The sequence below is a fragment of the Bufo bufo genome, chromosome 3 (assembly GCF_905171765.1).
Source record: "Bufo bufo chromosome 3, aBufBuf1.1, whole genome shotgun sequence".
Taxonomy (NCBI): domain Eukaryota; kingdom Metazoa; phylum Chordata; class Amphibia; order Anura; family Bufonidae; genus Bufo; species Bufo bufo.
In genome coordinates, this window is record NC_053391.1 from 687,495,235 (window position 1) to 687,567,323 (window position 72,089).

Here is a 72,089-nt window from a genome sequence, read left to right on the forward strand (position 1 = left end):
GAAAAGAGGGTTATAGGCAAACACTGAACCCAATTAAGCCCTGTCTCCCTGGTCATCTTCAGCATTTTAGATTTTAACACCCCGTTCAATCTTTCGACTTTGCCGCTGCTTTGGGGCCTGTATGGGGTATGATACGCCAGGTGTGACCCTACCATCTTCCAGACCTCTTGGGTTAGACTAGCAGTGAATGCTGGGCCCTGATCACTCTCAATGACCTCAGGTACTCCGAACCTACAGACAAGCTCCTGCATCAGTTTTTTTGCAGTAGTGGTTGCTGTCTGGTTTCGGACGGGGTAGGCTTCTGGCCACCCAGAGAACAAGTCTATCACTACTAGCACATATTGAAACCCTTGGCACATTGGCATCTGGATATGATCGATTTGTATCCTCTGAAAGGGATATAAGGCTTTCGGGAGACATTTTCTGGGAGTGGGCTCGGTTCTGCCGGGGTTACACTCTGCACAGATGAGACACGCTTGGGTATGTCTCACCAGGACAGGGGTTATCCCTGGGGCCACCCATATTTTGTCAATTAGTTCTTTCATGATGGTTTTGGATTGGTGGGTGGGCCCATGGGCCACTGAGGCTATTAGGGGATAAAGAGCTCTGGGTAGGCAGACTCTCTTTCCTTGTGTCCAGAGTCCAGATTCTTCTTCGAGGGCTGATTCTTTCAGCCAGATTTCCTTTTCCCTGTGAGTGGCCTGTTTCTGCATTTGTTTCAGTAGGTCCCATGTGATTTCTTCTTGTTCCAGGTCCTCCTGTGTTATCATAATCTGGTCTGACTGGACTCTTTCCTCTTTCACTGCTGCTTCCTTGGCCGCTTGGTCAGCTAGGGCGTTTCCTCTGGCCTCAGGGGTGTCAGCTCGAGTATGGGCCTTTACTTGATCACTGCCACTTGGTTGGGCAGGAGTACTGCTGCCATTAGGGCTGCTACTGCTGCAGCATTCTTAATCGGGGTTCCTGCAGCTGTGATGTAATCCCGGGCCTTCCATATTAGTCCAAAGTCATGAACCACTCCAAAGGCATATCTAGAATCTGTGTAGATATTGGCGGTAGAGTCTTTTGCCATGAGGCAGGCTTCAGTGAGGGCAATGAGTTCAGCTTCTTGTGCTGACTGGTCTGGGCGCAATTGTCTTGCACACAGCACTTCATGCTCACTTGTGACTGCCATGCCTGTATGGAACTTCCCCTTGTCATCGGCGTACCTTGAGCCGTCCACAAAGAGAATCCAATGAGGGTTTGTCAGAGGAGTGTCTTGGACTGATGGTGGTGTCCCTACTTCAGCTTCCATCACTGTGATGCAATCATGTTCTTGTTCCTTGTAAAGAGAGTCGGTTGAGGCCCATAGTTCTTCTTCCTGAAGATCCTCTTCAGCATGTAGATCAATAAAATCTTCAGAATCTCCATTATACTCCCCCCTTGGAAGAGGAAGGAGTGCAGCAGGATTTTACAGCCGGAAAGGAAGGTTGTAGTTGGGGATGCCAAGAGCAGGGGCAGATGCAATTGCGGCCTTAAATGACTGAAAAGCTTCTCCGGCCTCCATTGTCATCTGGAAAGGAGTAGCAGAATTGCGAGGTATACAGTCATATAAGGGCTGCATGAGGATAGAAGCATCAGAGATCCAGGGCCTGCAGTAGGAGATGAGTCCCAGAAAGGTTTGCAGCTGATGAGGAGTGTCCAGGAGTTGGATGTCAGAGATAGCCTTCTTCCTCGCCTCAGTTAGGTGCTTGTGACCTTGAGAGATGCAATGACCTAGGAAGACAACTTTGGGGAGACACAGTTGTAGTTTGGCTTGTGAGACTCGACATCCAGCAGAGGCTAAAAACTGGAGAAGTGAGACAGATTTGGTCATGCAGATTTGGGGAGAGACCGCACAGAGGAGAAGGTCATCCACATACTGGAGGAGTTCCACATCCGGGTGATCTGCTTGCCAGGGTTGCAGAACAGAGGACATAGCCTTGCTGAAGCAGGAAGGGCTGTTTTGAGCCCCTTGAGGCATAACAGTCCAGGTGTACTGTTTGCCTGCATGTGTGAAAGCAAAAAGAAACTGACATTTCTCATGTAAGGGAACAGAAAAGAATGCATTGGCCAGATCAATGACAGTAAAAGTTGTGGCAGTGGGTGGAATGCCAGCAAGGAGTGTGTGCGGATTGGGGACAATAGGTGTCTCAAGAACAGTAGCCTCATTGACAGCTCGGAGGTCCTGCACCATGCGGTACGTTGGAGGCTGTCCTTTCTCCCTTTTCTTCCGTACTGGGTAAAGGGGTGAGTTACAGGGAGAAGTAGTGATCTTGATTGCCCCATTCTGCAGGAGGGCCTGCACCTGGAGGGTAATAGCATCCTGTTGTGAGATAGAAAGCGGATATTACGCTTTGTATGGCAGAACCTTGGGATCCTTCAGGGTCACAGTGACCGGTGGGACATTGAGGCGTCCGATATCATGGGGTCCTTTGGTCCAGAGAGTATTGGGGATGAGGTGCAAAATGGTTTGCAGCGAATCCCCTTGTTCATATGAATCAGTGCAGAATTTTATTGTCAGACATCCAGCAGCCGTGGGTGTCACATAATTTGAGTGAAAACCACAAAGACCAAGAAGCAAGACAGTTTCTTATCAGAAAGAGGATCTTAAACTAACACAGCAGAAACTAACATTTCTGTGAAAAGAAAAAAGGTGGGGGTCAACTGATCCCCCGTAGCTGTCCTGCAATGTGGTGGAATAATCTGCTAATCTTGCTTTCGCCCATTTGTCTGTAATTGTTCTATAAAGAATTCTCCAGACTCATGATCCCGGGGGTCAAAGTTAGCACCTTTAAGTTCAGGGATGTGGATTTGATCCATTACCAGTGTGGAGTATTCACCTGTCTTGTTTTCCACTATACTTTGCAGGTCTAACCATGTGCACCCATAGGTTTGGTGCACCTGAGACAGTTTCCTGAAAAAGGGCATGGGATGGGTCTCAGGGTCAGGCAGTAAATTCACTATGGTGAATAACTGTTGTGGGGATGTGGATTCTGCAGCACCGTCTGCATCCCCCTGTTCTGCTTCATCAGGTTGCCCCCCTACCATTATAGGAGTAAGGGTGGCAGGTGAGTGTGGTAGCATGAATGTACCGTCCGGGTTAACCATGGGGTACAAGGTAGTAGGAAGGGGCAAGGGTGACATAGGAGTGACGGGGGGGGGGGTCCGGACCGAATGATATTAAAGGTCCGTTCATGGGCGTTGCCTGGGGACAAGATGGCGCTGTAGCTAACACGGGAAGTGATGGGACGTGCCGGGGAGTAGTTACCAAGGTGTGGTTTTGTGGGTGGGGAGCCCCACAGTGAAGGCACGTATTTCGGGAGGAGGGATTCTGTTGACCACATGTTTTGCAGGTCCACCCACCTGCTTTCTTCCCGGCGCCATTTATAGGGTGTTGGCAAGTCATGTATCAATGCAACACCAGGTTTACAGAAATATCTCTGTCTTTTCTCATCCAAATTTTGTTCTCCCCCCCGTCTGTTCAAATTCTTTACTACAGTCCAACCACACACGGACCATGTCTGTCAATTTATCATCTTCTAACTTCCCCCTCTTCTCGTTTAACAACACTTGCCAGGTGGCACTACAAAGGATGCCTCCTTTACAGACACTATAACTCTTCTCCAACTTAGTTAATCCTTTTATGAAACGTTTGCCTCTCCTGTCCGCCACGTACTGTTCAGGAGAACAGTAACCCTTCGGGACACTTTCCTCATTTCCCATCTTCTGGATCCTTCACCTTGTTCTGGACAACACAGAAACCTGATATAACACGTTGAGCCTAATGTCCTACACACTCTGGGTAGACACTGGCCGGTCTCCTCCCTTCTGTCGCCTCTCGGTCACAACACCAGGGTGACCGATTGAGACAGGCACTTTAGGAGACCTTTGGGTTTCTATCAGTCTGTGTTTCCGTTACAAAGGGTCGCACATTAAAAACAATAAACCACAATACATCAAGGAAGAACTCTTGCGTACTGTCTAATCGTCTCTCGCACCTACTGGAGCCGCCTAAAGACCTCTGTATAAAGTAATCACTGGACGTGAAGACCTTTGAGTCCCGGCAGCACACTCAGGCCTACCCCGAACCGCTCTCCACCCATCTGTGATCATCCCCTTTATGGAGATTTGAGTCAGACGCCGGGCTGAACTCCGATACAGGCACACAGGAGAACTCCGTGTCTCAGTCAGTGATACTTGTCAACAGGGTCTTCACAACTTTATAGGCACAACACAGTACATCAAGACTTTAAAAAACATATGGGGTTCTTACTTTCATGCCCTCGAGGACGTCCCAGACTGCTTCCGCACCCCTCCCTCAGACGAACTCCAAGAGGCTACACCAGGGGACACTTTATAGGCAAGATGACTCAATTTTCTCACCTCATATCACGGGTTGCGATCCCGGTGTCCGTTAGTGCGCCTCTCCTCGTCTGGTCTCTGGGGGTACGGGAACAGAGGGTCCAATCCTCGAGCCCCACGATGGGCACCAAAATTGTTCTGGTTCTGGCCAAGCTGCCAGTTCGGTTGATGTACTGATCCAAATCAATTAGTGTACGTGCACGGAGAGATCAAACTGAGACAACCCACAGCACGGGGTTAAACAGGATCTCTGCTTTATTTTCTGAAAACAGCATAATACATAGGTTTTACGACAGGGAGAGGTGGGAGGGGGGGTGAGTGAAAGATAAAGTATATCTTCCCTATTGGCTACAAACACTGTACTTTTTCTGTAACCTTCACAGCTCAGAGTAAATTCCTCCCCCCTCCCTCCTGGCTCGTGGGAGAAACCGTTACTTCTTTCTACTTTCTAACTGCTTGCTTGAGCTGAACGGAAACCTCTTTGTAACTGCTTGCTTGAGCTGAACGGAAACCACAAAGAAACACATGATAAAACACAAAGTAAGATTCTAGTTTATAGGTGTTGGCTGAATGCCTGGCCGCCATCTTAGCTAAACATAGTCCTCAACAAGCAAGTATCCATTTTGTATTAATAGTCCGTAACACTACAGTGCAGATACAAGTCTAATTCTGTGATTAAAGGTATACCTGTCACACAGCGCTTAAAAAATAGACCTCACATTTATATTTAGCTAAATCTGTCATTATGGATGTGCCTGTATTAATGTAATACGGTACCTAAATAGATAGCCAGACAGTGTTAGGTGTCTGTAAAAAAAGGCCTGAATTTTAATTCAATACATTGGCTCGAATAATATTTTTCTTATTGTGGTGAACGGGAGCAATGAGGAAAACATCTAGTAAGGGACGCGGACGCGGACATGGTCGTGGTGGTGTTAGTGGACCCTCTGGTGCTGGGAGAGGACGTGGCCGTTCTGCCACAACCACACGTCCTAGTGTACCAACTACCTCAGGTCCCAGTAGCCGCCAGAATTTACAGGGATATTTGGTGGGGCACAATGCCGTTCTAAGGATGGTAAGGAATGAGCAGGTACAGGCATTGGTTAATTGGGTGGCCGACAGTGCATCCAGCACGTTCACATTATCTCCCACCCAGTCTTCTGCAGAAAGCGCACAGATGGCGCATGAAAACCAAGCCCATCAGTCTGTCACATCACCCCGATGCATATCAGGGAAACTGTCTGAGCCTCAAGTTATGCAGCAGTCTCTTATGCTGTTTGAAGACTCTGCTGGCAGGGTTTCCCAAGGGCATCCACCTTGCCCTTCCCCAGGGGTGGAAGAGATAGAATGCACTAACGCACAACCACTTATGTTTCCTGATGATGAGGACATGGGAATACCACCTTAGCACGTCTCTGATGATGACGAAACACAGGTGCCAACTGCTGCGTCTTTCTGCAGTGTGCAGACTGAACAGGAGGTCAGGGATCAAGACTGGGTGGAAGACGATGCAGGGGACGATGAGGTCCTAGACCCCACATGGAATGAAGGTCGTGCCACTGACTTTCACAGTTCGGAGGAAGAGGCAGTGGTGAGACCGAGCCAACAGCGTAGCAAAAGAGGGAGCAGTGGGCAAAATCAGAACACCCGCCGCCAAGAGACTCCGCCTGCTACTGACCGCCGCCATCTGGGACCGAGCACCCCAAAGGCAGCTTCAAGGAGTTCCCTGGCATGGCACTTCTTCAAACAATGTGCTGACAACAAGACCCGAGTGGTTTGCACGCTGTGCCATCAGAGCCTGAAGCGAGGCATTAACGTTCTGATCCTTAGCAAAACCTGCATGACCAGGCACCTGCATGCAAAGCATGAACTGCAGTGGAGTAAACACCTTAAAAACAAGGAAGTCACTCAGGCTCCCCCTGCTACCTCTTCTGTTGCTGCCGCCTCGGCCTCTTCCTCCGCCTCTGGAGGAACGTTGGCACCTGCCGCCCAGCAAACATGGGATGTACCACCAACACCACCACCTGCGTCACCAAGCATCTCAACCATGTCACACGGCAGCGTTCAGATCTCCATCTCACAAACATTTGAGAGAAAGCGTAAATTCCCACCTAGCCACCCTCGATCCCTGGCCCTGAATGCCAGCATTTCTAAACTACTGGCCTATGAAATGCTGTCATTTAGGCTGGTGGACACAGACAGCTTCAAACAGCTCATGTCGCTTGCTGTCCCACAGTATGTTGTTCCCAGCCGCCACTACTTCTCCAAGAGAGCCGTGCCTTCCGTGCACAAACAAGTGTCCGATAAAATCAAGTGTGCACTGCGCAACGCCATCTGTGGCAAGGTCCACCTAACCACAGATACGTGGACCAGTAAGCATGGCCAGGGACGCTATAACTCCCTAACTGCACACTGGGTAAATGTAGTGGCGGCTGGGCCCCAGGCGGAGAGCTGTTTGGCGCACGTCCTTCCGCCGCCAAGGATCGCAGGGCAACATTCTTTGCCTCCTGTCTCCTCCTCCTCCTACTCAGTTTCCTCCTCCTCTTCTTCCACCTGCTCATCCAGTCAGCCACACACCTTCACCACCAACTTCAGCACAGCCCGGGGTAAACGTCAGCAGGCCGTTCTGAAACTCATATGTTTGGGGGACAGGCCCCACACCGCACAGGAGTTGTGGCGGGGTATAGAACAACAGACCGACAAGTGGTTGCTGCCGGTGAGCCTCAAGCCCGGCCTGGTGTGCGATAATGGGCGAAATCTCGTTGCAGCTTTGGGACTAGCCGGTTTGATGCACATCCCTTGCCTGGCTCATGTGCTGAATTTGGTGGTGCAGAAGTACATTCGCAACTACCCCGACATGTCAGAGCTGCTGCATAAAGTGCGGGCCGTCTGTTCGCGCTTCCCGCGTTCACACCCTGCCGCTGCTCGCCTGTCTGCGCTACAGCGTAACTTCGGCCTTCCCGGTCACCGCCTCATATGCGACGTGCCCACCAGGTGGAACTCCACCTTGCACATGCTGGACAGACTGTGCGAGCAGCAGCAGGCCATAGTGTAATTTCAGCTGCAGCACGCACGGGTCAGTCGCACTGCGGAACAGCACCACTTCATCACCAATGACTGGGCCTCCATGCGAGACCTGTGTGCCCTGTTGCGCTGTTTCGAGTACTCCACCAACATGGCCAGTGGCGATGACGCCGTTATCAGCATTACAATACCACTTCTATGTCTCCTTGAGAAAACACTTAGGGCGATGATGGAAGAGGAGGTGGCCCAGGAGGAAGAGGAGGAATAGGGGTCATTTTTAGCACTTTCAGGCCAGTCTCTTCGAAGTGACTCAGAGGGAGGTTTTTTGCAACAGCAGAGGCCAGGTACAAATGTGGCCAGACAGGGCCCACTACTGGAGGACGAGGAGGATGAGGAGGAGGTGGAGGAGGATGAGGATGAAGCATGTTCACAGCGGGCTGGCACCCAACGCAGCTCGGGCCCATCACTGGTGCGTGGCTGGGGGGAAACACAGGACGATGACGATACGCCTCCCACAGAGGACAGCTTGTCCTTACCTCTGGGCAGCCTGGCACACATGAGCGACTACATGCTGCAGTGCCTGCGCAATGACAGCAGAGTTGCCCACATTTTAACGTGTGCGGACTACTGGGTTGCCACCCTGCTGGATCCATGGTACAAAGACAATGTGCCCACCTTACTTCCTGCACTGGAGCGTGATAGGAAGATGCGCGAGTACAAGCGCACGTTGGTAGATGCGCTACTGAGAGCATTCCCAAATGTCACAGGGGAACCAGTGGAAGCCCAAGGCGAAGGCAGAGGAGGAGCAAGAGGTCGCCAACGCAGCTATGTCACGGCCAGCTCCTCTGAGGGCAGGGTTAGCATGGCAGAGATGTGGAAAATAATCAATAGAATGGAGTGGCTCACTGCTGATTGTGGGTGGTAAGGTGCTGCAAACTCAGATTGAGGACACCCAACCTCAATTAATGAAGTTAAATAAAAGGCAAATTGGAAGAGCGAGCACTCACACTATGGCATCTGCTAATATTTATTAGAATAAAATAAGATAAAAGTAGTTCTGTCTATTGGCTAAAATAGACTAGCACATGAAAACATATAATATCATAGAATAAAATGTATAAGATTTGATCAAATCAAGGCTAAAATACAAGCAATAATAATATACAATAGACCGCAACAATATAAGCAATAGAAATATGCAATGGACCGCAACAAATTAGCAGCAAGTAGCAACAAAATAACTTCTGATGAATGGAAACAATTGATGGTATAATAGTAGCCAGTGGTGTGCGCCACCAATAGAGACTGTATCTATTATGGTGCAATGTGCTATTGAATAAAGATATAAATATAAAGATAAAAATATAAAGTGCCCAAAGTGTAAAAATAATGATGGTGTCACTCAGTCCTGGAATCCAAATCAGATGAAAGTGTCTCGATAATAGTAAAGAAATAATGAAAAAAGTTTTTTTCTGTGAAACTTTGTGTCACTGTGATTTAACCAGTGATAAAAACCACATAAATAAGTGTAAAAACAGCCTCTTTTGCGGCTATAAAGGATTATCACACCACTTGAATTGTCCCGTTTTATCAACTCATCCACACAGGATGATGAATAAGCGCTGCTTGAAGGGCTCGTGGTTTTTTTAGACAAGATCCCAATCAGCAGTCCATATCGGACAGTCGAGCTGAATACGTGGATTATATAGAGTCCTTGAATAGGAGAAAATTCTTACCTCCTTCCACGTTTGGTTCAGGGTAAAGCTTCTGGCTATATGCCGATAGTACTCTGGAGACGCCAATACGGCCTCGTTGTTCGTGTTGTACACTGCTCTCACCTGGATCTCGCGGTGATACAAGCAGGATTTCCGTCCGGTAAGCCGAATCACTTGGCTCAATTTAATCAGTTGATTATATCCAGAATGTTCCGATTTAGTATATCCCAAATGTGGAGTCTAGCATGGCCATGCAAAAACTGGTTGTAGTGGAGGTTTTACCAGAGAGTCCAATGTCCCAGACGCGTTTCGGGATGATTCCACATCCCTTCCTCAGTGGTCATATCCGGCACTCCCCACCTCCTCCCTTTTATATCATTTCAAGATCAAATCCAAAATGTGGTGACAAAATCCAGAATTCTAAGATTTTTCAATTTTTCACCTCTTGCGGTTCTGATGCGGTTTTGTTGCGGTTTTACCGCCATCAGTGCGTTTTTTCTCTTTTTCAATAGTACACATTGCGATTTCATACTATGTCTAATATGAGCTGTACCTCACATTATAATATAGTTTTTATTGCATTTCTCCATTAATAATGCGTTTTTTCATTTACAGTTGCTTCCATTGTGCTCATATACTGAATATAATATAAAAAATAGTAATAAACCACAAATATAATTTAATTTATCTATCTAAGATGATAAAAATTGGAAGTTAGTCATAACTAGCAGCAGAAATTCCTCTAAAAATAGCAGCACAAATTTGTATGAATAAAATAACGATGCCAAAAAATCACAGCCAACATGATAGAATACAATTGGTATATTGACATTCATTTTCTAATAATTCGTGTGTTGACATAGATTTTCTAATAATTCTAGAATTAGACGAGCTGGGTCAGAATCCCAAACCAGAGAGCGGGTCCCAGTGCCTGATATCGGCCAAACATGGGATCCGCCATCGGGGATGGGACGCCGACCCTACAAAAACCCGAATATTTCCATGTCTGAGTTCAATCCAAATGGTAGAATGGATCCAAACTCATAAATCTGTCTGGATTCTGCTCTAGACATTTTCTGAATAAAATCTCCTCCTCTCCAATGTTGGTCTATTTTCTCTAATCCCATAAATTTTGAGTCTACTGGATTACTATTGTGTGCCTCTTTATAATGTTTTGATAAAGTGTGTTTATCATCACCTTTTTTGATATTTGCGATATGTTCATTAATCCTAGTTTTTAAAGTGCGTTTAGTCCGGCCTATGTATTGGCGATTGCATGGACATTGGATTAAGTATATCACTCCAGATGTATTGCATGAGATACAGTCTTCAATATTCCATATATAATTGTTTTGAGTTGACCGTACCTCTACAGTTTTCCGTGATAAGTTGTTAAATTTACAACCTATACATCTGCCACATTTATAGAATCCTTTCATATTTAAAAAGGAACCCAGAGTACTTGTTTTTTTAATTTTATTTGGGACAGACGGTGCTACTTTTAGACCCAAATTACTGGCTTTCGTAAAAGTAATCTTTGGTACATGGGGTAGGAGATGTCCAATTGTTTTGTCACTGAGCAAATATGGCCAGTGTAGTCCTATCATTTTTTGAATTTTTTTGTAATTGGCATTAAAAGGGAGTATAAATCTGATGTCACAAAGATCATTATCACCTCTCCCCTGTGATTTTTCTTTTTCTTTAAAGAAGGATTTCCTATCTAGCTGTCTTACAGTGTTTAGAGCTTCATCAATTGGTCCTATGGGATAATGTTTGTCTACAAAATAAGATTTCATTTTTGTAGCTTCCTCCTCAAATTTCTCTTCCTCGGTACAATTACGTTTAATCCTTCGGAATTGTCCAGTGGGAATATTAAGTAGCCACCTCGGAAGGTGACAACTAGAAAATGGGATGAAGTTGTTGGTCGCTGTGGATTTTTGAAACGTACTACATTTGTACTTATCTTCCTGTGTCTCAATCAATATGTCTAAATACTCAGTCTTATTCTTAATACTTGAAGTAAAGACTAGACCTCTATCATTGGTGTTGAGATATATCAAGAATTCTTCCAATTGTGGAATTCCCTCTCTCCAAATAAAAATGACATCGTCGATATAACGCCGCCATAGGACCAGGTCCGCACCCAGCCTGTGGTCGATGGCAGATGACTCCCATTCGGCCAAAAACAGGTTCGCATAGCTGGGGGCGAACCTGGTACCCATGGCGGTGCCCCGCTGTTGTAAATAATAATCTTCCTCAAAATAAAAATAATTGTGCTGCAGAATGTACTCGATTCCTTCCAATATAAAATTAATCTGGAGATTTTCCAAAGAAGCGTCCTTGGTCAATTGCTTCTTTATTGCATCAAGTCCCTGTGTATGGTCGATCACCGTATACAGGGACTGAATGTCCAATGTGCCCATGATCCACCCAGGCTCTACCTTCAAATCTTCCAAAATTCCAATAATATGTGTAAAGCTCATATTAGACATAGTATGAAATCGCAATGTGTACTATTGAAAAAGAGAAAAAACGCACTGATGGCGGTAAAACCGCAACAAAACCGCATCAGAACCGCAAGAGGTGAAAAATTGAAAAATCTTAGAATTCTGGATTTTGTCACCACATTTTGGATTTGATCTTGAAATGATATAAAAGGGAGGAGGTGGGGAGTGCCGGATATGACCACTGAGGAAGGGATGTGGAATCATCCCGAAACGCGTCTGGGACATTGGACTCTCTGGTAAAACCTCCACTACAACCAGTTTTTGCATGGCCATGCTAGACTCCACATTTGGGATATACTAAATCGGAACATTCTGGATATAATCAACTGATTAAATTGAGCCAAGTGATTCGGCTTACCGGACGGAAATCCTGCTTGTATCACCGCGAGATCCAGGTGAGAGCAGTGTACAACACGAACAACGAGGCCGTATTGGCGTCTCCAGAGTACTATCGGCATATAGCCAGAAGCTTTACCCTGAACCAAACGTGGAAGGAGGTAAGAATTTTCTCCTATTCAAGGACTCTATATAATCCACGTATTCAGCTCGACTGTCCGATATGGACTGCTGATTGGGATCTTGTCTAAAAAAACCACGAGCCCTTCAAGCAGCGCTTATTCATCATCCTGTGTGGATGAGTTGATAAAACGGGACAATTTAAGTGGTGTGATAATCCTTTATAGCCGCAAAAGAGGCTGTTTTTACACTTATTTATGTGGTTTTTATCACTGGTTAAATCACAGTGACACAAAGTTTCACAGAAAAAAACTTTTTTCATTATTTCTTTACTATTATCGAGACACTTTCATCTGATTTGGATTCCAGGACTGAGTGACACCATCATTATTTTTACACTTTGGGCACTTTATATTTTTATCTTTATATTTATATCTTTATTCAATAGCACATTGCACCATAATAGATACAGTCTCTATTGGTGGCGCACACCACTGGCTACTATTATACCATCAATTGTTTCCATTCATCAGAAGTTATTTTGTTGCTACTTGCTGCTAATTTGTTGCGGTCCATTGCATATTTCTATTGCTTATATTGTTGCGGTCTATTGTATATTATTATTGCTTGTATTTTAGCCTTGATTTGATCAAATCTTATACATTTTATTCTATGATATTATATGTTTTCATGTGCTAGTCTATTTTAGCCAATAGACAGAACTACTTTTATCTTATTTTATTCTAATAAATATTAGCAGATGCCATAGTGTGAGTGCTCGCTCTTCCAATTTGCCTTTTAAGAGATGTGGAAAAGTTTTGTCACCACGCCACAGCTAACTGCACCACCACCTGATACGGAACGTGTTAGCAGGAGGCAACATTTCACTAACATGGTGGAACAGTACCTGTGCACACCCCTCCACGTACTGACTGATGGTTCGGCTCCATTCAACTTCTGGGTCTCCAAATTGTCCACGTGGCCAGAGCTAGCCTTTTATGCCTTGGAGGTGCTGGCCTGCCCGGCGGCCAGCGTTTTGTCTGAACGTGTATTCAGCATGGCAGGGGGCGTCATTACAGACAAACGCAGCCGCCTGTCTACAGCCAATGTGGACAAGCTGACGTTCATAAAAATGAACCAGGCATGGATCCCACAGGACCTGTCCATCCCTTGTGCAGCTTAGACATTAACTACCTCCCCTTAACCATATATTATTGTACTCCAGGGCACTTCCTCATTCAATCCTATTTTTATTTTCATTTTACCATTATATTGCGGGGCAACCCAAAGTTGAATGTACCTCTCCTCTGTCTGGGTGCCGGGGCCTAAATATGTGACAGTGGCCTGTTCAAGTGGTGGGTGACGTGAAGCCTGATTCTCTGCTATGACATGAAGACTGATTCTGTGCTGACATGAAGCCAGATTCTCTTTTACGGGACCTCTCTCCTCTGTCTGGGTGCCGGGGCCTAAATATGTGACAGTGGCCTGTTCCAGTGGTGGGTGACGTGAAGCCTGATTCTCTGCTATGACATGAAGACTGATTCTGTGCTGACATGAAGCCAGATTCTCTTTTACGGGACCTCTCTCCTCTGTCTGGGTGCCGGGGCCTAAATATGTGATAGTGGCCTGTTCCAGTTGTGGATGACGTGAAGCCTGATTCTCTGCTATAACATGAAGACTGATTCTGTGCTGACATGAAGCCAGATTCTCTGTTACGGGACCTCTCTCCTCTGTCTGGGTGCCGGGGCCTAAATATGTGACAGTGGCCTGTTCCAGTGGTGGATGACGTGAAGCCTGATTCTCTGCTATAACATGAAGACTGATTCTGTGCTGACATAAAGCCAGATTCTCTGTTACGGGACCTCTCTCCTCTGCCTGGCTGCCTGGGCCTAAATATGTTACAGTTGCCTGTTCCAGTGGTGGGTGACGTGAAGCCTGATTCTCTGCTATGACATGAAGACTGATTCTGTGCTGACATGAAGCCAGATTCTCTGTTACGGGACCTCTCTCCTCTGCCTGGGTGCCGGGGCCTAAATATGTGACAGTGGCTTTTTCCAGTGGTGGGTGACGTGAAGCCTGATTCTCTGCTATGACATGAAGACTGATTCTGTGCTGACATGAAGCCAGATTCTCTGTTACGGGACCTCTCTCCTCTGTCTGGGTGCCGGGGCCTAAATATGTGACAGTGGCCTGTTCCAGTGGTGGGTGACGTGAAGCCTTATTCTCTGCTATAACATGAAGTCTGATTCTGTGCTGACATGAAGCCAGATTCTCTGTTACGTGACCTATCTCCTCTGCCTGGCTGCCTGGGCCTAAATATGTGACAGTGGCCTGTTCCAGTGGTGGGTGACGTGAAGCCTTATTCTCTGCTATAACATGAAGTCTGATTCTGTGCTGACATGAAGCCAGATTATCTGTTACGGGACCTCTCTCCTCTGTCTGGGTGCCGGGGCCTAAATATGTGACAGTGGCCTGTTCCAGTGGTGGGTGACGTGAAGCCTTATTCTCTGCTATAACATGAAGTCTGATTCTGTGCTGATATGAAGCCAGATTCTCTGTTACGGGACCTCTCTCCTCTGCCTGGCTGCCTGGGCCTAAATATGTGACAGTGGCCTCTTCCAGTGGTGGGTGACGTGAAGCCTGATTCTCTGCTATGACATGAAGACTGATTCTGTGCTGACATGAAGCCAGATTCTCTGTTACGGGACCTCTCTCCTCTGTCTGGGTGCCGGGGCCTAAATATGTGACAGTGGCCTGTTCCAGTGGTGGGTGACGTGAAGCCTGATTCTCTGCTATGACATGAAGACTGATTCTCTGCTGATATGAAGCCAGATTCTCTGTTACGGGACCTCTCTCCTCTGTCTGGGTGCCAGGGCCTAAATGCTTGACAGTGGCCTCTTCCAGTGGTGGGTGACGTGAAGCCTGATTCTCTGCTATGACATGAAGACTGATTCTGTGCTGACATGAAGCCAGATTCTCTGTTACGGGACCTCTCTCCTCTGTCTGGGTGCCGGGGCCTAAATATGTGACAGTGGCCTGTTCCAGTGGTGGGTGACGTGAAGCCTGATTCTCTGCTATGACATGAAGACTGATTCTGTGCTGACATGAAGCCAGATTCTCTGTTACGGGACCTCTCTCCTCTGTCTGGGTGCCAGGGCCTAAATGTGTGACAGTGGCCTGTTCCAGTGGTGGGTGACGTGAAGCCTGATTCTCTGCTATGACATGAAGACTAATTCTGTGCTGACATGAAGCCAGATTCTCTGTTACGGGACCTCTCTCCTCTGTCTGGGTGCCGGGGCCTGAATATGTGACAGTGGCCTGTTCCAGTGGTGGTCGACGTGAAGCCTAATTCTCTGCTATGACATGAGGACTAATTCTGTGCTGATATGAAGCCAGATTCTCTGTTACGGGACCTCTCTCCTCTGTCTGGGTGTCGGGGCCTAAATATGTGACAGTGGCCTGTTCCAGTGGTGGGTGACATGAAGCCTGATTCTCTGCTATGACATGAAGACTGATTCTCTGCTGACATGAAGCCAGATTCTCTGCTATGGCATGAAGAGACTGATTCTTTGCTGATGTGAAGCCAGATTCTCTGCTATGGGACCTCTGTCCAATTGATATTGGTTCTTTTTTTTTTTTTTTTTTAAATTCATTTCCCTATCCACATTTGTTTGCAGGGGATTTACCTACATGTTGCTGCCTTTTGCAGCCCTCTAGCTCTTTCCTGGGCTGTTTTACAGCCTTTTTAGTGCCGAAAAGTTCGGGTCCCCATTTACTTCAATGGGGTTCGGGTTCGGGACAAAGTTCGGGTCGGGTTCGGATTCCGAACCCGAACATTTCCGGGAAGTTCGGCCGAACTTCTCGAACCCGAACATCCAGGTGTTCGCTCAACTCTAATAGGGAGGAATCATTTCACAATATTTATGTAGAACAGGGTTCAGTAGGGGAGGTGACAGCCTGGGTAATAGGAACAATCCTATTACACCTTGCTGCACTGACTGCGGATCCAAATTGCCCTTATACAGCTCTGTAATTCCAGCAAACCGTTCTTATTAGGCTGCAAGTGCTGTTTGATACAGCCATTAACAGGGTTTATTACAAGGAAATATTTCTACGTCTTATTAGCCCTTGTGCGGTGCAGTTATATGTTCTAAAGCCTTTTTTGGCTTGTATTAGTGGTAAAAAAAAGGCTTATTAGTAGAGTTGAGCAAACCCGAACCCCATTGAAGTCAATGGGGACCCGAACTTTTCGGCACTAAAAAGGCTGTAAAACAGCCCGGGAAAGGGCTAGAGGGCTGCAAAAGGCAGCAAAATGTAGTTAAATCCCCTGCAAACAAATGTGGATAGGGAAATGAATAAAAATAAAAATAAAATAAATAAAAATTAACCAATATCAATTGGAGAGAGGTCCCATAGCAGAGAATCAGGCTTCATGTCAGCAGAGAATCAGTCTTCATGTCATAGCAGAGAATCAGGCTTCACGTCACCCACCACTGTAACAGTCCATTGTCAAAAATTTAGGCCCCGGCACCCAGGCAGAGGAGAGAGGTCCCATAACATAGAATCTGGCTTCATGTCAGCAGAGAATCAGTCTTCATGTCATAGCAGAGAATCAGGCTTCACGTCACCCAACACTGGAACAGTCCATTGTCAGATATTTAGGCCCAGGCACCCAGGCAGAGGAGAGACGTCCCAGAACAGAGATTCAGGCTTCATGTCTGCAGTGAATCAGTCTTCATGTCATAGCAGAGAATCATGCTTCACGTCACCCACCACTGGAACAGTCCATTGTCAGATATTTAGGCCCCGGCACCCAGGCAGAGGAGAGAGGTCCCATAACAGAGATTCAGGCTTCATGTCAGCGACTCAGCAGAGAATCAGTCTTCATGTCATAGCAGAGAATCATGCTTCATGTCACCCAACACTGGAACAGGCCACTGTCAGATATTTTTAGGCCCCGGCACCCAGACAGAGGAGAGGTTCATTCAACTTTGGGTTGCCCCGCAATATAATGGTAAAATGAAAATAAAAATAGGATTGAATGAGGAAGTGCCCTGGAGTACAATAATATATGGTTAAGGGGACGTAGTTAATGTCTAATCTGCACAAGGGATGGACAGGTCCTGTGGGATCCATGCCTGGTTCATTTTTATGAACGTCAGCTTGTCCACATTGGCTGTAGACAGGCGGCTGCGTTTGTCTGTAATGACGCCCCCTGCCGTGCTGAATACACGTTCAGACAAAACGCTGGCCGCCGGGCAGGCCAGCACCTCCAAGGCATAAAAGGCTAGCTCTGGGCACGTGGACAATTTGGAGACCCAGAAGTTGAATGGGGCCGAACCATCAGTCAGTACGTGGAGGGGTGTGCACAGGTACTGTTCCACCATGTTAGTGAAATGTTGCCTCCTGCTAACACGTTCCGTATCAGGTGGTGGTGCAGTTAGCTGTGGCGTGGTGACAAAACTTTTCCACATCACTGCCATGCTAACCCTGCCCTCAGAGGAGCTGGCCATGACACAGCTGCGTTGGCGACCTCTTGCTCCTCCTCTGCCTTCGCCTTGGGCTTCCACTTGTTCCCCTGTGACATTTGGGAATGCTCTCAGTAGCGCATCTACCAACGTGCGCTTGTACTCGCGCATCTTCCTATCACGCTCCAGTGCAGGAAGTAAGGTGGGCACATTGTCTTTGTACCATGGATCCAGCAGGGTGGCAACCCAGTAGTCCGCACACGTTAAAATGTGGGCAACTCTGCTGTCGTTGCGCAGGCACTGCAGCATGTAGTCGCTCATGTGTGCCAGGCTGCCCAGAGGTAAGGACAAGCTGTCCTCTGTGGGAGGCGTATCGTCATCGTCCTGTGTTTCCCCCCAGTCACGCACCAGTAATGGGCCCGAGCTGCGTTGGGTGCCAGCCCGCATGCTTCATCCTCATCCTCCTCCACCTCCTCCTCATCCTCGTCCTCCTCGTCCTCCATTAGTGGGCCCTGTCTGGCCACATTTGTACCTGGCCTCTGCTGTTGCAAAAAATCTCCCTCTGAGTCACTTCGAAGAGCCTGGCCTGAAAGTGCTAAAAATGACCCCTCTTCCTCCTCCTCCTGGGCCACCTCCTCTTCCATCATCGCCCTAAGTGTTTTCTCAAGGAGACATAGAAGTGGTATTGTAACGCTGATAAAGGCGTCATCGCCACTGGCCATGTTGATGGAGTACTCGAAACAGCGCAGCAGGGCACACAGGTCTCGCATGGAGGCCCAGTCATTGGTGGTGAAGTGGTGCTGTTCCGCAGTGCGACTGACCCGTGCGTGCTGCAGCTGAAACTCCACTATGGCCTGCTGCTGCTCGCACAGTCTGTCCAGCATGTGCAAGGTGGAGTTCCACCTGGTGGGCACGTCGCATATGAGGCGGTGAGCGGGAAGGCCGAAGTTACGGTGTAGCGCAGACAGGCGAGCAGCGGCAGGATGTGAACGCCGGAAGCGCGAACAGACGGCCCGCCCTTTATGCAGCAGCTCTGACATGTCGGGGTAGTTGCGAATGAACTTCTGCACCACCAAATTCAGCACATGAGCCAGGCAAGGGATGTGCGTCAAACCGGCTAGTCTCAGAGCTGCAACGAGATTTCGCCTATTATCGCACACCACCAGGCCGGGCTTGAGGCTCACCGGTAGCAACCACTCGTCGGTCTGTTGTTCTATACCCCGCCACAACTCCTGTGCGGTGTGGGGCCTGTCCCCTAAACATATGAGTTTCAGAATTGCCTGCTGACGTTTACCCCGGGCTGTGCTGAAGTTGGTGGTGAAGGTGTGTGGCTGACTGGATGAGCAGGTGGAAGAAGAGGAGGAGGAAGCTGAGTAGGAGGAGGAGGAGACAGGAGGCAAAGAATGTTGCCCTGCGATCCTTGGCGGCGGAAGGACGTGCGCCAAACAGCTCTCCGCCTGGGGCCCAGCCGCCACTACATTTACCCAGTGTGCAGTTAGGGAGATATAGCGTCCCTGGCCGTGCTTACTGGTCCACGTATCTGTGGTTAGGTGGACCTTGCCACAGATGGCGTTGCGCAGTGCACACTTGATTTTATCGGATACTTGGTTGTGCACGGAAGGCACGGCTCTCTTGGAGAAGTAGTGGCGGCTGGGAACAACATACTGTGGGACAGCAAGCGACATGAGCTGTTTGAAGCTGTCCACCAGCCTAAATGACAGCATTTCATAGGCCAGTAGTTTAGAAATGCTGGCATTCAGGGCCAGGGATCGAGGGTGGCTAGGTGGGAATTTACGCTTTCTCTCAAATGTTTGTGAGATGGAGATCTGAACGCTGCCGTGTGACATGGTTGAGATGCTTGGTGACACAGGTGGTGGTGTTGGTGGTACATCCCATGTTTGCTGGGCGGCAGGTGCCAACGTTCCTCCAGAGGCGGAGGAAGAGGCCGAGGCGGCGGCAGCAGCAGAAGAGGCCGAGACCGCAGCAGCAGAAGAGGTAACAGGGGGAGCCTGAGTGACTTCCTTGTTTTTAAGGTGTTTACTCCACTGCAGTTCATTTGTGTTTACTCCACATGCAGGTGCCTGGTCATGCAGGTTGTGCTAAGGTTCAGAACGTTAATGCCTCGCTTCAGGCTCTGATGGCACAGCGTGCAAACCACTCGGGTCTTGTCGTCAGCACATTGTTTGAAGAAGTGCCATGCCAGGGAACTCCTTGAAGCTGCCTTTGGGGTGCTCGGTCCCAGATGGCGGCGGTCAGTAGCAGGCGGAGTCTCTTGGCGGCGGGTGTTCTGATTTTGCCAACTGCTCCCTCTTTTGCTACGCTGTTGGCTCAGTCTCACCACTGCCTCTTCCTCCGAACTGTGAAAGTCAGTGGCACGACCTTCATTCCATGTGGGGTCTAGGACCTCATCGTCCCCTGCATCGTCTTCCACCCAGTCTTGATCCCTGACCTCCTGTTCAGTCTGCACACTGCAGAAAGACGCAGCAGTTGGCACCTGTGTTTCGTCATCATCAGAGACGTGCTGAGGTGGTATTCCCATGTCCTCATCATCAGGAAACATAAGTGGTTGTACGTCAGTGCATTCTATGTCTTCCACCTCTGGGGAAGGGCTAGGTGGATGCCCTTGGGAAACCCTGCCAGCAGAGTCTTCAAACAGCATAAGAGACTGCTGCATAACTTGAGGCTCATACAGTTTCCCTGGTATGCATGGGGTGACAGACTGATGGGCTTGGTTGTCAGGCGCCATCTGTGCGCTTTCTGCAGAAGACTGGGTGGGAGATAATGGGAATGTGCTGGATACACTGTCAGCCACCCAATTGACTAATGCCTGTACCTGCTCAGGCCTTACCATCCTTAGAACGGCATTGGGCCCCACCAAATATCGCTGTAAATTCTGGCGGCTACTGGGACCTGAGGTAGTTGGTACACTAGGACGTGTGGCTGTGGCAGAACGGCCACGTCCTCTCCCAGCACCAGAGGGTCCACTAACACCACCACGACCATGTCTGCGTCCCTTACTAGATATTTTCCTCATTGTTACCGTTCATCACAATAAGAAAAATATTATTTGGCCAAATGTATTGAATTCAAATTCAGGCCTTTTTTTACAGACACCTAACACTATATGGCTATCTATTTAGGTACCGTATTACACTAATACAGGCACAGCAGTAATGACAGATTTAGCTGAATATAAATTTGAGGCCTATTATTTGGGCGCTGGGTGACAGGTATACGTTTACAGACAGAATTAGACGTGGAAATGCACAGTAGCGTGTGTGTGAAGTAATTGAGAATGACCCTATCAGCACCTTGAATCTAATATACCCTTTTAGGGATAGATTTAAAGTAGGCCTGATACAGCAGAAACCACTAATTTAGGAAATTGCTAAGTTGGGAATTGTATTTCAACCCAGAACAAAAACTGCGCTTTGGCGGACACAAAATAACTTGACCAGCTACAGCAATAACCACAGATTTAGCCGAATATAAATTTGAGGCCTATTATTTAGGCGCTGGGTGACAGGTATACGTTTACGGACAGAATTAGACTTGGATATGCACAGTAGCGTGTGTGTGAAGTTATTGAGAATGACCCTATCAGCACCTTGAATCTAATATACCCTTTTATGGATAGATTTAAAGTAGGCCTGATACAGCAGAAACCACTAATTTAGGAAATTGCTAGGTTTGGAATTGTATTTCAACTCAGAACAAAAACTGTGCTTTTACAGACACAAAATAACTTGACCAGCTACAGCAATAACCACAAATTTAGCTGAATATAAATTTGAGGCCTATTATTTAGGCGCTGGGTGACAGGTATACGTTTACGGACAGAATTAGACTTGGATATGCACAGTAGCGTGTGTGTGAAGTTATTGAGAATGACCCTATCAGCACCTTGAATCTAATATACCCTTTTAGGGATAGATTTAAAGTAGGCCTAATACAGCAGAAACCACTAATTTAGGAAATTGCTAAGTTGGGAATTGTATTTCAACCCAGAACAAAAACTGTGCTTTGACGAACACAAAATAACTTGACCAGCTACAGCAATAACCACAGATTTAGCTGAATATAAATTTGAGGCCTATTATTTAGGCGCTGGGTGACAGGTATACGTTTACGGACCGAATTAGACTTGGATATGCACAGTAGCGTGTGTGTGAAGTTATTGAGAATGACCCTATCAGCACCTTGAATCTAATATACCCTTTTATGGATAGATTTAAAGTAGGCCTGATACAGCAGAAACCACTAATTTAGGAAATTGCTAGGTTTGGAATTGTATTTCAACTCAGAACAAAAACTGTGCTTTTACAGACACAAAATAACTTGACCAGCTACAGCAATAACCACAAATTTAGCTGAATATAAATTTGAGGCCTATTATTTAGGCGCTGGGTGACAGGTATACGTTTACGGACAGAATTAGACTTGGATATGCACAGTAGCGTGTGTGTGAAGTTATTGAGAATGACCCTATCAGCACCTTGAATCTAATATACCCTTTTATGGATAGATTTAAAGTAGGCCTGATACAGCAGAAACCACTAATTTAGGAAATTGCTAAGTTGGGAATTGTATTTCAACCAGAACAAAAATATATCCTTTGCCAGACAGCAGACAGTATTACAATTGGCTGGCCACAGCTGAAACACCAGATTTAGGGTACTGCTATTTTGGCAATTGTATTTCACCCCTCGATAAAATAGCAAGCACAGCCAAGCCCCTGATGTAGGATATAGCAAAAAAATAACCACACTATTGATGGTTAAATGGACTTGGTGGCAGCTTGCCCCTGATGTAGGATATAGCCAAAAAATAACCACACTATTGATGGTTAAATGGACTTGGTGACAGCTTGCCCCTGATGTAGGATATAGCAAAAAAAGAACCACACTATTGATGGTTAAATGGTCTTGGTGGCAGCTTGCCCCTGATGTAGGATATAGCAAAAAAATAACCACACTATTGATGGTTAAATGGACTTGGTGGCAGCTTGCCCCTGATGTTGTATATAGCCAAAAAATAACCACACTATTGATGGTTAAATGGACTTGGTGGCAGCTTGCCCCTGATGTAGGATATAGCAAAAAAAATAACCACACTATTGATGGTTAAATGGACTTGGTGGCAGCTTGCCCCTGATGTTGTATATAGCCAAAAAATAACCACACTATTGATGGTTAAATGGACTTGGTGGCAGCTTGCCCCTGATGTAGGATATAGCAAAAAAATAACCACACTATTGATGGTTAAATGGACTTGGTGGCAGCTTGTGCTGGCGCACCACAAGAGACAAGATGGCCGCCGATCACCCCAAAAAAAAAAAGAAAGTGACTGAAAAACGCTCTGGGCAGCCTAAAAACAGTGAGCAATTAAAATACAAGACCCCACTGTTAAAAGGCAGCAGAGCTAACCATTGAGTCCAAGTGCTAACCTGCCAGGGTAATATCTGCAGAACTCATTCTCGACCTGGTTTCTAAAGGTTCTATCTAAAGCTGTATAGTGGCTTAATTTCTTAACTTTAGAACAAGACCTAGCTCTCATCTTTAGCTGCGATACAGCCTGAGATAGAGCTATTAGTAGCTGCTGCCCCTTTTCTTTGAACTATAAGACACAGGGACATTCTACCAATATTTTCTCTTGGTGAAATGTGTCTCCTTGTCCAAGAAATATGGAAATGATCAAAATCTCAAAAGTTCTAAGGAGTAAAACAAAATATACAAACCGGATTCCAAAAAAGTTGGGACACTATACAAATCGTGAATAAAAACTGAATGCAATGATGTGGAGGTGCCAACTTCTAATATTTTATTCAAAATAGAACATAAATCACGGAACAAAAGTTTAAACTGAGAAAATGTACCATTTTAAGGGAAAAATATGTTGAATCAGAATTTCATGGTGTCAACAAATCCCCAAAAAGTTGGGACAAGGCCATTTTCACCACTGTGTGGCATCTCCCCTTCTTCTTACAACACTCAACAGACGTCTGGGGACCGAGGAGACCAGTTTCTCAGGTTTAGAAATAGGAATGCTCTCCCATTCTTGTCTAATACAGGCCTCTAACTGTTCAATCGTCTTGGGCCTTCTTTGTTGCACCTTCCTCTTTATGATGCGCCAAATGTTCTCTATAGGTGAAAGATCTGGACTGCAGACTGGCCATTTCAGTACCTGGATCCTTCTCCTACGCAGCCATGATGTTGTGATTGATGCAGAATGTGGTCGGGCATTATCTTGTTGAAAAATGCAGGGTCTTCCCTGAAAGAGATGACGTCTGGATGAGAGCATATGTTGTTCTAGAACCTGAATATATTTTTCTGCATTGATGGTGCCTTTCCAGACATGCAAGCTGCCCATGCCACACGCATTCATGCAACCCCATACCATCAGAGATGCAGGCTTCTGAACTGAGCGTTGATAACAACTTGGGTTGTCCTTGTCCTCTTTGGTCCGGATGACATGGCGTCCCAGATTTCCAAAAAGAACTTTGAATCGTGACTCGTCTGACCACAGAACAGTCTTCCATTTTGCCACACTCCATTTTAAATGATCCCTGGCCCAGTGAAAACGCCTGAGCTTGTGCTTAGAAATGGCTTCTTCTTTGCTCTGTAGAGTTTCAGCTGGCAACGGCGGATGGCACGGTGGATTGTGTTCACTGACAATGGTTTCTGGAAGTATTCCTGAGCCCATTCTGTGATTTCCTTTACACTAGCATTCCTGTTTGTGGTGCAGTGTCGTTTAAGGGCCCGGAGATCATGGGCATCCAGTATGGTTTTACGGCCTTGACCCTTACGCACAGAGATTGTTCCAGATTCTCTGAATCTTCGGATGATGTTATGCACAGTTGATGATGATAGATGCAAACTCTTTGCAATTTTTCGCTGGGTAACACCTTTCTGATATTGCTCCACTATCTTTCTGAGCAACATTGTGGGAATTGGTGATCCTCTACCCATCTTGGCTTCTGAGAGACACTGCTACTCTGAGAAGCTCTTTTTTTACCCAATCATGTTGCCAATTGACCTAATTAGTGTTAATTGGTCTTCCAGCTCTTCGTTATGCTCAAATTTACTTTTTCCAGCCTCTTATTGCTACTTGTCCCAACTTTTTGGGGATTTGTTGACACCGTGAAAATTGGAATCAACGTATTTTTCCTTTAAAATGATACATTTACTCAGATTAAACGTTTGATCTTTCATCTACGTTCTATTACAAATAAAATATTGACATTTGCCATCTCCACATCATTGCATTCAGTTTTTATTCACAATTTGTTTAGTGTCACAACTTTTTTGGAATCCGGTTTGTATATCAGAAAAACTAACTTTTTAGCTCGATAGAGCGTACTCGCACATGTCCTAATTATCAAGATATAATTTTGTTCTTGATGATTTCTAACTACTCCTGTTGTAATTTACCTGATTTATCAGACTCGCAATACAAATGAGTTTGCGTAATGTTGTTTTCTTGCTTCAGCCACTTACAGACTAATTGTAGTTCATTTTAGGACCTGCTCGTTTCTGCAACCACAGTAACATCATGGTATTAAATACCAATAGAATTACCGTAGGAACAGTACAGTCCAATATATATAGGGTATATATGGAAGCAAAAATAAAACATACAATGACTGAACATGTTCTTAAAATAATATACAATAAATATAGTGTAGAAGAATATACAGTACACATAAAGTGCAAGAATATACAGTACCAGAATATACAGTACATATAGAGTACCAGAATATACAGTACATATAGAGTACAAGAATATACAGTAAATATAGTGTAGAAGAATATACAGTACATATAGAGTGCAAGAATGTACAGTACATATAGAGTACCAGAATATACAGTACATGAAGGATATTTATTCATTTATTTTTATTAATCTTTATTATGCAAGAGTTACCCTCCTATGTGATTAGTATCATGACAAGAAAAGTAGTCAAAATGGCCTAAATCTTTGATATGGCATCCATGACACCAAAAAAATTAAATTCACATGAAACTTGATACACACACAGTGAAAAAGTTTTAGGCTGCAAAGTAAGAAAGCTTCCAGAAATAGAAGTGTTAATACTTTATTTTTTATCAGTTAACAAAATGTAAAGTGAATGAACAAAAGAGAAATTTAAATCCAATCAATATTTGGTTATAACCCTTTACCTTCAGCACCAGGTCTTATACATGTAGGTGAATATGCACACAGTTTTTCGAAGGAGATCGGTAGGGAAGCTGTTCCAAACATCTTGGAAAACTGCAATATCCCAGCTAGGGTAATTGTTTGGTTTATAATGCTACTGTGATGTTTTACCTATGTCATACACTGTTACACCAGCAGATGGCGTATGAGTGGCACTGGGAATGGAGCTAACCACTCTGTTCAACCCCTCTTGATGGGAGTGAGACTGGTTCTACTTCCTGCCAAGATGGAGAGCTAGCTAGGCTAGTGAGGAGACCATGAGCATGTCCATCATCTCTTGTTCCATTGGGCCTTAGGCCCAGAAAACCAGCTTGTCTGTGAGGAACACTGCTCCAGAGAGATAGGAAGGTCCAAAGGCTGAGGAAATAAATCAAAGCTATGGCTTTGCAGACACCAGAGTAACCAGCAGTCACGGCGCTGTAAAGTGAGGGGATAACAAGTTAAGACACCCACCACCAGAGTTCAGAACAGGGAAACCCAAAATCCTGCATTACGTAGGGGAGTCAGGAGAGACTTTGTCAGCTAGCATATTCTAAGTGCCATCAATTTCCTATCTAACCAGCCAACATACAGTACCTCATATTCTGGTGACGGAAACTGCACCTTGTACTTAGTATTGCTGGATGTACTGCAAGTTATTCTTTGCATTCACTAAAGAAAGCCATTTGATGTTTTCTTCCATCTGCCAGATTCCTTCACACCACCATTTTACTGCACAGAATCCCAGGGAGCAACAGCTTGAGGGAGTACACCATGACACAACAGCTCATCAGAGCCACTACCACTCTCATCCCCTGTACCGGCTCCGCAGGGGCTCGCTGCAGAACTAACCACATGTAGGTTTGCTCAAATCCTTTTGCACTTCATATAATCCCAGACAGACTTGATGATGTTCAGATGAGGTCTCCAGGATGCCTTGTGCTTCTGTACACTGACGACATTGGATGTATGCTTGGTGTCATTGTCCTGCTGCTGAATAAATGTAAACTTGAACTAACATTTCTCTTTTGTTACTTTCAGCATTTTTTCCACATCTGCCTAAAACCTCTATACAGTGCTGTACAGTACAAGGGTATAAAGTAAATGCAAGAAGGAAAGGAAAGGACCTAATGAGGTCTACCCGCTTACATTTTCATCATCAGGACAAGGAAAGTAGTCAAAATTGCTTAACTCTTCAAAGGTATGATATCCACTAATCAACCACATGAAAGGTAATACATACAGTGGCTATAAAAAGTCTACACACCCCTGTTTAAATGTCAGGTTTCTGTGCTGTAAAAAAAAATGAGACAAAGATAAATAATTTTAGAACTTTTTCCACCTTTAATGTGACCTATAAACTGTACCACTCAATTGAAAAACAAACTTAAATCTTTTAGGTGGAGGAAAAAAAAACAAAAAACAAAAAAAAAATAATGTGATTGCATAAGTGTGCACACCCTCTTGTAACTGGGGATGTAGCTGTGTTCAGAATTAAGCAATCACATTCTAAATCCTGTTAAATAGGAGTCAGCATACACCGGTCATCATTTAAAGTGCCTCTGATTAAACCCAAATAAAGTTCAGCTGCTCTAGTTGGTCTTTCTTGAAATTTTCTTAGTCGCATCCCACAGCAGAAGCCATGGTCCACAGAGAGCTTTCCAAGCATCAGAGGGATCTCATTGTTAGAAGGTATCAGTCAGGAGAAGGGGACAAAAGAATTTCCAAGGCATTAGATCTACCATGGAACACAGTGAAGACAGTCATCATCAAGTGGAGAAGATATGGCACAACAGTGACTTTACCAAGAACTGGACGTCCCTCTAAAACTAATGAAAAGACAAGAAAACTGGTCTGGGAGGCTACCAAGAGGCCTACAGCAACATTAAAGGAGCTGCATAAATATCTGGCAAGTACTGGCTGTGTGGTACGTGTGACAATAATCTCCCGTATTCTTCATATGTCTGGGCTATGGGGTAGAGTGACAAGATGAAAGCCTTTTCTTACGAAGAAAAACATCCAAGCCAGGCTACATTTTGCAAAAACACATCTGAAGTCTCCCAAAAGCATGTGGGAAAAGGTGTTATGGTCTGATGAAGCCAAGGTTGAACTTTTTGGCCACAATTCCAAAAGATATATCTGGCGCAAAAACAACACTGCACATCACCAAAAGAACACCATACCCACAGTGAAGAATGGTGGTGGCAGCATCATGCTTTGGGGATGTTTTTCTTCAGCTGGAACTGGGGCCTTAGTTAAGCTAGAGGGAATTATGAACATTTCCAAATACCAGTCAATATTGGCACAAAACCTTCAGGCTTCTGCTAAAAAGCTGAAGATGAAGAGGAACTTCATCTTTCAGCATGACAACGACCCAAAGCATACATCCAAATCAACCAAGGAATGGCTTCACCATAGAAGATTAAAGTTTCGGAATGGCCCAGCCAGAGCCCAGACCTGAATCCGATTGACAATCTGTGGGGTGATCTGAAGAGGTCTGTGCACATGAGATGCCCTTGCAATCAGATTTGGAGTGTTTTTGCCCAGAAGAGTGGGCAAATCTTGCCAAGTCAAAATGTGCCATGCTGATTTATACCCAAAAAGACTGAGTGCTGTAAAAAAATCAAAAGGTGTTTCAACAAAGTATTAGTTTAAGGATGTGCACACTTATGCAACCATATTATTTTATTTTTATATTTTTTCTTCCCTCTACCTAAAATATTTCAGTTTATTTTTCAATTGATTCATACAGTTTATAGGTCACATTAAAGGAGGAAAAAGTTCTAAATTTATTTATCTTTGTCTCATTTTTTTACATCACAGAAACCTGACATTTTAACAGGGGTGTGTAGACTTTTTATATCCACTGTATACACATAAAACACTTCTGATCATCTGCAGACCTTCCCCTCATTTTTACCAAAAAAGCTAGAAAAGAAATGTGGCAAAAATCTTTTCATATGTTTTCTCAATGCTTCATCACGGATTCCATAGATAATGGGACTGAGGAATCTTGGCAAGCAAGTAAACGCAAAAAAATTTGCAATGGGCAAAAGTTCTGATTTTTTAATCAGTAAGGACTCTGTCAATGTAGACAATAAGGAAGCCATGCTCAAGAGTAGTTGAAATGCATGGAGTATGACAGTTTTACCAGCCTTGGAAGCAGAAGATGATTGAGAGCTTATTCTATGAGCAACCAGCACAATCTTAACATAAGTGACTAGAATGACAATTCCTACCAAAATGAAGCATAAGATAAGATTGATGGACAATATAATATTCTGGATTGGGTTTACTATGAGCAGATTAGGCCTACATATAATATAACGACTGAATATATTTGTCTTTGAAGAGAGCATGACATATAGTTCAACTACATATGATATGGACAAAAAGAAACATATCATGGTGAAGGTCACATAAGCTCTATAAGCAGTGCAGAGCTCCACATGTCGTAGTGGGTGACAAATAGCCACGTATTGTTCTAGAGCCATGGCTGCCAGGTTGTAGGGGGTAACTCTAAAAGCCACTGAAGAAAGGGTGTACAAGACGTAACATAGAGGTACAGGAACATATAATTCATAGACTGAATTAAGCATCAAAGAAAACCCCAAGAAGAGAAAGAATGTATCATTCATAAGCATGTAGACGAAGAGGACATATCGAGTCGTGATAAAAACATTTAATATCATTGTGATAAAGTAGGTGAAGAAACCGATGCCCACTGTGAGTAGAAGTATTAAAGTCAACTTTGTGTACACTATGAGCTTGCTGGAAGGGATGGACACTTGGGTCATGTTGCTTTGGAGTATCGATGAGTTATCCATTATTGGTGTTCTTTTCTTCAAGGATTTTGGTGCTTCAGTATTCAAAAAGCAAACAAAGAAGCAGAATATGTCAAAATATTTTCAAAACAGTTTACAAAATTAGACTAGATAATACACTGCCTGTCCCAACAAAAAGTCGCCACCTGGATTTAACTAAGCAAATAGTTCTGAGCCTCCTATTGGATAATTACTGCATGGGCGATCTTTCAGCTGGCAATAAGTTATTTAACCCCAACTATTGCAATGAGTTGCTTCTCATTTCTTAAACAACCATGTCGAAAGACACATCTCGTGGCCGTGGAAAAGATGTTAGTGTGTTTGAGAAGGGTAAAATCATTGGCATGCATCAAGCAGAGAAAACATCCAAGGAGATTGCAGAAACTACTAAAATTGGGTTAAGAACTATCCAACGCATTATTAAAACTGGAAGGATAGTGGGGACTAGAGATGGCCTTGCAGTTCGCCCAGCGGTCGTTTCGCGGTGAACTTTGCTAGTTCGCGATTCAACGAACGGACGAACATATGGCAATGTTCGCGCGTGTTGTTCGCGTATTGCGCGCTGCGCGTACTGCGCGAAATGGCGTGGCCTACTTTTGCTAACTGTATGCTGAGCTTAGACTGGAGAAAATGGTTGGAAGCAAGTATAGTGAACTTGAGGATAAACTTCTGATAACTGTAAGTAAGTTTTTGATAAAATTTCCCATGCATGGCAGATTAATAGATTGCCTTATATGCAGATATAATGTTTGTGATTGTTGCGAACTTGCAACACATACAACTTTACATTTTTTCAGGTCTGACTCTACATGCTATTACTGATTGGTGCACTAAGTATTGTTGTGACATCACAGATTCACAGCACTATGTCTGTAGCATGTATGTATGGACAGCAGAGAAATATCAATCATATGCACATTGCATTTTCCTGCCACACACTATATACCATTCACACAGTATATAGATTAGAGTTTGTGTCCTGTTGGTCAGGAGAAGGGTGCACCACGGGGAGGCGAACCAGCTGTACACCCTATACCATACCGTCACTTCACTAGACAGGAACATCTCTTCTCAGCTGGACAAGTGGACGATATCCGATTGCTCAGACCCCACACACATACAATTGCTATCCAATCCGATCTTATAACGATAACATTACATCTAATATTTCACCTTCAAAGACTTAAATATTTTTTGCTGTGTTGTTGAGGACATCATTTTCAATCCTTGAATTTCAATAATTTGGGATTATATACTTGCATCTTTATCCAGAAGCACATGTTGGAGCGGGGATACTATAGGACCGGACTCCAAGAGGAAAAACTAAAGAATGTGGAGGGCATACAGAAGGAGCTATGGAGAGAGTATAAGGCCCAACATACATATACGTCCATAATCATGCATTGGTCCGACTTGAAGTGAAGGCGCGTCAGGTGGATCACTCGGATCCGTGACTGCAAATGCCCAGGTACAATGCTTATATTACTTTTGTATCTCTCGCCAACACTCTGTAATGTATATATACAGTTATGCAAATAAGTATTTCATCCCTTTACAAATGATTACTTATTAACTGATGTGACACGTAGCAAATCAGCCGTTAAATCATACATCTGCACCTAGTTGTGAGTGTATATATAAATATTTATACACACATGGAGGTACAGATGTATGATGTAACCGGTTGTTTTTGATGAGGGGACAACACAAAGTAAAGTAATAGAAAACAACAACACTGGACACTAACTCTGTAATCAACATAAAAACCATTAACTAACCAAATAAATACCATAATATTCTACTTAACTATCAGTAACTAACCAACTATATAATTAGCATAAATATCATTAACAAACAAATTGATATGTAAATCGGCAGTGCTTAAACAAATACTACACACAATGCACTAATTGCTGTTTAGTCTATATTTTTTTTTTTTCTAACAGTACACTGCTGAACAAGATGCAGCAGGAGAAGAAAAAAAACATGCAGGAGATCCAGGAGCAGCAGCGGCAGCTGGAAAATAAGGTGAAGGAGATCCATGCGCAGCAGCGGAAGCTTGCACTGAAGGTGCAGCAGTTTGATGCACTGCAACTAAATCAGATGCAGGAGTTGTGCGACTTGGATGAGCTACTTAAAAAGTTGATATAGAGCCATGTTTGGCTCCAACTGTTGAATAAAAAGTTTTTGCAGTTAAAATGTGTGCGTACTTTTTTAATACTGTTATGTTTTCATGTTATTTTAACAATAGGGTTGCAGTAAGGCCCATTTAGTCCATGGCAAACTCACCATGATCAGGACAGACAGCAGCATCAGCGGGTAATGGTAACGGTGGAGTATAAGGCCTACACATAACTCAGTAGGATCAGAACAGACAGCAGCAGGTAAAGGTAATGGTGTAGTATCAAACCTACACATAACTCAGCATGATCAGGACAGACAGCAGCAGGTTCTTTGTTTACAGCAGGAATGTGTTCCCAGGAATGGGCCCCCACCAGACCGGGGCAAAACACCACAAATAAACTTAGACACCTCTGAGAGAAGCAGGTTTTTCGTCTAGAGTGGGAATGTACTCCCATGCATACTAAATGCAATATTTTCCATTGAAATAGTTTTTTTCTAAGGTGTTTTAACTTTGTAGAGCCCACAATAAATTTGTACAAATTTAGCTCCACACACCGCCCGCATCGGTCTGCTCTCATTTTCCATATTGGGCACATTGAGTCTGGAGCAGAACACTGCGGTAACGCAGCCTGCCATGCCGTATGCTGATTGTTCCAAGCCAGACGGCAGCAGGACTGGCGGGGTTTAGCACTGCAGCGGCTCTCTTATACTCCTTTTGTCTTTCGTTTTCGGGATCCTTGGAGTTGTCTATGGCTGGGGGGAGGAGACCGAGGACAACATTCTCCTGGGCGATGAGTAGGAGCCAGGGCGCTCCACCGCTTCCAATTTAGTGCAAATGGGGGCCTTCATGCTCCAGTGTTTGAAGAGGGACCCCTGTATAAAAATCAAAAAGGGCAAGGACCAGTACTGGGTGGCAACGTACTTAGACCCCTGGATCAAACACAAAATGGCGGACATTTTACCACCAGCCACATAATCGCAAATTATTTTCTGTCAGGTGAATGCCTAATTTTTGGGGCCTGTACTCCCGTCCTGTGGCCGATAATAAAACATTTCTTGGCTCCAGCAGGACACATTTTTGCTAGTTTCCCTTTAAGACGCATAAAAATGCCCCATGATTAAAATACATATTTTTTGTTGTGGGACTATTTGTGCACTAAGTATTTGGTGACTGCAAATCTGACCTGAAGGTTTTTCAGGTTCACCTGCCATTAAAGTGAATGGGGTTCGCCGCAAACTTGTGGTTTGCGAACATTTGATCGCGTTTGCGCGATCGCGTTCGCGAACCGCCCCGGCCGATGTTAGTCTATCACTAGTGGGGACCCATCGTATTCGAGGAAGAAATGTGGCAGGAAAAAAATCCTGAATGATTGTGATCGGCAATCACTTAAATGTTTGGTGAAATGAAATCGAAGAAAAACAACAGTAGAATTCAGGGCTGTGTTTAATAGTGAAAGTAAGAGCATTTTCACATGCACAATGCGAAGGGAACTCAAGGGATTTAGACTGAACAGTTGTGTAGCCGTATCCTGTGTTTGGAGCATCCATAAGGCCTGTATCACACGTTCCCTATTTTGCATCAGGATATGCTCATGATTTGGAAACCAAAAGCAGGAGTGGGTAAAACACATGCAAATACTCCAATTGCATGTCATCTCTGTTTTGGATCCACTCCTGTTTTTTTTGGCCTTACCAATACTGATGGATTACTGAGCAAATGCTGACCATGTGAAGGCGGACAGGATAATTTTTTTGGGGGTTGTTCCTGTGACAGATAAAAAGAAGGGAAAGATAAACAATGATGTCAACACAAACTTACTGCTGACACCCTCTTCACTCTGTCATGGGGCCACCACTTGTATCAGCGTGTAACAGAACAGGTTGTTCTATAGAAATCTATGTGGAATCAGCTGAAGGTCTGATGGTCTTTCACTCTATAGTACAATATTGGGCCACTGCATGGTTCTTTATACCTGACGCTAACATTGACCTGTAAGGCTTAATTCACACTTGAGTTATTTGGTCAGTATTGATCCCATAACTGACTAAATAAATGAAGTGTGAGCTGATTCTAAGAGTGATGCCTGTCATCTGCGTGTCATAATGATTCACAGTAATGTAACTACCACAGCAGACTCCCTATGTGTGTTTCTGCAAGGTACAGTGTTCTACACCACTATACAGGCACAGTATTCTCCACCACTATACAGGCACAGTGTTCTACACCACTATACAGGCACAGTGTTCTACACCACTATACAGGCACAGTGTTCTACACCACTATACAGGCACAGTGTTCTACACCACTATACAGGCACAGTGTTCTACACCCCTATACAGGCACAGTGTTCTACACCCCTATACAGGCACAGTGTTCTACACCCCTATACAGGCACAGTGTTCTACACCACTATACAGGCACAGTGTTCTACACCACTATACAGGCACAGTGTTCTACACCACTATACAGGCACAGTGTTCTACACCACTATACAGGCACAGTGCTCTACACCACTATACAGGCACATTGCTCTACACCACTATACAGGCTCTCTGCAGCCAGGAAATAGCTGATTTTTAATGTGCTTCATCACCATTTTTATATTTTTATTCAGCGTAGTGCCTGAATTGAATTTTTGAAAACTTCACTCATCTCTAACAGCATCCAATAAACTCACAATAGGTATTGAAATGGCAGAAATAAATGACATCCCCTGATCCTCACATATTCTACAAGCAACTTCACCTACAGGTTAGAAGATAGGTGGATGACTACTGCTGTGGAAAGCTCTACAAGAACAATGTTTAATCTGTCCTTACGTGGTTCTGATGTATCATCATCTGACATTATAGAAAGCATCGGACTGGGATGAAGTACAAAGGAGAGCACAAATATACCTCTCTCTGGTACTACATTTCTTTGCCTACTGTATTTCTCATGGTTATGTTTTTACCTATTGAAGTCAGTAAGTGGTAATACTAATATAATACTGAATGCAACATGAAAGCTGAGCTGTCATTGGTTCCACAGGTTTCCAGCATTTCATAGATCTCCCTTGTAACATAGTAACATAGTAACATAGTATATAAGGCCGAAAAAAGACATTTGTCCATCCAGTTCGGCCTGTTATCCTGCAAGTTGATCCAGAGGAAGGCAAAAAAACCCTGTGAGGTAGAAGCCAATTTTCCTCACTTTAGGGGAATAAAAAATTCCTTCCCGACTCCAATCATGCAATCAGAATAACTCCCTGGATCAACGACCCCTCTCTAGTAGCTATAGCCTGTAATATTATTACACTACAGAAATACATCCAGGCCCCTCTTGAATTCCTTTATTGTACTCACCATCACCACCTCCTCAGGCAGAGAGCTCCATAGTCTCACTGCTCTTACCGTAAAGAATCCTCTTCTATGTCTGTGTACAAACCTTCTTTCCTCCAGACGCAGAGGATGTCCCCTCGTCACAGTCACAGTCCTGGGGATAAATAGATGATGGGAGAGATCTCTGTACTGACCCCTGATATATTTATACATAGTAATTAGATCTCCCCTCAGTAGTCTTTTTTCTAACGTGAATAACCCTAATTTTGATAATCTTTCAGGGTACTGTAGTTGCCCCATTCCAGTTATTACTTTAGTTGCCCTCCTCTGGACCCTCTCCAGCTCTGCTATGTCTGCCTTGTTCACTGGAGCCCAGAACTGTACACAGTACTCCATGTGTGGTCTGACTAATGATTTGTAAAGTAGTAGGAATATGTTCTCATCACGGGCATCTATGCCCCTTCTGATGCAACCCATTATCTTATTGGCCTTGGCAGCAGCTGCCTGACACTGTTTTTTGCAGCTTAGTTTGCTGTTTATTAAAATTCCTAGATCCTTTTCCATGTCAGTATTACCGAGTGTTTTACCATTTAGTATGTACGGGTGACTTGCATTATTTCTTCCCATGTGCATAACCTTACATTTGTCAGTGTTAAACCTCATCTGCCACTTATCTGCCCAAGCCTCTAATCTATCCAGACCCCTCTGTAGTTGTATACTGTCCTCTGTAGTATATATACAGTATACTGTCCTCTGTAGTATATATATATATACAGTATACTGTCCTCTGTAGTATATATACAGTATACTATCCTCTGTAGTATATATACAGTATACTGTCCTCTTCAGTGTTAATTACTTTACACAGTTTAGTGTCATCTGCGAAAATTGATACTTTACTATGCAAGCCTTCTACAAGATCATTAATAAATATATTGAAGAGAATAGGGCCCAATACTGACCCCTGAGGTACCCCACTAGTGACAGTGACCCAATCTGAGTATGTACCGTTAATAACCACCCTCTGTTTTCTATCATTGAGCCAGTTACTTACCCACATACAGACGTTTTCTCCCAGTCCGAGCATTCTCATTTTATATACTAACCTTTTATGTGGTACAGTGTCAAATGCTTTGGAGAAGTCCAGATATACGACATCCATTGATTCGCCGCTGTCAAGTCTAGAACTTACCTCCTCATAGAAACTGATTAAATTAGTTTGGCATGACCGATCCCTCACGAAGCCATGCTGATATGGCGTTATTTGCTTATTTCCGTTAAGATGTTCTAAGATAGCATGTCTCAGAAAACCTTCAAACAGTTTACCCACAACAGATGTTAAACTTACCGGCCTATAGTTCCCAGGCTCTGTTTTTGGACCCTTTTTGAATATTGGCACCACATTTGCCATGCACCAATCCTGTGGGACATTCCCTGTCAGTATAGAGTCCGCAAATATCAGAAATAAGGGTCTGGCTATGACATTACTTAATTCCCTTAGGATACGGGGGTGTATGCCATCCGGTCCTGGCGATTTGTCTATTTTGATCTTTTTAAGTCGCTGTTGTACTTCTTCCTGGGTCAGACAGGACACTTTTAATGGGGAATTTATTTCAACATTCAGCATTTTATCAGACAGTTTATATTCCTCAGTGAATACACTTGAGAAAAAAATATTTAACAGCTTTGCTTTCTCCTCGTCGCTCTCTGCGACTCCCCCCTCATTACTCTTTAAAGGGCCGACACCTTCAGATTTATACTTTTTAACATTTATATAATTGAAGAACATTTTAGGGTTAGTTTTACTCTCTTTGGCAATTAATCTCTCGGTCTCTAGTTTGGCCGCTTTTATTTGTTTTTTACATGTTCTGTTTTTTTCCTTATAGTTTTTCAGTGCTTCCGTGCCACCCTCATGTTTTAGTGTTTTATATGCTTTCTTTTTGTCATTTATTGCTTTCTTGACAGTTCTGTTTATCCACATTGGTTTCTTTTTGTTCCTTAATCTTTTATTCCCATACGGTATGTACCTCTCACAATGAGATTTTAGGATGTTTTTAAAGATATCCCATTTTGTGGCTGTATTTTTATTTTTGAGGACTTTTTCCCAGTTAGTTAGGCCTATGGCCTCTCTTAGTTTTTGAAGTTTGGTATTTTTGTTCCTCCCTGTAGAAACGCTCTTTTGAATGATAATTGGAAGGTTATTACTTTATGGTCACTATTTCCCAGGTGTCCCCCAACCTGCACGTCTGTTGTTCTGTTAGGTCTATTGGTTAATACTAAGTCCAGTATGGCCGTCCCTCTAGTCGGGTCCTGAACCAGTTGGGAGAGGTAATTGTCTTTAGTTATTGCCAAGAATCTGTTTCCTTTATGAGATATACAAGTTTCCGTTTCCCAGTCTATATCTGGGTAGTTGAAGTCCCCCATAATAACCACCTCATTATGATTTTCCGCCTTGTCTATCTCATTTAGTAGTAGATTTTCTGTGGACTCTGGTATATTAGGTGGTTTATAGTAAACTCCTATTAGTAATTTATTGTTGTTTTTAGCTCCATGTATCTCTACCCACAGTGACTCCACACGTTCATGTCCCTCACTTTTATCTTCACGGAATGTGGGCTTTAGACAGGACTTTACATAAAGACATATAGCTATCATCCAGCCATGTCTCAGTTATTCCCACTATGTCATAGTCCTCCTCACACATCACTAATTCCAGTTCACCAGTTTTATTAGTCAGGCTTCTGGCATTAGTATACATACATTTGAGAGGTTTATGTATATTTTTTACCCTACACCTTTCCTTCTGAACTGTTCTAGTCCCTCCTTCCATTCCTCCCCCAGTCCCACTACCTTGCCCCCGGTCTCTATCTGCACTATCTTCCCCTTCTATAGTGTAATTACCCTCCCCCCCAGTCCCTAGTTTAAACACTCCTCCAACCTTCTAGCCATCTTCTTCCCCAAAACAGCTGCCCCTTCCCCATTGAGGTGCAGCCCGTCCCTACGATAGAGCCTGCAACCGACAGAGAAGTCGGCCCAGTTCTCCAGGAACCCAAACCCCTCCATCCTACACCAGTTCTTGAGCCACTTGTTAATTTCCCTAATCTCCCGCTGCCTTTCTAGTGTGGCCCGTGGTACAGGTAGTATTTTGGAAAATACTACCTTTGAGGTCCTTGCCCTAAGCTTTTGACCTAAATCCCTGAAATCATTTTTAAGGACTCTCCACCTACCCCTAACTTTGTCATTGGTTCCGATATGGACCATGACCGCTGGATCTTCTCCAGCCCCTCCCAGTAATCTGTCAACCCGATCCGCGATGTGTTGAACTCTAGCGCCAGGAAGACAGCACACTGTTCGGCGATCACGGTCTTTGTAACAGATTTCCCTATCTGTCCCCCTAATAATTGAGTCCCCCACTACCAGCACCTGTCTGGCCTGCCCTGCTCTCCTGGTCCCCTGCTTACCGGAGCTGACATTCCCCTGACTGGCAGAGGAAGTGTCCGGCTGCGGCAGTGCCGTCCCTGGACTGATATGCCCCTCATCTGCCAAACGTGCAAACTTGTTGGGGTGTGTCAGATCAGGGCTAGCCTCCCTGGCACTCTTCGCTCTACCCTGCTTTCTAACTGTTACCCAGCTAGCTACCTCACTTTCCTCAGCCTCCTCTCTGTCACCCTCCCCCTCATCTACCCCAAAGAGTGCTTGCTCGGTGAGAAGCAAACTCTTTTGCAAATTGTCAATGCCTCTTAGTGTTGCAACTTGCCCGTTTAGAGACTCGATTAGCGATTCCAAACGGGTAATTTGCTCACATCTTGAACAAAGAAATACACCCTGGAACGGCTGTTCCAGGACTGCATACATCATGCAATATGTGCACTGGACTGCGTTGTCAATTGTGCAACTCATACTAAATGGGGAATGTAGTGTATAAAGTGTATAAAGTTCTTAAAATTCTATTTATTTCAATGGAATGTTATTTCATTGTATGTTTTCTTATTTTAAAAAAATGTAACAAACAATGTAAAGTAAATATTTATAGTAATAATAGTGTTAAACCAGTTTCTAAATATATTGTACTAAATTACAACAAAAAAGAGTAGAACAATAAAAATATATACAGCGGGGAAAATAAGTATTTGATACACTGGCGATTTTGCACGTTTTTCCACCTACAAAGAATGGAAAGGTCTGTAATTTTTTCAACTGTGAGAGACAGAAAACCAAAATAAAATCCTGAAAATCACATTGTATGATTTGTAAATAATTAATAATCTACCAACTAGCAGGAATTCTGACTCTCACAAACCTGTTAGTTTTTCTTTAAGAAGCCCTCCTACGCATTACCTGTATTAGGCTGCTTTCACACTGTAGTTTCGGTTTCCGTTTGTGAGATCCATTCAGGGCTCTCAGCAGCGGTCCAAAACGGATCAGTTTTGCCTTTAATGCATTCTGAATGGATAAGGATCCGGTCAAAATGCATCAGTTTGACACAGTTTGGCACAGTTTGGCTCCGTTCCGCTCTGGAGGCTGCTTGCAGCGTTTTGGTGTCCGTCTGACGAAACTGAGCCAAATGGATCCGACCTGACAGACAATGCAAGTCAATGGGGACGGATCAATTTTCACTGACACAATCTGGCACAATAGAAAACGGATCCGTCCCCCATTGACTTTCAGTGGTGTTCAAGATCAAGACGGATCCGTTTTGGCTATGTTAAAGATAATACAAACGTCCGTTCTGAACGGATGCATGCGGTTGGGTTTGTGGAGATCCATGACGGATCTGCACCAAACGCGAGTGTGAAAGTAGCCTTAATCTGATATATTGACTACGGGGGATATTAATTAACCTTATAGGTAAATGGCAACTGTCCAAAGAAATAAAGCTATTGTTATCAGTAGATTTCTAAAATGTTTTTGTATATATTTGACCTTCTTTAATAAAAATTGTTAGATCCAAAAAATGTATTTCAGTTTTGCATGAATTGTAAATAAAAATCCTTTTTATTTGCATCCTTTAAAAATTCTTGAAGTGAATCCTCCCCTCTTTTCCAAATAAAAATAATGTCATAACAAAATATTTTCCAGAGGACCAGGGTCACACATAATGTTCCTTCTGAGTAGATGGCAAGCTCCTCCCTTCTACCCACATATAAATTAGCAAAACTTGGTGCGAATCTAGTCACCATCGCGGTCCCCCACGTCTAAAACAATTCTTATATTTAAATAAATTGTGATCTCCTATGTATTGGATTTGTTCATTAGGCAGTTTATTATCCTTTCTCAAAAATAATTCTGCTGCTTCTTTTCCTTTTGTATTTTTCTATTATAGTATATAGGGAAGTTACATCAAGAGTCCATAGGATGTAGTCCTCCTCCCCAAATCTGTAAAATATGTTTAGTATCTTTCAGATAAGCTGGGAGTTTTTGTACACATCCCTGTAGGAGGACATCCACATATTTGGATACATTTGAAGTGAGGCTTTCAGTTCCTGATATTATTGGCCTCCCTGGTGGTTTCGTCTCTGACTTACGTATTTTTGGGAGATAATAGAACATGGACGTTCTTGGATTCTGGTTATTAGTAAACCTGGCTTCATCCATCGTTATTATTCCTTTTTCTTTTCCATCTTTTACAAGTTTATTGAGTGCTCTCCTAAATTCGTATACAGGGTTAAGTGATAATCTGTAAATAATCACATGGATTCCTGATGGTACTTCTCATAATCCAAAATCACAATCCCCTCCCCCCTTCCCATTATCCTCTGGTCGGATAATAATATCATTAGTCATTTGAAGTGTTCTAAATAGAGATTAGCTAATTTTTTTAAAAATTTGATTCGCCACTTCGCTGAATTATTCGGGAAAAATTAGATTTGATCCGAATATATTTGCAGCGAATTATGTTAAAAACTGCTATTTCCAGACTGTAGAGAGTGATGTAGAACACTGTGCCTTGCAATAACACGCATAGGGAGTCTGCTCTGGTAGTGAAATAATACTGTGAGTCCGTATGACATGCAGATGACAGGTGTCGGTCTTAGAATCACTGCACACTTCACTTATTTGGGCAGTCACGGGGCCAAAACTGACCAAATAACTCAAGTATGAACTCAGCCTTATAGGCCGATGTTAGCGCCAAGAAGAAGCGCACTCCTTTTACACCGTCGTCAGCTGATTCCACATAGATGTCTACAGAACCTGTTCTATTAAATGCTTATACGAGTAGAGCCCCGGACAGAGTGGAGAGGGGGTCAGCAGTAAGTTTGTGTTGATGTCACTGATTATTTTGCCCTTTCTCTGATCCAACAGAACAATAACCCCCACAAAAAACGGATCCTGTCTGTGGAGCATCCGCCTTCACTCGGTCAGCATTTGCTCAATAATCCATCAGTATGGCTAATGCCAAAAAAACTAAAGTGGATCCAAAACAGAGATGACACGTGAATGGAATATTTGCATGTCTTCTGTGTTTTGTACCCACTCCTGCTTTTGGCTACCAAATCATAAACCAATTCTGATGGGACCATACAGGCCTTACAGCCGCTACACAGACGGGATCCGTTGTGCGTCTCATTTTTCCACCAAAATAAGTCACACAAGATTTTACCACATATAACTGCTTTCACTGCTGATTGTCTGCATGCAGGCATGTCAATCTGGGTGATCCCGCCTTCCCAGAGTTCCTTGCACCATGTCCTCAGTCCTCACATGAGTAGCCGCCATTTTTTGAAAAAAGCGGTTCGTTACCATGAAGCACGTAGAAATTCGCATTTGTTGCGAATCAAATTTTTTCGGAAATTCGAAACGAATTCCACTTCGTCAGCTTCGATTCGCTCATCTCTAGTTCAAATACCTCTTTGTTCACTTTTTGATGAATTATGAGTATCCTTTTTCTGGAACTCATTTATAGGGTTAAAACTGAATTTATTTTTCAGGTCTGTATGCATATAGGTATTTTTTCCCTCAGTATCCTCTCCTATTTGCTTCCTTTTGTTTGTTTGTTCATTTTTTTAAAAGTATTTTTTGAGGGCCAGATTGCGTGCAAATTTTTTTATGCCATGAAGGCATCAAAAGGGCAAAATCTAGAGGATGGGGAAAATTTTTAATCCTTCTGTAATAATTCCAATTGTCCCTTAGATAATATGTACAGTGAGGAACAGAAGTATTTGGACACCCTGCGATTTTGCAAGTTCTCCCACTTAGAAATCATGGAGGGGTCTGGAATTCATATTGTAGGTGCATTCCCACTCTGAGAGACATAAATTCAAACAAAAATTCAGGAAATCACATTGTATGGTTTTTAAAGAATTTATTTGTCTTCCACTGCTGAACAGAAGTATTTGAACACCTGAGAAACCGCAAGAATTCTGGCTCTCAAAGACCTGATACTGTGCCTTTAAAAAGTCCACCTCTACTCCACTCAATCTAACTTAGTAGCACCTGTCTGAGCTCTTTAAAGACCCCTGTCCACCCCACAGTCAGTCAGACGCCAACTACTACCATAGGCAAGACCAAAGAGCTGTCAAAAGACACCAGAGACAAAATGGTGGACCTCCACAAGGCTGGAAAGGGCTACGGGGCAATCGCCAAGCAGCTTGGTGAAAATAGATCCACTGTTGGAGCAATTGTTAGAAAATGGAAGAGGCTAAAGACGACTGTCAGTCTCCCTCGGACTGGGGCTCCATGCAAGATCTCACCTCGTGGGGTATCACTGATGATAAGAAAGGTGAGGAATCAGCCCAGAACTACAAGGGAGGAGCTGGTCAGTGACATGGAGAGAGATGGGACCACAGCTTCAGAGGTCACTGTCGGTAGAACACTACGCCGTCATGGTTTCAGATCATGCATTGCACGGAAGGTTCCCCGGCTCAAGTCATCACATGTCCAGGCCCGTCTGAAGTTTGCCAATGACCATCTGGATGATCCAGAGGAGGCATGGGAGAAAGTCATGTGGTCAGAGGAGACCAAAGGAGAACTTTTTGGTCTAAACTTCACTCGTCGTGTTTGGAGGAAAAAGAAGGATGAGTTGTATCCCAAGAACACCATCCCTACTGTGAAGCATGGGGGGGTAACATGCTTTGGGGGGGCTTTTATGTGAAGGGGACAGGACGACTGCACTGTATTAAGGAGAGGATGAATGGGGCCATTTATTGTGAGATTTTGAGCAACAACCTCCTTCCCTCAGTCAGAGCATTGAAGATGAGTCGTGGCTGGGTCTTCCAACATGACAACGACCCGAAGCACACCGCCAGGATATCCAAGGAGCGGCTCCGGAAGAAGCATATCAAGGTTCTGGAGTGGCCTAGCCAGTCTCCAGACCTAAACCCAATATAACATCTTTGGAGGTTGCTCAGCGACAGCCCCGAACCCTGACAGATCTAGAGGAGATCTGTGTAGAGGAGTGGGACAAAATCCCTGCTGCAGTGTGTGCAAACCTGGTCAAGAACTACAGGAAACGTTTGACCTCTGCAATTGCAAACAAAGGCTTCTGTACCAAATATTAACATGGATTTTCTCAGGTGTTCAAATACTTATGTTCAGCAGATGCAAGACAAATACATTCTTTAAAAATCATACAATGTGATTTCCTGATTATTATTTTTTTATCCTGTCTCTCGGAGTGGGAATGCACCTACAATGTGAATGTCAGACCCCTCCATGATTTCTATGGGGGAGAACTTGCAAAACTGCAGGGTGTTCAAATACTTCTGTTCCTCACTGTATGTACTCAAATTATATATTTTTTTGTCCCATTGCTTTGACTTTATTTTTTGATATTTTGCTTCCCCTTTTTTCCCCTCTTTGTTCTTTTCTTGAGGGACTTGCCTGAAAAAAATCCTTTTTGACAGTTTTTCTAATCTTATTATTGCTTGTATTATCAGTTTTTGAAGTTGTGTTTTTTCGTGACTTAGTTGTTCTACTTTTTATATTCTATTATATTCTAATATTATTCTCATATTCTAGGGTATTTATATATGTCTCATTATTCAATTGGTCATCCACATTTACTGTATCTAAAATTTCAAACTTGTTCTGAATGTGAATTAGTAGAGTCAGGGGCATATGACTGATAATACTGATCGATTCTTCTTGTGAAATAGAATTCTCTATAGTTGTGTTATGTGTTCTATCTTCTCCTACAAACATCACATACTATTTCATTCAATGTATTGAATCTTGATTGTTCTTCTATCCCTTCCTCCATCCTCAAACTTATGTTTCCTTTTTGTTATTATTTCCTCCTCTTTTGTTTTAATTCTACTCTTAATTGATCTGGATACTTTACTAATCTCAGGGTGATCCTTAAAAGGTTTAAGAGCATCAAATAAGTTCACAATTTCTCGAATGATCTTAATTAGTCCATTTCTCCTTTTTTCAATGATGAATAATATTGTCCTTTTTGAAAAATCATGAAATAATTATTTCCATTCCTTCAAAGTGTCCATGACCCCTACATCCCCTGCCAGTGTCTTATATACTTTTAATCCTTTCGGTATAATGTCACATTCTAGATATTTTTCCAGAGATGCCGCTTCCCAAAGGTCTCTTATCTCTGTAATTAATAATCTCTAATTTTTTCATGTTATCAGGGCCTGTATCTTTTTATTCATATTGTCTAAATGGTCCGATATTACTCTGTTAGGTAAATTAAAAAAAGGATTGAAGAAATCTAATTCTATCTTTACAATCCACCCATAGATCACTCATTATGATTCAGGGGTGCATTACTTCAATATGATTATCCAGCGGCTTGATGCCTGGTGTAAATGGAGCATACAAATAAAAAGGATTTTTATTTACAATTCACGCCTAGTTTTGGCAAAACTGAAATACATTTTTGTGTCTAACTATTTTTATTAAAATATACACAAAAATATTAACTTACTGATAGCAAAAGTTTTATTTCTATGGATAGTTGCCCTTTACCTATATGGTTAATTAATATCCCCCGTAGTCAATATATCAGATTAAGTAAAAATTGCACCACATTGGAACTGTTTGCAGAGGAAGCGGACAAACGCCATACAAAATTTGAAGAAGGGTATAAAATAAACCAGCTAGAACAAATTAAACAAGAAGTGAAACAAATGGATCGTAGTGCCATATTGCAAAATAACACAACAACAAAAATAATAAAAAAGGGAGAAATTATGGAGGAAGGAGAAAGAATTGAAGTCCCAATACTTGCACAATATAGTGAAAAGGAGGGGACCTTTAAAAAAAATTATTATTAAACGTTTTTGGGATATATATCAAAACAAGACAAAATAATAGGAGAGAAACAATCAGAATACCCTATATATTTACTTTTTTAAAAGCACGCAATTTGGGAAACCTAGTGGCCCCATCCATGCGACCAAATAAATTAATGAATAACAAATGCAGAAATAAGACCTCAAAGAAAGCCTTTTTTCCATGTAAAATGTGCAATAATTGTCGCTATTTAGGATGTAAAGAACCCATTGCAGAAGTGAGAAATGGACAAGAAATATTTAAAATCCATAATTACCTTACATGTCATACGAAGGGGATAATATATTATATCAAATGTCCTTGCAATAAGATTTATGTGGGTAGAACAAAACGGGCCCTGAAAATAAGGATAGGAGAACATATAAAAAATATTCAGAAAGAGGATTCCAAGGATCCTCTTTTTGGGGCATAGAACAAATAAAATTTGATAAAAGAGGTGGGGACTTCATTCAACAAATGTTGGGAGGAAAAAGCAGATGGATTTACTCGCAGATGGAGTCTCGCTCCATGGGGACTGAACCAAGAGATAGAGCTATTTGCTTTTTAATAGACATATAAAAAGTAAAAGCGGGTGACAGTAAATATAATTAATGAGGAAATAGAAATGAAAATAAAATTAGCATAAAAATGTGTTCTAAATAGCAGGGATAGTTTCATTTGCATAAAGATTACACACCCATTTTTTCCATCATTACAATCCAAGTACAGTATATAGTTAGGAGTAGGGACATAGGTTTGTGATATGGAGGTTTGCGAGTGGAGAGTAAAGTGTTTCAGAAGAACAAAGCAGGCAAGGTACTATGGGAACCGGATGGCTATTTAATACCTAAGGGGGACTGTTCACACGTATCTCTGATAAAGGAATTTAAGTATTCCGAAACGCGTCGGAAGGTTTGTGCATTTCACAGGCATCGGTAGGACAGTATGACGTCACACCGCAGACTTTTCCAAGTAAATACCGGCCGGCTTTCCCTCGTGCGTGCTAGACACTGGCTGGGGCTGCACACTACTGTTCATGAAAGCAGAAGAGATACACAGCTAATTTACTGCATAATCAGCGGGACTGGAATACCTTCCTTATATTCCTGATATTTCCCTTACATTCCTGACATTTCTAATGTGTGTCGGACCAGCACAGGAATCCTCTGTTTTGTACCACTTTTGTGCGTTGTAAATCAAGCTGTATATTTTATTGGCATAATTTTGGGGTACATATGAGTTTTTGATCACTTGTTCCATCACTGTTTTTAACTGCGTGTACCAGATGCCTGTAAGGCGTACAGTTTTCATGGTAACCATCGGGGCACTGCCATCGCAGGAGCGATGGCCCAATGGAAGAGAGAGGTAGCTCCCTCCCTATTTCTAACATAATGTCCTTATGTCTATCATATCTCCTTATGTAGAGCACCTTAAACTGAAGGAGGAGTCTTATAGGCCAAGCAATTCTCGTCTGGAATTCTGGGAAGAGGGAATGCAAACAAGCTTATCACCCTGAAACAGCTGTCTACAGATGAGATGCTGGCTTAATTATTATCCAAGTCATGTCTCACGGCCTTTAAAAAGGTCAAACATTGACTGATAGGATAGACACATCTGATAGTATTAGAGGCAGTGCTTGATAAGAGCTCATGTACATACTCTATTTCTGTCGTTAAAAAACTGAACTTCTTGATACCTTAACCTGATACCTCTTTCTCAGTGGGTATAGGATTCAATTTAAACTGCTCATTCTCACTCACAAAGCCCTCCACAGTGCTGCAATCCTACATCTCTTCCCTCATCTCTGTCTACCACTTCACCCATTTTCTATGCTCGGCAAATGATTTAAAACTAATATCCATCATAATCTGAATCTCTCACACTGTTCTCCAAGAATTCTTCCAAGCTGCACCAGTTCTCTGGAATGCCCAAGGAATAAGGTTAAATCACAAAATGAAAAGCTTTAGGCATTCCCTCAAAACACATCTTTTTAAGTTGGCCTATCACAGTGATGGCTAACCTTGGCACTCCAGCTTTGGTAAGACTACGACTCCCAAGATGCCCCCCTTGCTTGGCTGCTCTCAGAACTCTATAGAAATAAATGGAGCGCGCTGGGAGTCGTAGTTTCACCACAGCTGGAGTGCTGAGGTTAGAATTAGAATTAACTGGCCTATCACATCCCCTAATATAACTCTTCCCCATTCAACCCCCCCTTTGATCATCGTTGATCATCATTCTTCTGAGCCTTATCCATCATCAAACACTCTTCACCACACCCCATGCACTCAGAAGCACTACAGATATCGGCTGCCCTATTTTGTTAAGATGGCTGGACCATTGCACAAAACAAGCACTTGTTACCTTCTGTCACCCCTGTCACCTCATAGACTGTAAGCTCTTGCAAGCAGGGAACTCATCCCTCTTGTTTTCATTATTGACTTTCTTTGTTGCTATGTAATGTATGATTTTGTTTGTACATAAATCCCCTGTAAAGTGCTGTGATGCTATATCAATAAAGATTACATATTATTATGATATATAGCAACGCTATCATATAAGGGTTTCACATAGCGGAGCTCCTCTAGGATCTAGCTCCTCCAGGATGTCTGTAGGTCCTAATAGTCTGTATGGACAGGGGTTGTCCTCAGTAAACATCTCCTTCCTCTAATCTCTATTTATGACCAGATACAGATAACTTTGTAGAGTATTTGATAAGTGCCATGTACTGCTAAGGAGCATTCAGTGTAATAGGACCACGCTATGTGGAGGTCTAGGCTTCCTCTATCTATATTACTATATTAACATGACCACGGTGTTTATCCCAGCCCTAACTCATCTCTTCAACCTATTACTAACCTCTGGTGTATTCCCCTCTGCTTTTAAACATGCTACCATTACACCCATCTTTAAAAAGCCTTTACTTGACCCATCTGCTTTGTCCAGTTATCGTACCATATCACTACTTCCATTTGCCTCAAAGCTACTTGAGCAACATGTCCATTCTGAACTGTCCTCTCACCTCTCCTCCTGCTTCCTCTTTGACTGCCTACAATCTGGCTTCTGACCCCACCACTCAACTGAGACTGCCCTTACCAAAGTCACCAATGACCTACTAACAGCCAAAAACAGAAAAAAATAATCTGTCCTGCTTTTCCTTGACCTGTCCTCTGCCTTTGACACTGTCGACCACTCCCTTCTATTACAAACTCTCTCATCTCTTGGCATCACTGACCTGGCCCTCTCCTGGATCACATCATACCACAGAGACCGGACATTTAGCGTTTCCCACTTTCACCACCTCCTTGTCTCATTCCCTCTCTGTTGGTGTCCCACAAGGTTCTGTCCTAGGAGCCCTGCTCTTCTCTATCTACACTTTTGGCCTGGGACAGCTCATAAAGTCCAATGGCTTTCAGTATCACTTTTATGCTGACGACACACAAATCTACCACTCTGGCCCAGACATCACCACCCTATTATCCAGAATCCCACAATGCCTATATTCCATATCCTCCTTCTCCTCTCGCTTTCTAAAACTTAACATGGATAAAACAGAATTCATCATCTTTCCCCCATCCTGCTTAACCCCTCCAACAGACATATCTATCTATCTATCTATCTATCTATCTATCTATCTATCTATCACAATCAATGGCTGCACACTCTCCCCAGTCAACCAAGTCCGCTGCCTTGGAGTGACCTTGGATTCTGCCCTTTTCTCCCAACCACACATCCAAGCCCTTTCCACCACCTGCCGCCTCCAACTCAAAAACATCTCCCGCATCCGCACTTTCCTCAAATTTTAGTCTGCTAAACTAAATGTACAGTCAGGTCCATAAATATTGGGACATCGACACAATTGTAACATTTTTGGTTCTATACACCCCCACAATGGATTTGAGATGAAACGAACAACTTTAATTTGAGTGTATTTACATCCAAATCAGGTGAACGGTGTACGAATTACAACAGTTTGCATATGTGCCTCCCACTTGTTAAGGAACCAAAAGTAATGGGACAATTGGCTTCCTTGCTGCTCCATGGCCAGGTGTGTGTTATTCCCTAATTATCCCAATTACAATGAGCAGATAAAAGGTCCAGAGTTCATTTCAAGTGTGCTATTTGCATTTGGAATCTGTTGCTGTCAACTCTCAAGATGAGATCCATCTCCGTCATTATCAGTGAAGCAAGCCATCATTAGGCTGAAAAAAAAAACAAACAAACCCATCAGAGAGATAGCAAAAACATTAGGCGTGGCCAAAACAAATGTTTGGAACATTCTTAAAAAGAAGGAACGCACCGGTGAGCTCAGCAACACCAAAAGACCCGGAAGACCAAGGAAAACAACTGTGGTGAATGACCGAAGAATTATTTCCTTGGTGAAGAAAACACCCTTCACAACAGTTGGCCAGATCAAGAACACTCTCCAGGAGGTAAGTGTATGTGTGTCAAAGTCAACAATCAAGAGAAGACATCACCAGAGTAAATACAGAGGGTTCACCACAAGATGTAAACCATTGGTGAGCCTCAAAAACAGGAAGGCCAGATTAGTGTTTGCCAAACAACATCTAAAAAAGCCTTCACAGTTCTGGAACAACATCCTATGAACAGATGAGACCAAGATCAACTTGTACCAGAGTGATGGGAAAAGAAGAGCATGGAGAAGGAAAGGAACTGCTCATGATCCTAAGCATACCACCTCATCAGTGAAGCATGGTGGTGGTAGTATCATGGCGTGGGCATGTATGGCTGCCAATGGAACTGGTTCTCTTGTATTTATTGATGATGTGACTGCTGACAAAAGCAGCAGGATGAATTCTGAAGTGTTCCGGGCAATATTATCTGCTCATATTCAGCCAAATGCTTCAGAACTCATTGGACGGCGCTTCACAGTGCAGATGGACAATGACCCAAAGCATACTGCAAAATCAACCAAAGAGTTTTTTAAGGGAAAGAAGTGGAATGTTATGCAATGGCCGAGTCAATCACCTGACCTGAATCCGATTGAGCATGCTTTTTACTTGCTGAAGACAAAACTGAAGGGAAAATGCCCCAATAACAAGCAGGAACTGAAGACAGTTGCAGTAGAGGCCTGTCAGAGCATCACCAGGGATGAAACCCAGCGTCTGGTGATGTCTATGCGTTCCAGACTTCAGACTGTAATTGACTGCAAAGGATTTGCAACCAAGTATTAAAAAGTGAAAGTTTGATTTATGATTATTATTCTGTCCCATTACTTTTGGTTCCTTAACAAGTGGGAGGCAAATATGCAAACTGTTGTAACTCCTGCACCGTTCACCTGATTCGGATGTTAATTCCCTCAAATTAAAGCTGACAGTCTGCAGGTAAAGCACATCTTGTTTGTTTCATTTCAAATCCATTGTAGTGGTGTATAGAGCCAAAAATTTTAGAATTTTGTCGATGTCCCAATATTTATGGACCTGGCTGTACATGTCCTCATCATCTCCCGCCTATACTACTGCAATATTCTCCTCTGTGGCCTTCCATCTAGCACTCTCGCACCCCTCCAATCTATCCTCAACTCTGCTGCACGACTGATCCACCTCTTACCCTGTTACTCCTCTGCCTCTCCCCTCTGCCAATCCCTTCACTGGCTCCCCATCGCCCAACGAATTCAGTTCAAAATACTAACAAATACATTCCTCCCTACATTTCTGAGCTACTTTCTCGATAAATCCCCACACGCACTCTCCGATCCTCACAAGACCTCCTTCTCTCCTCTCCTCTTATCACCTCTTCCCACAATCGCCTCCAAGATTTCTTTCGTGCATCCTCCATTCTCTGGGATTTGCTACCCCAACATATCAGACTCTTACCTACAGTGGAATCCTTTAAAAGAAACCTAAAAAAAACACCTCTTCAGACAAGCCTACAACCAGTAACCTACTACCTGTATACCGCCATGACCAGTTTCACCCTCACCTACTGTGTCCTTCTCCCATACCATGTAGATTGTAAGCCCTCACGGGCAGGGCCCTCTCTCCTTCTGTACCAGTTTGTAACTCGTCTTGTTCATGCTTAGTGCAATTATCTGTATTATGTATTTATATCCCTTTTTATATGTACAGCGCTATGGAATAAATGGTGCTTTAATAATAAATAATAATAATACTTATTCCATGTGCTGTGTACTCACAGTGATGTGCCACATATAGCCCTCACAGGAGAAGTTAGAGCTCAGGTCCGATCAGTCTGGTTCCTTGTGCCGCTGATCAGGGAGTTGGCAGTATTTATACTCTTTTGTTGCCTTCAGTCTTCTATTCCACTTAACATTTAATCTGAATAATTAGCAGAACATAGATTATGTGACACTGTGGACTTTTCCCATGGGGATAGTTCACCCTCGACACTGTCCTCAGTGACTCATTACCAGATGTTAGATCTTAATGAAGATTTCTCATGCGTTATATGGAACTGTAAACCAAAGGTCTCTCCCCGTGTGTCCCTGTTCACGGACACCTGGATGTTCGGGTTCGACGGGTTTGGCCGAACTTCACAAATAAGTTCGAGTTTGGGACCCGAACTTGACCCCGAACCCGAACCGCACCGCATTGAAGTCAATGGGGACCCGAACTTTAAAGCACTAAAATGGCTCTAAAAAAGTAATGGAAAGGGCTAGAGGTCTGCAAATGGCAGCAAAATGTGGATAAGAGCATGGCAAGTGCTCTGCAAACAAATGTGGATAGGGGAATTACTTAAAAAAAAAAAAAAAAATAAGTAAAAATAAAAAATAATAATCTTGATCTAGGAGGACCAGGTCCATATGGAGTAGGAGGTTGAGGAGGCGGTGGATGTGGCGGTGTAGGTGGAATCGGCGGTGGAGGAGGAGGTAGCCAACACTGGTTTTTGTTTTTGTTTTTTATTTTATTTATTTTTTTGCTTAAATTTGGCTAGACCCCAAAACATTGGGAAGTATAACCTGTGATAACCCCCTCCAGTCGTGCTAAACAAACGTTAAGACAATACACTGGCTGCAGGGCAGGCCAGCACCTCCAAGGCATAAAGAGCAAGCTCAGGCCATATGCTTAATTTGGAGACCCAGAAGTTTAAGGGGGCAGACCCATCAGTCAGTACGTGTAGGGGTGTGCATACATACTGCTCCACCATGTCGCACGTCCCCGTCATGTCCACGATCCAATTGGATATCTTCTCTATCAACTTTCAATGTTCTTTTCTGCGCCTACCATGGTGATCATGGGTAGCGGGGAATCAGGGTTCCAGGCCAGAGAGGGAGCCTGAGAAAGGGACACCACATCCAAGGGAGGTCAATGGATGAAATTAAATGTGATCAAGCGGAAATGTGGGACAAATTATTAATGCCGAAGCTTCCGAGTAAAGGAGGGGGCGCTTGGCAATTACCCACTCCTGACTCGGTGAGGTAGTGATGATAAATAACAATACAGGACTCTTTAGATGCCCTGTCATTGGAATGATTAATAAAAAATTACAGGGAATGTCACTGGGGTATTTTGGATTTAGAAATGTTAGACAGGAGAGGCCCTGCTGCCGTTTTGTTGACCCTAGGTAACTTCTGCCTGATTGCACGTCCCCGAGACTTCCACGATTCAATTGGATATCATCTCTATTAGCTTTCAATGTTCTTTTCTGCGCCTACCATGTTGATCACAGTTAGCGACGAATCAGGGTTCCACGCCGGAGAGGGAGCGTGAGAAAAGGAGACCTCATCCAAGGGAGGTCAATGGCTGAAATGTGATTGAGCGGAAATGTGGGACAAGTTGTTAAAGTGGAAGGATTAAATGAAAGGAGGTGGCGCGCGTCAATTAAAGATGAATTTTAGAAATTTAAGTCCCTGTCGCCTATGCAGAGCAGGGGTTTTTCATTGGCAAAAATGGGTTAATGTCACCCACCAATGAAACAGACGAGTTTTTAAAATTTCGGTCCCTGTCAACTATGCAGAGCAGGGGTTTATTCACGGCAAAACTGTGTTCATGTCACCCACTAATTGAACAGACGATTTTACCAAAATTAGGTCCCTGTCACCTATGCAGAGCAGGGGTTTGTATACAGCAAAATTAGTAAAATGTCACCTGACAATCTAACAGACGATTTTTTGAAATTTAGGTCCCTGTCACCTATGCAGAGCAGGAGTTTATTCACTGCAAAAATTGTAAAATGTCACCCAAGAATGTAACAGATGCTTTTGCACCCTGCTCCCTCTTTTGCTATGCTGGTGCCTCTGTGCGATCACTGCCTCTTCCTCTGAACTAGACAGGTCACTTGCATGACCTTGACTCCATGTGGGGTCTAGTATCTCATCATCCTCCACATCATCTTCCACCCACTGTTTGTGCAGCGTACTCAAGTTGTGTGCAGTAGGTGTTTCTGGGTGACGTAGTGCAATATACACTAACCTGGTACAGCTGACTCTCTGCAAGGGCAGGTATAGGTAGAAATAGTTCGTGACGCCAGTGCCAAGTAAACGGTGGCACGCCGTTTGCGGATGCAGGAATAATTTGAGGAAACGTGGTGTTAAAACAGAACTTCAACTTTTAGTAGTTTGCAGGCAGAGACAATAAAGGAAATGCAGTTCCTCAGCATACAGTCGATTTTGCAATTCGGTCGATGCAGGCAATTCAGTACAGCAGGGTAATTACAGAGTGTTGAACACAGGACTTGCAGCAAAGGAGCTTGCACTCTAATTCTGTCTGATCCTGGAATACAGCATATCTTCACCAAGGCCCATTAACCTAGTTCTGGCTTTATCTCCTTGGCTATAGCTTTAATAAGTACCTCCTCTGTCTTTCTGAGTACCTCTTGCTTTCCTGATCTTTGCCTCTGTCTCTCTCAGCTTCTGGAAACTTCCTCAGGCTCTAGAAACTTCTGAGCTCTCCACAAGACTCACTTTCACTTCCCTGTTTGGGCCTTATATAAACTAGGGCTCTCTAGCTCCCTCTAGCGACTAGAAGCTGGAATGACACCCCTGCAGGCCTGTCCATGCAAGTTTCACAGTAACAGGGAAATACATAACATTACATTACATGACAATTTATAAAACTGACATATACCAACTTCTCCATAATTAAGGAGGGACGACAGCACACCAAGTGACACTTTGGTAGTGACGGGTATTACAGTTCCCGTACACTACATACCCCACTGCTTTAAGCTGAGTACGACCTCGTACTCCATCATGGGTCGCCCAACTGGAATCTCTACCTGAAATAGAAAATAGAGACATGCAGGCATACATACATGTAATTCATCTGCATTTACATTTACATCAGGTCCAATTGGCAAAAGTGAAGTGTGGTGACAAGGGGCGTCGTTCTCTTCTCTCAGGATAGTGAATGGAACGGGGGCGCTGACCTGGCACAGCGTAACATTAGAACCAGGATAGTCCATGACAACGAATAAGTCCATGATAAAACAGTAGAAAACGGTATAAAAGTTCTTGGAGGCTCAAATAACAAACATGAGTCCGTACCCAGGTTATTTCTTATTAAATCACAGAGGCTCTCATGCGGTGGAGTCCATCTCTGGGCACATTTCCTTAGTATGAAGTTGCACAATAAAATGACAGCATAATAACGGAACTACCCAGGGGTTTCCTGTGGGTGTAGCACAGGCAAGGGCTCACGTGGGGGAGTCCATTCTTGCGCACAAATGTCCAACAAGGTATTGCCCGTGGCAACTGTTTGGGAGGAGACACCACCAGAATAATCAAAGTCTCCTAAACGGACTGGCGGACGTCCCCTGGTCATCCGGGTAGACCTTCTCAACACAGGGGTCTCCTCTTCCCTTAGCAACGAGGTAGAAGGGAGAGGAGCAACAGGAGGGTCTCCATCCGTGAGACCTCGGTCAGGAACAACTGGAACCACAATATCCACGAGAGGGGGAACTGGATCCGGAGCATCTTGCACCGGGTCTTCTGGAGGTGAAGACGCAATAGGTGCCGGAGCAGGCACCAGCAAGTTCAACCAAGGTGTCAGAAGCCAATGCATGGGATCAGCGTCATACCTTAGGTCACTGACAGCCTGCATAGGATCATCGGGCTGTATTGCTGACTCTGACACAGGATATTCAGATCCGGAACTCTCGGCACTAGGTTCTGGTGTCAGGCAGAGCTTCAACCGGTTTCGGTGTACAATTTGGGATCCCTTGTCTTCCCGGGTGATCTCATAAGTGTGAGTTCCAACATTTGGGATTGCAGTGACAACATAGGGACTTCGCTCCCACTTACTGTCCAATTTGCTGGTACGACGGTTATTCTTTAACCATACCACGGCCCCTATGGTCAAGGGTTCTGCATGGGCTGCCTGATCATAGTCTCTCTGCTGTCGGTCTCTAGCAAGGTCCATACGTTCCTGAACAATGGCTTTGGCTGCATCTAATCGCCTTTGGTGCTCAGCAACCCAGTCGGTGTTAGGTAATGGGTTAATGCAATCAGGCACATGTATGTCCAATGAATGATCAGCAGGCAATGTCCCTTGGCGCCCAAACATCAAATAAAAGGGGGTATACCCGGTGGAACAATGTATGGTATGATTGTATGTGAACATGAGCTGTGGCAACAGACTGGGCCAATCTCCTCTGTTCTCGGGAGGCACGGCCCTCAGCATCTCTATCAAGGTCTGATTCATTTTTTCACATAATCCGTTACCTTGAGGATGGTAGGCCGTCGTCCGGATCTTCTTACAGTTGTGTAAGCGGCACAGTTCATGGAACAGATGGGACTCAAAAGCAGGTCCTTGATCGGTGAGGATCTTTTCTGGACATCCATAGGGCAGGAGGAAGTGCTTCCAGAACATTTCGGCTGTAGTCTTGGCTGTCTGGTCTCTCACAGGCACTGCTACAACAAACTTTGTGAAATGGTCAATAATAGTCATGGCATAAGCATACCCTGAGCGACTAGGCTCCAGTTTTACATGGTCGATGGCGACAAGTTCAAGAGGACGGGTACTTACAATGGGTCTCAGTGGTGCCCTCTGATCATGGTGCTCACTTCGTTTCAAGGCACAGGCTACACACTCTCGACACCACTTCTCCATGTCTTCTCTCATGCCTACCCAGTAAAACCGCTGGCGGATAGTAGCTTCAGTCTTTTGGACCCCAAAGTGACCGGATTGATTGTGGTACATCTCCAACACCATACCTGCATCTCGTCGGGGTATGAGAATCTGGTGTACTCTTTCGTTGGACACTGGGTCTAGGCTTCTCCGTAGCAATAGGCCCTTTTGTATGAAGAGTTGATGGCGCTGTCTCCACAGTTTGATGAGCTCAGGATCTGCACTCTTACGCCAAATCCTCTCAGGGGCTCTGCCACTAGTAATGAAGTCCAACAACTCACCCAGCACTCTACTTTCAGACTGTAGTTTCACCCACCTTTCTTCTGTAGGTTTAGGCCTACTGGAGGGTGAAGGAACTGCAGCTCTGTTATTGGTAGCTCGAGCCTGATCCTGTTGAGCAAATTTGTTATAGAAAGCCGGCATTTCTACATCTTCCCAAGCATCTCGCACATCATCAGGAGCTGTCTCTGTGGGAAGCCTGGATAAAGCATCAGCGTTATCATTAGTACGTCCAGCACGATACTTTACAGAGAAATTATAGTTGGCAAGGCGAGAGGCCCATCTCTGCTCCAAGGCCCCCAATTTAGCTGTATTTAGATGCGCCAGAGGGTTATTGTCAGTGAATGCAATGAACGGGGTGGCGGCTAGATAATCCTTGAATTTTTCTGTCACCGCCCACACTAATGCCAGGAACTCTAGTTTGAAGGAACTATAATTCTGGTCATTTTTCTCAGCTCCTTTCAGGGAGCGGCTTGCGTATGCTATCACTCTCTCTTTTCCCTCTTGGATCTGGGCTAACACAGCTCCCAGGCCTCGCTTGCTAGCATCAGTATAGAGATGGAAGGGCTTGCTATAATCTGGATAACCTAACACTGGAGGCTCGGTCAGTTTCTTTTTTAGCAATTGGAACGCTATCTCTCTTTTCTCATTCCACTCAATGGGCACAGGAGTTCTAGGACTCTTTTTGGGTTGCCCCCTCAAGAGTTCCTGGATAGGATCAGCTATTTGAGCAAAATGGGGGATAAAACGTCTATAGTAGCCGGCAAAACCAAGGAAACTCCTCACCTCTTTGACAGTAGTAGGAACCGGCCAATTACGGACAGCTGCTAATTTATCAGGGTCAGGTTGCACTCCCTCTCCGCTTACTATATGCCCCAGGTATCTTACTGCAGGTTTGAGCAGGTGACACTTGGATGGCTTTACCTTCAAGCCATATTTGATAAGGATTTCAAATACTTCTGCCAAATGTTTCAGATGGTCCTCATATGTTTTTGAGTACACAATGACGTCATCAAGATACAGCAGCACTGTTTCGAAGTTTTTGTGACCCAAACACCGTTCCATTAGTCTCTGGAAAGTTCCTGGGGCATTACATAGCCCGAACGGCATACAATTGAATTCGAACAGGCCCATGGGAGTAGTGAAGGCAGTCTTTTCTCTATCTGCAGGAGCCATGGGTACTTGCCAGTAGCCACTGGTCAAGTCCAATGTGGAGAAATAGGCAGAGGAGCCCAGAGCAGTTAGTGACTCCTCAATGCGGGGCAGTGGGTATGCATCTTTGTGGGTTATTTGATTAATTTTCCTATAATCCACACAGAAACGGATACTACCGTCCTTCTTCTTTACAAGAACCAGGGGTGCAGCCCACGGACTACGGCTGTCCCGGATCACATTAGAGTCTTTCATTTCTTGGATCATTTCCTTTACAGTCTGATATGAAGTAGGTGGTAAGGGTCTGTATCTCTCCTTGATAGGAGGATGAGAGCCAGTAGGTATGGTGTGTTGTATGACACTAACCTCTCCATAGTCAGTAGCATGCTTACTGAAGGCCTGGTGGTGCTCCTTGACAAGCTGTAGAATCCCTTCTTGTTGATGTTGGGGGGTAGTCTCGTCCCCTACATGGAGCTCTTCCCACCAGGGCACTTGTGGCTGGGTCACCGGCGAACATCTGCTGTCTGCAGCTGGCGGCTTTTCTGTCACTGGAAGACGAATGATGTCTTGGAAGGACACCTGGGACAGCTGGGCAACAGGGCAATGCTTAGTAAGCGCAACAGGATGATTACTCAGATTAATCAGACGGACAGGTACTTTACCTTGGGAGACGTTCACCAGGCACTTGGCAGCTCTCACATAAGGATAATCCTCCATCTGGAGTGGTTCCACCAGGGCTGGATAATCTCGGCCTTCGACTCCCAGGACAGCACGACACCACAAAAGAGTTTGAGAATTAGGAGGCAAAGTCACAGGCTTAATATCACGGATCCTGGCAGTACAAATTTCTCCTTTCCCATTAGCAAACCTCTGCTGGGCACTTAACACAGTAATAGTCTTTTGAATCACCCTCCTGGATGCAGAGGAAGCAGTGGGCAAAGTCTGATGTAATACAGCAAGTATTTCTGAATAACAGTTTTTGAAAACATTGGTGCCTAGAATGACAGGATGTCCTCCTCTGTCACCGGCCTGTACTACGATCACTCCCTGTTGAGGCAGGGTTACTTCTCCCACCTGCAGGGTGGGTTCCCAGTATCCATGAACCTTTACTGGTTTGCCATTGCTGGCGATAATTTCCACCCAGGATTCAGGCGGTTGGGTCAACTGGTTGGTGTCCCAGAACTTTTCAAATGCAGGCAGCTGAATAGTAGTGACCTGAGACCCAGTATCTAATAGGGCTTCAAAGGGGACCCCGTTGATCTCTATATTGATTTTAGGATGGGATCCTACATAACGTGGCATCCAATTTGGATCCTCTGGACCTAGTGTTCTACCTCCCGAGGGGTGGTCCTCAGCCTCAGGGGTTGCCCGTTTAACTGCCAGCACGTGGATTCTGTGTGTCCCAGCTTTTTGCAGTATGTACACACGGGCTTCTTGCGACCTCTATTACGCCTCCCAGGATCCCTGGGGTGAGTCTCTTGGTAAGGAGGTGGGAACGGCCTAGGAGGTGACAGGAATTCTTCTTCTAGCATTATGGGTTTTTCCCATTCCTCTATTTTTCTGCACACTTTCTCTAGACTTTTAGTGAGGTGATTTACTTGCTCTGTCAGCATGGCAATAGTATCAGTAGCTGACACTTGAACAGCTTGGCCGGCCTCAGCTCGGTTAGTGACAAGCGGTTTTGGCTTGCAGGCTGATGACTCAGATAGGGCGCTCAACTCAGGAGATACTGTGGACCCCAGAATTTTTATAGCCAGTTCTTTAAAGTCCAGAAAGGCACTGTTAGGGTGCTGGGCGGACAGCATCTTTAACTGGGTCCTTATTTGTTCACTAGACACCCCGTTGATAAATTGTTCCCTCAGGGTCTGGTCCCGGTTATCAGCCTCTTTGGGATCTATCTGGATTACAGCCCCTAAAGCCTCCTGAAGTGATAGGGCAAAGTCACGGAGGGACTCACTGGACTTCTGTTTCTTGCCAAAGAAGTGCATTTTTATCTCTGAGGCAGTCCTAGTTTCAAAAGTGGCTCTGAGGCGGGTAAAGATCTGTTCTAGAGTACTCCGCTCAGTAGCAGGCCATGATAACACTTCCCTGCGGGCAGCTCCCTCCAGTTGCGCCAGCATGATTTCCATTTGCTGGTCGGCATTTATAGGGTACAATCGGAATAGTGCCAGCAACTTTTCTTTAAAGTCCCTTAGGGTATGGGTCTCTCCCCTGTAGCGGGGGAACCATGGGGCCCCGAAATAATAAGGCATGGTAAAGGGCATCATGCTGGGGGCTGTCGGTTGATTAGGAGCCGCAAGCTCTCCTGGGGCCGGCTGCTCAGGCACTCCTGGCTCTGACATGGTAGTCTATTGAGAGGTGGCCGCTGGCGACTAAAGGGGCCGGTACACTCCCCTTCCCTCCGGTTACAAGTGCTTACCGGTATCGCTGGTCTTGCGCAGGCCAAGTCTCGCGAGATTCCGGACGTCCTGAGACCGCGGTGACGCAGGAGAAGCAGGGCCGCAGCGGTGCGATGATGAAGAGGGGCGGGACTCTCTGTGTCTTTGCAGGGATCCGCCCACGAATGTCCTCAGCGGCGCGGGAAACTTTACTCCAGGCAGCCGGTGGCCATCTTTAGCAAAACGCTGTCCATTCACTGACAGCAAGCAGGATTGTAAAAAGTCCACAAAACCACACTCCAATGCGGCGATTTTCTTCCTTTTTAGAGGTTTTTGGTACACTTTGGGTACGATTTTCAGTCCACAAAGTCCACTTGAATAAAACAGGCAAATTGTCACTTTGGTCACAGGGCAACTGTATAAGGCACAAAGTTCACGCTTCTTGCACTAGAAAGCGTGCGTATCCTGTTCGTGGAACGCCAAAAGAGAAGGTGCAGCGTACTCAAGTTGTGTGCAGTAGGTGTTTCTGGGTGACGTAGTGCAATATACACTAACCTGGTACAGCTGACTCTCTGCAAGGGCAGGTATAGGTAGAAATAGTTCGTGACGCCAGTGCCAAGTAAACGGTGGCACGCCGTTTGCGGATGCAGGAATAATTTGAGGAAACGTGGTGTTAAAACAGAACTTCAACTTTTAGTAGTTTGCAGGCAGAGACAATAAAGGAAATGCAGTTCCTCAGCATACAGTCGATTTTGCAATTCGGTCGATGCAGGCAATTCAGTACAGCAGGGTAATTACAGAGTGTTGAACACAGGACTTGCAGCAAAGGAGCTTGCACTCTAATTCTGTCTGATCCTGGAATACAGCATATCTTCACCAAGGCCCATTAACCTAGTTCTGGCTTTATCTCCTTGGCTATAGCTTTAATAAGTACCTCCTCTGTCTTTCTGAGTACCTCTTGCTTTCCTGATCTTTGCCTCTGTCTCTCTCAGCTTCTGGAAACTTCCTCAGGCTCTAGAAACTTCTGAGCTCTCCACAAGACTCACTTTCACTTCCCTGTTTGGGCCTTATATAAACTAGGGCTCTCTAGCTCCCTCTAGCGACTAGAAGCTGGAATGACACCCCTGCAGGCCTGTCCATGCAAGTTTCACAGTAACAGGGAAATACATAACATTACATTACATGACAATTTATAAAACTGACATATACCAACTTCTCCATAATTAAGGAGGGACGACAGCACACCAAGTGACACTTTGGTAGTGACGGGTATTACAGTTCCCGTACACTACATTTACCCATGCCCTCCTTGTCGGTCTGCAGACTGCCGAAAGCGGCAGCAGTTGGCACCTATGTTTTGTCATCATCAGAGACGTGCTGCGGTGGTCTTCCAATGTCCTCACCCTGAAACATATAGTTGGGCATCAGTGCACTCAATCTCTTCCACTTCTGGTGCAGGGCTATGTGGATGGCCCACGGAAATCCTGCCAGCAGAGTCATCAAAAAGCATAACAGACTGCTGCATGACTTGGGGCTTAGACTGCTTGCCTGATTTGCAAGGGGGTGAGTTAAAAGACAAATGGCCATGGGCTGTAGGTGACAACTCTGATCTTTCAGCAGGGGACGAGGTGGGAGATAATGCGAAGGAACTGTAGGCACTGTCAGCCCCGCAGTCTACTATAGTCTGTACTTGTTCTGGCCTCACCATTCATACTGTCCTAAATGCAGTGTAAGCCGCAAATGTACTTTCTAGCGCAAAAGATGAGCATTTGTCACCCAAAAATGTAACAGACGAATTAGTGAAATGTATTTCCTTGTCCACTAGGTAGAGCAGGGGTATATCACAGCCAAAAAGTTGGGAATTTCACCCAACAATGTAACAGACAAATTAGTGAAATGTATTTCCCTGTCTACTAGGTAGAGCAGAGGTATATCACAGCTAAAAATTTGGGATATGTAACCCGACAATGTATCAGACAAATTAGTGAAATGACTTAACCCCTTAGGGACACATGACGTACCGGTACGGAATGTTTCCAGAGTCCTTAAGGACACATGACGTACCGGTACGTCAAGTGTTGTTCCGATCACCACCGCCTGGCGGGCGGTGATCGGAACAAGGTGCCTGCTCAAATCATTGAGCAGGCACCTCAGCTAAATGCACGGGGGGTCTCGTGACCCCCCCGTGTCAGCGATCACCGCAAACCGCAGGTCAATTCAGACCTGCGGTTTGCGGCTTTTACCTGGTGCGGCGATGGTGCCATCGGGTCCCCATGGGGCTGTGGGGGGGACCCGATGGCATAGAAGGCAGCGCGATGCCTTCCTGAGGCATCTGCGCTGCCTTCCGGTGAAGAGCCTGTAAGATCCAGCCCCCTGGATCTCACAGGCCCCGGATGCTGTATGAGTAATACACACAGTATTAGGCTACTTTTACACTTGCGTTCAGAGCGGGTCCGTCTGGTATCTGCACAGACGGATCCGCTCCTATAATGCAAACGCTTAGATCCGTTCAGAACGGATCCGTTTGCATTACCATGAAAAAAAAAAAAATAATATATATATATATATATATATATATATATATATATATATATTTTTTTTTTTGTTCATGATAATGCAAACGGATCCTTTTGACTTTACATTGAAAGTCAATGGGGGACGGATCCGTTTGAAAATTGAGCCATACTGTGTCAACTTCAAACAGATCCGTCCCCATTGACTTACATTGTAAGTCTGGACGGATCCGTTTGCCTCCGCACGGCCAGGCGGACACCCGAACGCTGCAAGCAGCGTTCAGGTGTCCGCCTGCTGAGCGGAGCGGAGGACAAACGGTGCCAGACTGATGCATTCTGAGCGGATCCGCATCCACTCAGAATGCATTAGGACTGGACGGATCCGTTCGGGGGCGCTTGTGAGAGCCTTCAAACGGAGCTCACAAGCGGAGGCCCGAACGCTAGTGTGAAAGTAGCCTTACTCATACAGCCAATGCATTCCAATACAGAAGTATTGGAATGCATTGTAAAGGAATATACCCCCAGAAGTTCAAGTCCCAAAGTGGGACTAAAAAGAAAGTGAAAAAAAAGTTGAAAAAAAAAAGTTTTCCCCCCAAAAAATTAAAAAAGTTTCAAGTAAAAATAAACAAAAACATCATTTTCCACAAATAAAGTTAAAAAAAAATTGGTAAAAAATAGGGGGGGTAAAGTATACATATTAGGTATCTCCGCGTCCGTATCGCCCGGCTCTATAAACATATCATATGAACTAACCTCTCAGATGAACACCGTAAAAAAAAAAAAAAAATGTGCTAAATAAACAATTTCAAGATTTGCTTCTAAACTTCTAAGGCTTGTAACATCCCCAAAAAATTAAATATAATTCCCAAAATTAACCAAACATGAAGTAGACATATGGGGAATGTAAAGTAATAACTATTTTTGGAGGTATTACTATTTATTATAGAAGTAGAGAAATTGAAACTGGTAAATTTGGTATTTTTTTATAAATAAAAATGCATTTTTTTTACTTCATTTTACCCGTTTCATGAAGTACAATATGTGACAAAAAAACTATCTCAGAACGGCCTGGATAAGTCAAAGCATTTTAAAGTTATCAGCACTTAAATTGACACTGGTCAGATTTGCAAAAAATGGCCTGGTCCTTAAGGTGAAATAGGGCTTAAGGGGTTAAAATAAAATATGTAAAAATTAAAAATAATAATCTTGATCTATGAGTTGGAGGTCCATATGGAGTAGGAGGTTGAGGAGGTGGTGGACGTAGCAGTGTAGGTGAAAGCGGCGATGGAGAAGGACGAGGTAGCCAACACTGTTTTTTGGTATTATGCATATATATATATATTATTTTTTTTTGTTTAAATTAGGGTACACCCCAAAAGAGTGTGAAATATCCAAAATACAAGAATGAGCAATTGCGCTGGAGTATAACAATGGCTGGGTAAGGCCTGTTTACATGTCTATTCTGCACAAGGTACGGGCAAGTCCTGTGGGATCCATGCCTGATTCATTTTAATGAATGTGAGCTTGTCCACATTGGCTGTGGACAGACGGCTGCGCTTGTCTGTGATGACGCCCCCTGCCGTGCTAAACACACGTTCAGACAATACACTGGCTGCGGGGCAGGCCAGCACCTCCAAGGGCAAGCTCAGGCCATGTGCCCAATTTGGAGACCCAGAAGTTGAAGGGGGCAGACCCGTCATTCAGTACGTGGGTGTAGGCATGTGCACACATACTGCTCCACCATGTTTCTGAAATGCTGCCTCCTGCTAAGACGTTCCATATCAGCTGGTGGTGTTGGTTGTTGTGGTGTGCTAACCCTGCCTTCTGAGGTGCTGGCGGTGCCCCAGCTGTGTTGGTGACCTCTTCCTCGTCCTCTGCCTTCGCCTTGTGCTTCCACTGTGCCCCTGCTGTCAGGTGGGAATGCCACCAGCAGCGCGTCTACCAGCGTGCGCTTGTACTCGCGCATCTTACGATCACGCCAGTGACGGAATTAAGGACGGTAAGTTGTTCTTGCAACAGGGATCCAGCAGTGTGGCCACCTAGTAATCAGCACAAGTTAGAATGTGGGCATCTCGGCGGCTGTTACGGAGACACTGCAGCATGTAATCGCTCATGTGTGCCAGGCTGCCCAGAGACAACGACAAGCTGTCCTCTGTGGGAGGTGTATCGTCTGTGTCCTCTGTATCCCACCAGCCACGCACCAGTGATGGCGATGAACTGGTTTGGGTGCCAACTTGCTGTGAACACGGTTCCTCCTCCTCATCCTCCACCTCGTCATCCTCCAGAACTGTGCCCTTGCTGGACAATTGTGTACCTGGCATTTGTGGGTGCAGGAACCCACCCTCGGAGCCACTTGTGAATGACTGGCCTGAAACCCTTGTAAATTATCCCTTTTCCTCCTCCTCCTCCTGTGCCACAGCCTCTTCCGAATTGTTTTTTCAAGAAAGCATAGAAGTGGGATAGTTACGCTGAGAATGGCGTTATCGGCACTGGCCATATTGGTGGAGTACTCGAAACAGCGCAACAAGGAACACAGGTCTCGCATGGAGGCCCAGTCATTGGTGGTGAAGTGGTGCTGTTCAGCCGAGCGGCTCACCCGTGCGTGCTGCAGCTGAAACTCCACTATCGCCTGCTACTGCTCGCACAGTCTGGCTAGCATGTGCAAAGTGGGGTTCCCCCTTGTGGGCATGTCGCTTATGAGGCGGTGAGCGGTTAGGCCGAAGTTACGCTGCAGCTCTGACAGGCGAGCAGCAGCAGGGTGAGAACGCCGAAAGTGCGAACAGACGGCCCACACTTTCTGCAGCAGCTCTGACATATCGGGGTAACTTTTAACGAACCTCTGCATCACCAAATTCAGCCCATGGGCCAAGCAAGGGATGTGCGTCAAACCGGCTAGGCCCAGAGCTGCTACGATATTTCGCCCATTATCGCACACCACCAGGCCGGGCTTGAGGCTGACTGGCACAAACCACTCATCGGTCTGTTGTTTCATGCCCGTCCACAGCTCCTGCGCGGTGTGGGGTTTGTCCCCCAAACAGATACGTTTTAAAACTGCCTGCTGTCGTTTACCCCTGGCTGTGCTGAAGTTGGTGGTGAAGGTGTTACGCTGACCGGATGAGAAGGCAGGTGAGGTTGCGGAAGCAGAGTAGGAGGAGGAAGCAAGAGGAGGCAAAGAGAAGCACCCTACAATCCTCGGTGGTGGAAGTACATGCGCCAAATTACTATCCGCCTCAGGCCAAGCCGCCACTGCATTTACCCAGTGTGCTGTTAGGGAGATATAACGTCCCTGACCATGCTTACTGGTCCATGTATTCGTAGTTAGGTGGACCTTGCCACAGATGGCGTTGCGCAGTGCACACCTGATTTTGTCCCCCACTTGGTTGTGCAGGGAAGGGATGGCTCGCCTGGAAAAGTAGTGGTGGCTAGGCACGACGTACTGTGGGACAGACACCGCCATTAAAAGTCTCCGTCTCCACCATGGTATGACAGCATTTCAAAGGCCAGTAATTTTTAAATGCTGGCATTCAGGGCCAGGGATCACGGGTGGGTAGGGGGGTACTTCCTCTTTCGTTCGAGTGTTTGGGAGATAGACAGCTGAACACTTTCATGGGACATTGTGGAGATGCTTGGTGACCTAGGTGGTGGCCATGCTGGCAGATCCTCTGTTTGCGGGGTGGCAGGTGCCACTGTCACTCCAGACGGGATGAAGAGGCCGAGACTGCAGCAGAAGAGGAAGCAGGAGTAGCCATAGACCTTTCTTGGTTTTTGAGGTGTCTACTCCACTGCAGCTCATGCTTTGCACTTAGATGCCTGGTCATGCAGGTTGTGCTTAGGTTGAGAACGTTTATGCCTCGCTTCAGGCTCTGAATGCACAGCGTGCAAACCACTCGTGTGTTGTCGTCAGCACATTTTTTGAAGAAATGCCACGCCAGAAAACTCCTTGGAGGTGGCTTTGGTGTGCTCGGTCCCTTGGTGCGGTGGACAGTAGCAGGCGTACTGTGTAGGGGATGAACGCTCAACTTTTGCACCGTGCTCCCTCTTCGGCTGTGCTGGTGGCTCTTTGCGACCTCCACCTCTTCCTCCAAACTAGACAGGTCACTCGCATGACCTTGATTCCATGTGGGATCGAGGACATCATCGTCCTCTACATCATCTTCTACGCAGTTTTCACCCCTGCCCTCCTTGTCGTTCTGCACACTGCAGAAAGCCGCAGCAGTTGGCACCTGTGTTTCGTCATCATCCAAGACGTGCTGCGATGGTCTTACCATGTACTCATCCTAAAACATACAGTCAGGTCCATAAATATTGGGAAATCTACACAATTCTAACATTTTTGGCTCTATACACCACCACAATGGATTTTAAATGAAATAAACTAGATGTGCTTTAACTGAAGACTGTCAGCTTTAATTTGAGGGTATTTACATCCAAATCAGGTGAACGGTGTAGGAATTACAACAGTTTGCATATGTGCCTCCCACTTGTTAAGGAACCAAAAGTAATCGGACAAAAATAATAATCATAAATCAAACTTTCACTTTTTAATACTTGGTTGCAAATCCTTTGCAGTCAATTACAGCCTGAAGTCTGGAACTCATAGACATCACCAGACGCTGGGTTTCATCCCTGGTGATGCTCTGTCGGGCCTCTACTGCAAGTGTCTTCAGTTTCTACTTGTTATTGAGGCATTTTCCCTTCAATTTTGTCTTCAGCAAGTGAAATGCATGCTCAATCGGATTCAGGTCAGGTGATTGACTTGACCATTGCATAAACATTCCACTTCTTTCCCTTAAAAAACTCTTTGGTTGCTTTTGCAGTATGCTTTGGGTCATTGTCCATCTGCACTGTGATGGGCAGTCTAATGAGTTCTGAAGCATTTGGCTGAATATGAGCAGATAATATTGCCCGAAACACTTCAGAATTCATCCTGCTGCTTTTGTCAGCAGTCACATCATCAATAAATACAAGAGAACCAGTTCCATTGGCAGCTATACATGCCCACGCCATGACATTACCACCACCATGCTTCACTGATGAGGTGGTATGCTTAGTATCATGAACAGTTTCTTTCCTTCTCCATACTCTTCTCTTCCCATCATTCTGGTACAAGTTGATCTTGGTGTCATCTGTCCATAGGATGTTGTTCCAGAACTGTGAAGGCTTTTTTAGATGTTGTTTGGCAAACTCTAATCTGGCCTTCCTGTTTTTGAGGCTCACCAATGGTTTACATCTTGTAGTGAACCCTCTGTATTCAATCTGGTGAAGTCTTCTCTTGATTGTTGACTTTGACACCCATACACTTACCTCCTGGAGAGTGTTGTTTATCTGGCCAAATGTTGTGAAGGGTGTTTTCTTCACTAGGGAAAAAATTCTTCGGTCATCCACCACAGTTGTTTTCTGTGGTTTTCCGGGTCTTTTGGTGTTGCTGAGTTCACCAGCGCGTTCCTTCTTTTTAAGAATGTTCCAAACAGTTGTTTTGGCCACGCCTAATGTTTTTGCTATCTCTCTGATGGGTTTGTTTTGTTTTTTCAGCCTAATGATGGCTTGCTTCACTGATATTGACAGCTCTTTGGATCTCATCTTGGAAGTTGACAGCAACAGATTCCAAATGCAAATAGCACACTTGAAATGAACTCTGGTGGTGTATAGAGCCAAAAATGTTAGAATTGTGTCGATGTCCCAATATTTATGGACCTGACTGTAAGTGGTTGGGCATTGGTGCACTCAATCTCTTCCACTTCTGGGGCAGGGCTATGTGGATAGCCCTGGGAAACCATGCTAGCAGAGTCATCAAAAAGCAGAAGAGACTGCTGCATGACTTGGGGCTCAGACTGCTTGGCTGATTTGCAAGGGGGTGAGGTGAAAGACTGATGGCCATGGGCAGCAGGAAACTGGGTGGGAGACAATGTGAAGGAACTGGAGGCACTGTCAGCGACCTAATCTATTATTGACTATACTTGTTCTGGCCTCATTATTTGTAGAGCCGCATTTGGCCCTACCAAATAACGCTGAAGGTTTTGTCGCCTACTCGCACCTGAGGAAGGTGTTTAACTTGTGCGTGTAGCTGGCACAGATTAATTACGTCCTCTCCCTACAACAGGAGCTCCACCAGCAGCAACACGACCAGGGCCACTTCCCTTCTTTGACACTCTCCGCATTCTTTGCGTTCATCCACTAAACTAACAGATGGTTTATGTCAGGCAAAAATGTAACCACCAATAGTCAACAATTAAGTTCACTGAGGGTAAGGCAGTGCCAGTGTCATAAAGATGAAAAATTTCTTGAGGTCCCACAACAGTGTGACAGGCGAATTTTATACAATTACTTCACGGTCACAAAAAATGTTGATTTGTCAACCAATAATGGAGTAAGTGATTCTAGCAGCTCTCACCTGCCAAGGATTCCAATGATGTAGCACGGAGCAGCTCCTCACCCGAAATAGGAGCCAATAAACAATATGTAGAAAAAGGAAGAAATGTCCAGCTTGTCTTGATGGAAATCCAAAGGCACTTTATTTAATGTTCAAAATAAAATCATCCAGGTACAGAATGCAAAGTCTACGCGTTTCGGGCAGAGAAATAGTAGCCCTTACTCATGACTGTCAACCAACAATGTAACTGCAGTATTGACTGGTTGTATTGGACTGTCACAAATGCAGCAAAGGCCACAAATGTAGTATCTTGCACAAAATGGGTGTTTTTTTAAAATACCAGAATATAACAGCAGTATCTAGCGCTTGTATTTCACTGTGACAAATGCAACAAAGGCCGCAAATTTATTATCTTGCTCAAAATGGGTGTTTTTTTTAAACCCAGAATATAATTGCAGTATTTAAAGCTTGTATTTCACTGTCAGAAATGCATCAAAGGCCCTAGATGTAGGGTCTTGCAAAAAATGGGTGTTTTTTTTAAAACCAGTATTTAATTGCAGTATTTAAAGCTTGTATTTCACTGTGACAAATGCAGCAAAGGCCCCAGATGTAGGGTCTTGCAAAAAATTGGTGTTTTTTTAAACCCAGAATATAACTGCAGTATTTAAAGTTTTTTTAAAACCAGAATATACTAACAGTATATATAGCAGTATATAACGCTTGTATTGGACTGCCAGAAATGCAGCAAAGGCCGCAAATTTATTATCTTGCCCAAAATGTTTTTTTTTTAAACCCAGAATATAACTGCAGTGTTTAACGCTTGTATTGGACTGTCACAAATGCAACAAAGGCCGCAAATTTATTATATTGCCCAAAATGGGTGTTTTTTTAAAACCAGAATATACTAACAGTATATATAGCAGTATCTAACGCTTGTATTGGACTGTCAGAAATGCAGCAAAGGACGCAAATGTATTATCTTGCTTAAAACGTTTTTTTTTAATACCAGAATATAACAGCAGTATCTAACGCTTGTATTGGACTGCCAGAAATGCAGCAAAGGACGCAAATGTATTATCTTGCTTAAAACGTTTTTTTAATACCAGAATATAACAGCAGTATCTAACGCTTGTATTGGACTGCCAGAAATGCAGCAAAGGCCGCAAATTTATTATCTTGCCCAAAATGTTTTTGTTTTTTAAACCAGAATATAACAACAGTTTCTAACACTTGTATTTCACTGTTAGAAATGCAGCAAAGGCCCCAGATGTACGGTCTTGCAAAAAATTGGTGTTTTTTTTAAAACCAAGAATATAACTGCAGTATTTAAAGTTTATATTTGACTGTCACAAATGCAACAAAGGCTGCAAATGTAGGGTTATGCCCAAAATGGGTGTTTTTTAAAACCAGAATATAACAGCAGTATCTAACGCTTGTATTGGACTGTCATAAATGCAGCAAAGGCCGCAAATGTATTATCTTGCCCAAAATGGGTGTTTTTTTAATACCAGAATATAATTGCAGTGTTTAGAGCTTGTATTTCAGTGTCAGAAAAGTAGCAAAGACCCCAGATGTAGGGTCTTGCAAAAAATGTTTTGTTTTTTTTAAACCCAGAATTTAATTGCAGTATTTAAAGCTTGTATTTCACTGTGACAAATGCAGCAAAGGCCCCAGATGTAGGGTCGTGCTAAAAATAGGTTGTTTTTTAAACCCAGAATCTAATTGCAGTATTTAAAGCTTGTATTGGACTGTGGCAAATGCAGCAAAGGCCACAAATGTAGGGTATTGCAAAAAATGGGTGTTTTTTTTTAAACCCTGAATATAACTGTAGTATTTAAATCTTGTATTTGACTGTCACAAATGCAAATATGCTGTGCTGGTGCACTGAACTTGCACAAAATGGCCGCCGCCGCCCACCTAACTAACAGACGGATAAAAGTTATTTTTCTGTGTCACTGGGCTCAGGGCAGGTTAAAAAAATGTTGCACTGCACCCACAAAACAAAATCGCTGTAGATCGCTGAGCTAACAAGCACTTCTGATAACAGATGATTCTTTCCTATTCTCTCCCTCACAGCAGCAGCAGCATCCTCTCCCTACACTAAGCACAGCAGAGTGACGTGCAGCGCTACGTGACTCCAGCTTATATAGAGGCTGGGTCACATGCTGCACTGGCCAATCACAGCCATGCTATTAGTAGGCATGGCTGTGATGGCTTCTAAGGGCACACGAGTTAAACAATTGTTGATTGGCTGCTCTGCAGCGGCAGGTGGTGGAAAGGGCTTGCATGTGTGGTTGGAAGGAGAGGGCAGAATCCAAGGTCACTCCAAGGCAGCGGACTTGGTTGACTGGTGAGAGTGTGCAGCCATTGATTATGATAGATAGGTCTGTTGGTGGGGGGGGGGGGTTGAGCAGGATGGGGGAAAGATGATGAATTCTGTTTTATCCATGTTACGTTTTAGAAATCGAGAGGAGAAGAAGGAGGATATGGAAGATAGGCATTGTGGGATTTTGAATAATAAGGTGGTGATGTCTGGACCAGAGAGGTAGAGTTGTGTGGTCAGCATAAAAGTGATACTGAAAGCCATGGGACTCTATGAGCTGTCCCAGGCTGAAAGTGTAGATAGAGAAGAGCAGAGGTCCTAGGACAGAGCCTTGTGGGACACCAACAGAGAGGGAATGAGACGAGGAGGTGGTGCGGGAGTGGGAGACGCTAAATGTCCAGTCTGTGAGGTATGATGTGATCCAGGAGAGGGCCAGGTCAGTGATGCCAAGAGACGAGAGAGTTTGTAACAGAAGGGAGTGGTCGACAGTGTCAAAGGCAGAGGACAGGTCAAGGAGAAGGAAGACTGAGTAATGTTTTTTGGTTTCGGCTGTTAATAGGTCATTGGTGACTTTGGTAAGGGCAGTCTCAGTTGAGTAGTGGGGGTTAGAACCCAGATTGTATCCAGTCAAAGAGGGAGCAGGAGGATAGGTGAGAGGACAGTTCAGAATGGACATGTTGCTCAAGTAGCTTTGAGGCATATGGAAGAAGTGATATGGGGCGATAACTGGACAAAGCAGATGGGTCAAGTGAAGGCTTTTTGAGGATGGGTGTAATGGTAGCATGTT

General features: G+C 44.3%; 1 long non-coding RNA gene across 1 annotated transcript; it reads right to left on the minus strand.

Annotated features, from left to right (window-relative positions):
• Positions 1–26,548: 26,548 nt before the first annotated feature.
• Positions 26,549–48,268, minus strand: LOC120994212. The gene is made up of 3 exons (XR_005777361.1): positions 48,051–48,268; positions 32,101–32,104; positions 26,549–26,561 (listed from the first exon to the last, which is right to left on the minus strand). It is a non-coding gene; the product is annotated as an uncharacterized LOC120994212 (long non-coding RNA).
• Positions 48,269–72,089: the final 23,821 nt, after the last annotated feature.